Raw genomic sequence first — 72,089 nt, forward strand, 5'->3', positions numbered from 1 at the left:
CTCAGAACCCATTTTAGGGACAATCTTCACTTATTTTAAGCCACATTTATGATACAGTAAAATGATGGCATGATGTACCCCAGTAAATATAGAATATCAGACTCATTGCTTTTGCCCAAATGCTTTCTCTTCTTTTCTTTTGGTCTCTACAATCTTTTCCTCCAACTTTTATTCAGAATTGAGACCTCTGGGTATATTTTAAAATTGTTTTTCTGGGGCACCTGGGTGGCTCAGTCATTAAGCATCTGCCTTCGGCTCAAGTCATGATCCCAGAGTCCTGGGATCGAGCCCCACATCAGGCTCCCAGCTTGGCAGAAACCCTCCTTCTCCCTCTCCCACTACCCTTGCTTGTGTTCCCTCGCTGTGTCTCTGTCAAACAAATAAATAAACTCTTTTTAAAAAATTGTTTTTCCATGTAACTTCTAAAGTTCTCATTTTTCCACTCGAAAAACACAAACTTTGGGGTGCCTGGGTGGCTCAGAGGGTTAAACCTCTGCGTTTGGCTTGGGTCATGATCTCAGGGCCTTGAGGACAGAGACCTGCATTGGGATCTCTGCTCAGCAGGGAACCTGCTTCCCGCTCTCTCTCTGCCTGCCTCTCCAATGACTTGTTATGTCTCTGTCAAATAAATAAAATCTTTAAAAAAAAACTTCAATGTATAATTAATTTTTAATTTTTGATCATTTTCATTATATTCACTCTTTTCTATTCACAAATATATTTTTACCAAAGAAAGAGGTGAAAAGATGAAATTTTAAAGTGGAACAAAAATGTATATGAAACACAAAACATAAAGTAAATCATTCACATATCACAGGTTAAAAAACAGACAAGTCATTTTAGGCCTAAAGCAAAATGATGATCTCTCCATGACAGGGATTTTATATCTAATTCAAAAGAAATGGGAAGAAAAACCATTGACTAATAATAGCAAATATCATAAAAAGAGACATTTTGATGTCACTTTACCTTTCATTCATTGAAAAGGATAGATCATGGTTTGTTTGTGATGTCAAAGAATGACAAGAAGATAGAAAATGAAAAGAATAACTGAACAATATCTTATTCTCAAAAGATGTCAATTATGCCACTTATATGTTGTGTAAATGTTGTGATTATGTTTACTCTGAACTATTTTAAACTGTGTGTACTTCAAACACAAGAATACGGAGATAATGTAATTGTCGATGTGATTTCAGCAAACTCTCTCTCTCTAATTTCTAAGTATTTGAATCTAACTTGGACTTAAGTAAATCTCTCCTAAAATCTGGTATAAAAAATAATTTACCTCAGAGAGTTCATTAAGTTTTGACAAGAAGTGCACATTAAAACTAGAATGTAGAGGAGACAAGATGGCGGAGGAGTAGCAGACTGAAATGACATCAGGACCCAGGAGTTCAGCCAGATACTTATGAAAGCATTCCAAACACCTACAAACTCAACAAGAGATCGAAGAGAAGAAGAGCAGCAATTCTAGGAACAGAAAATAGACCACTTTCTGAAAGGTAGGACATGGGGAGAAGTGAATCCAAAGCAATGCGAAGATAGACCTCAGGGGGAGGGGCTGGCTCCAGGCAAGTGGTGGAGCAGTGGAGCACAAAATCAGAACTTTTAAAAGTCTGCTCACTAAAGGACATTGTTCCAGAGGCTAAGCAGGGGTGGAGGCCTAAGGAGGACAGAGGGGTCTCATGTCCAACAGAGTCAAAGAAAGATTGGGGGTGGCTGAGTGTGGCAGAGCTCCAAGGTATCAGAAGCAGGGAAACCTACTACAGAGACAGAGCTGAGGAGTGAGCTGTCAGATCTGGCTTACCTTAAGCAATGATCCGAGGCACAGTTGGACCACTGCTCTTTGAGCATGGAACCCACAAGCGGCAGATCCAGGAAGACTTACTTTCCTCCTCTGGGAGAAGCAGTGCAACAGGAATCTGCTGGGTTTGGAGACTCCAAACAGGGCTGTGCGCCAGAGATAGAAATGCTCAGTCACAGGCTGGGTGAGCACAGAGCCTGGCTGGAAACCAGGGAGATGGGAGTGATTGACTGTTTTTTTCTGAGGGTGCACTGAGAAGTGGGGACCCGAGCTCTCGGCTCCTCCTGACTAGAGACTGGGAGGCTGCCATCTTCATCATGACCTGAGCCAAAGGCAGAGGCTTTAACCCACTGAGCCACCCAGGCGCCCCGTACATGGCTTTGTTCTAAGCTCCAGCCTGAGCACATTCTCTCCTCTTTCTTTTTTCTTTTTCCAACCAACGTATTTTATCAATTCCTTTTTTAGAATTTTTTTAATTTTAATTTTCTCTTTACAATCATATTCCATCCGTTCATCATAAATACTCTTATTTTTGTGTATATATATGTTTCCTTCTTTAAAATTTTGGGAGGTAGTTTCTTCTAAGAGACCAAAATACACCAAAAATCAAGTGGGTGTCTCTGCACTGTTCAACAGTCTAATATATAGATACATATTTTTTAATTTATTTTTTATTTTTCATTTTTATTTCTTTTTCCCTTTTCATCTCTCCCCAGTTTGGGGTCTCTTCTGATTTAGTTCTGGGGTCTTTGGCACCTTTTTAGTATTTTATTTTCTCGTTCATATATTCTTATCTGGATAAAATGACAAGGTGGAAAACTCACCACAAAAAAAAAAAAAAAAAAAAAAAAAGAGTAAGAGGTAGTACCAAAGGATATAGAGCTAATTAATATGGACATTGGTAATGTGTCAGAACTAGATTTCAAAATGACAATTCTCCAGGTGCTAGCTGGGCTCGAAAAAGGTATGGAAGATATTAGACAAATGCTTTCTGAAGAAATAAAATCCCTTTCTGGAGAAATAAAAGAACTAAAATCTAAACAAGTTTAAATTTAGAAAAGCTATTAATGAAGTGCAATAAAAAATGGAGGCTCTTACTGCTAAGATAAATGAAGCAGAAGAGAGAATTAGTGACATAGAAGACAAAATGGTTGAGAATAAAGAAGCTGTGCAAAAAAGAGACAAACAACTACTGGACCACGAAGAGAGAATTCGAGAGATAAATGATAAGATAAGACAAAACAATATTAGAATAATCGGGATCCCAGAAGAAGGGGGGAGGCAGAAGGTATATTGGAGGGAATTATGGTACAGAATTTCCCTAATATGGCAAAGGGAACAAGCATCAAAATCCAGGAAACACAGAGAATCCTCCTCAAATCAATAAAAATAGGTCCACACCCCATCATCTAATAATAAAACTTACAAGTCTTAGTGACAAAGAGAAAATCCTGAAAGCAGCTTGGGACAAGAAGTCTGTAACACACAATGGTAGATATATTAGATGGGCAGCAAACTTACGCACAGAGACCTGGCAGGCCAGTAGGAACTGGCATGATATATTAAGAGCACTGAATGAGAAAAATATGTAGCCAAGAATACTATATCCAACTAGGTTGTCACTGCAAATAGAAAGAGAGATAAAAAGCTTCCAGGACAAACAAAAATTAAAAGAATTTGTAAACACCAAACCAGCTCTACAGGAATTATTGAAAGTGTTACTCTAAGCAAAGAGCGACCCTAAAAGTAGTAAATCAGAAAGGAACAGAGACAATATACAGTAACAGTCACCTTACAGGCAATACAGTGGCATTAAATTCATTATATTTCAATAGTTACCCTGAATGTAAATGGGCTAAATGCTCCAACCAAAAGACACAGGGTATCAGAATGGAAAACAAAAACAAAAACAAAAACAAAAAAAATCATCAATATGCTGTCTATAAGAAACTACTTTTAGACCCAACCACACCTCCAGATTTAAAGCGAGGGGGTTAAAAACCATTTACCATGCTAACGGACATCAAAAGAAACATGGGGTGTCAATCTTTATATCAGATAAATTAGATTTTAAGCCAAAGACTATAGTAAGAGATGAGGAAGGACACTATATCATAATTAAGGGTCTGCCCAACGAGAAGATTTAACAATGTTAAATATCTATGTCCCCAATATGGGAGCAGCCAACTATATAAACCAATTAATAACAAAATCAAAGAAACACATCAATAATAATACAGTAATAGTAGGGGACTTTAACACCCTCTTCACTGAAATGGGCAGATTATCCAAGCAAAAGATCAGCAAGGAAATAAAGGCCTTAAATGACACACTTGATCAGATGGATATCACAGGTATATTCAGAACATTCCATTCCAAAGCAACAGAATACACATTCTTCTCTAGTGCACATGGAACATTCTCCAGAATAGATCACATCCTGGGTCACAAATCAGGTATCAACCGGTACCAAAAGATTGGGATCATTCCCTGCGTATTTTCAGACCACAATGCTCTGAAGCTAGAACTCAATCACAAGAGGAAAGTTGGAAAGAACTGAAATACATGGAGGCTAAAGAACATCCTACTAAACAATGAATAGATCAACCAGGAAATTAAAGAAGAATTTTTAAAAACGTATGGAAACAAATGAAAATGTAAACACAACTGTTCAAAATCTGTGGGACACAGCAAAGGTGGTCGTGAGAGGAGTCCTGTTTCTCAAGAAACAAGAAAGATCTCAAGCATACAACCTAACCCTACACTTAAAGGATCTGGAGGAAGAACAACAAAGAAAGCCTAAACCTAGCAGGAGAAGAGAAATAATAAAGATCAGAACATAAATCAATGAAATAGAAACCAAAAGAACAGTAGAACAAATCAGAGAAACTAGGAGCTGGTTCTTTGAAAGAATTATTAAGATTGATAAACCCCTGGCCAGTGTTATCAAAAAGAAAAGAGAAAGGACCCAAATAAATAAAATCTTGAATGAAGAGGAGAGATCACAATTAACACCAAAGAAATACAAACAATTATAGGAACATATAAGCAACTATATACCAGCAAATTTGACAATCTGGAAGAAATTGATGCATTCCTAGAGACATAGAATCTACCAAAACTCAATCAGAAAGAAATAGAAAACCTGAATAGACCCATAACCAGTAAGGAGATTAAAGGGGTCCTCAAAAATCTCCCAACAAACAAAAGTCCAGGGTCAGATGGCTTCCCAGGGGAATTCTACCAAGCATTTAAAGAAGAATTAACATCTATTGTCCTGAAACTGTTCCAAAAAATAGAAATGGAAGGAAAACTTCCAAACTCATTTTATTAGGCCAGCATTACCTTGATCCCAAAATCAGACAAAGACACCACCAAAAAGGAGAATTACAGACCAATATCCTTGATGAACACAGGTGCAAAAATCCTCACCAAAATACTAGTCAACAGGATCCAACAGTACATTAAAAAGATTATTCACCACAACCAAGTGGGATTTATTCATGGGCTACAAGGTTGGTTCAGCATCTGCTAACCAATCAATGTGATACAATACATTAATAAAAGAAAGAACAAGAACCATATGATACTCTTAATGGATGCTGAAAAAGCATTTGACAAAGTACATCACCCTTTCTTGATCAAAACTCGTCAAAGTGTAGGGATAAAGGGTACATACCTCAATATCATCAAATCCATCTATGAAAAACCCAGAGTGAATATCATTCTCAATGGGGAAAAACTGACAGATTTTCCCCTAAGGTCAGAAACACGCCAGGGATGTCCACTATCACCACTGGTATTCAACACAGTACTAGAAGCCCTAGCCTCAGCAATCAGACAACAAAAAGAAATAAAAGTCACCCGAATCAGCAACGACGTTGTTAAACTCTCACTCTATGGAGATATGATACTTTATGTGGGAAACCCAAAAGACTCCACTCCAAAACTGCTTGAACTCATAGAAGAATTCAGTAATGTGGGATGCAGAGAAAGCGGAACTCTCCTACACTGTTAGAGGGAATGGGAGCTGGTGCAGCCACTCTGGAAAACAGCATGGAGGTTCCTCAAAATATTGAAAATAGAGATACCCCATGACCCAGAAATTGCACTGCTGGGTATTTACCCTAAAGCTACAAACGTAGTAATCCGAAGGGGCACGTGCACCTGATGTGCACCGTGTTGTGGCAATGCCCACAACAGCCAAACTATGGAAAGAACCTGGATGTCTATCAACAGATAAATGGATAAAGAAGATGTGGTATATACATACAACGGAATACAATGCAGCCATCAAAAGAAACGAAATCTTGCCATTTGCGATGATGACGTGGATGGAACTAGAGGGTATTATGCTTGGCGAAATAAGTCAATCGGAGAAAGATAACTGTCATATGATCTCCCTGATATGAGGAAGTGGAGATGCAACATGGAGGGGTTGGGGGGTAGGAAAAGAATAAATGAAACAAGATGGGATGGGGAGGGAGACAAACCATAAGAGACTCATAATGTCACAAAACAAAATGAGGGTTGCTGGAGGGAGGGGGGTTGGGAGAGGGGGGTGGGGTTATAGATTTCGGGAAGGGTATGTGCTATGGTGAGTGCTGTGAAGTGTGTAAACCTGGCGATTCACAGACCTGTACCCCTGGGGCTAATAATACATTATATGTTAATAAGAAATAAAAACAAAAACTGCTATTTGGTATCCCACTGAATAAATGTATCCATTCCCATTACTGGTGAATTAAATCTCTACTAAACTTATGTTAAAACTTAATGTTAAGTAAGAAGAGTTACATAGGTTGGGGAATTTGAGAGGCAGGGTGCAGGGTTTGGGGGTTTGGGAAGGAAAAAATAAAACAAGATGGGATTGGGAGAGAGACAAACCGTAAGAGACTCTTAATCTCACAAAGCAAACAAAGGATTGCTGGGGGGTGGGGAGAAGGTTGTGAAGAGGGTTGTTGGGTTATTGACTTTGGGAGCATATGTGATATGATGAGTGCTGTGAAGTGTGTAAGTCTGACAATTCACAGACCTGTACCCGTGGGGCAAATAATACATTATATGTTAATAAAAATAATTAATAAAAATTTTAAAAATTAAAAAAATCTAGAATGTAGTATCTAGTTATAATGTTTCATATATTAGTATAAATTTCTAAAACACATATACCATCTTTTGTTCTGAATTTAGAAGCAGGAAATAGCTGAAACCTAGATGGTCTTTTCAAAAAATATTTTACTACATAAGAGTGATTCTCAAAAAACACTGTTAGAGTACCAGTTCTCTGACATTAGAAACTATTATACTACTATATAGGAAGAATATAACAGTAAAAATATATGGGGAACAATTTAAACTGGTATTCTTTTTTTAAAAAAATTATTTTGTGTGTGTGTTCCAAGATTCATTGTTTATGTACCTCACTTTTCAGCATCCTTAATATAATACCTATTTTATACTATCAAAAGAGCAATTTAGTATAACACATTCCAAACATATTGACCACATCTGCTTCAAGAAGAATCTTGCAGAAATAATATTTTACAACAGAAATTTTGGCAGACACTGAGATGTTCTGTGAAATTTTTTGGAACTATAAGGTAATATTCACAAAACATTCTCTTAGTTTACTTGTTTTTTATGGGTGTTGCTATTATTGCTATGTCACAAGGCAGATACTTCAAACAGAAAAGAGCAGCACAACTTTTTTAGAAATAGAAAACAGCTTAGTTATATTTTAGTCATATTAGACATTAAAAAGAAAAAAAACACAATGTATCATAAATGTGCCACGTTATTTACTGATGACCAATTCACTGAGATATAAAAGGCAAAAGAAATGGATATTCTTTTCCCCCTCAACTATGTTTCTCGAGAACAGAACTTTGAAGGGTTGAGTTGTATTCCTGAAAACTCAAAATACAATTACTTTCTTATATATTCTTCCATAAACATTTATTTAACAGCTATCAGACATTAGGCACTTGCTTCACGCAGATAAGATACCTCTACCTTCAAGGTACTTCCATTATTAGGGTACTCTGAGATCTGATGAGCTAGTTGGATAGTGAGCGATGACATTCTCCATGACATTAACAGACATTTAGTAAGTGAGTCTATAAGTTTGTATACCCATTTCTATTTTAAGCTTTTAATAAACCATTTAGGTTTTAATTCTTACAGAAATATTAGTAATGTTTTAATATTGCTCTTTACAGCTCTTCCACATTATTGATCATTTTGGTTTTCATTAGTGATTTGTGTAAACATGCCTTAAGGATATTAATGTACCCTTTTCTCTAACTAAACAATAAAGGCAAACCCTGCTTTCACTAGGTAATTATGTCATATCACCTGCCCTTTACTAAGGCAGTACAGGCCTGATCTTTGTGTTTTGAATTAAAAAACTGGTATTTAAAAGGGAGCTATTAACTTCCAAGGAATAAAAATTCTATGGATAAAAAATTGCTGTAACCATTATAATCTCACTTTGTCAGTTGTACAAATTATATCCTCATTTCTTAATATTTTATATATTCATTGCTATTTACAGAAAGTTGGACATATAGGGACAGAAAGACAATATAATAGAAGCTATTTTAATATTGCTAGCATATATTTTGCACAATGCTTCAACACTGAGCTTGCATTATTTGTGGAGATTTTTTTCTCACTTTCACAGGTGTGCTCCAAAGCAAACTTTCATTAATTATGAATAACAATTTTGAATTAATTAAAGCTTTTAAAAACATACATATAAAAAAAGACATATATACATGTGTATATGTGTACACTTAAATACATCCACACACATATATACACACACACACATATATGTGTATATGTATGTATATTTGTAAACTCTTAGAATTCATCCATATAAGATGGTTTTCTTTATCCATTAACCACTCATCATAGTCTCCTTATTTACTCTAGGTAAGTAAATGTACAAGAAAAATGGTAGCAATGAGAAATACCACTTACTTGATTAGAGCCATTCAATTCTTTTTCAGGGATGCATTGCAAATAACTAAACCAACCAAACAAGATTTCTAATCTGTGTGTTTCAAAAAGGCTTTATGAGTTTCCTAGTTTATTATCCAATCACATATAGAGTTTCTATAGCAGCTGTGTAAGAAAACATAGCACTTGTGTTATAGCACTTGAAAAAGGAGGAATGATCCATACACACTAAACTCATTTTTAAAAATTAGATAATAACCTGTATCAGCAAGTAGCATACTCTGTTGCATGTACAACTAGAACTTCATATTGTCCTTCCTAGAGAATGATTATATATGTGTTTATAGCTACCCTTTTTATCTATATATATACAAGTCCATTTTCAAAGAAGTTAGCTAGATACAGAATTCGTAGTTTATGGTAAATTGTATTTGTTACTAAATAAATGACTGCTATTCTTTTTTTTTTTTTAAATGACTGCTATTCTTCATCAAAAATCTCTCCCACTATTTATTTTTATTTAGAAGGCAAAATTATTTTATTCACTTGTTTCTTAAAGAAATATTTTTAGAGGAGTTTTAGGTTTACAACAGAACTGAGAAGAAGATATTGGGTTCCCAGATACCCACTGACCCACCACCTGCATAGACTTTCCCATTACTGATACTGCTCAACAGGATGACACTTCCATTTTTTTAACCAAGGTTGAAACTTCACTAACACATCATAACCACCCAAAGCCCATAATTTATGTTATAATCTGTTCTTGGTGTTGTACATTCTACAAGTTTAGACAAATGTGTAATAATATACATCCATCATGATAGTACCAAACAGTATTTTCACTGCCCCAAAAAGTCTCTGTGCTCAGTCTAATTCATCCCATCCATCAAATCCTGGTGACCATTGATATTTTTACTGTTTCCTTAGTTTTGCTTTTCCAGAATATCACATAGTTTGAATCATACTTATAGCATTTTGATGTTGGCTTATTTCACTTAGTAACACCCATTTAAGTTTCCTCCATGTCTTTTTATGGACTTTTTGCTCTTATATTTTTAACTTTAAAAAATATTCCATTTTCTGAATTGTACCACAATTTAACCATTCACTTAGTGAAGGACATCTTGATTGCCTCCATGCTTTGGTTATTATGAATAAAACTGTTTTAAGAACCTATGTTCAGGCTTTTGTGTGGACATAAGTTTTCAGCTCCTTTGGGTACATATCAAGGAGTACAACTGCTGAATCCTATGGTAAGAGTATGTTTAATTTTGCAAAAAACTGCCAAAATGTTTTCCAGAATGGTTGTATCATTTTGCATTCCCACCAGCAATAAATGAGAGTTCCAGTTGCTCCACAGTCTTGTCAACATTTGGTATTGTCAGTGTTCTGTATTTTGGCCACTCTGGTAGGTAAACAGTGGTATTGCACTATTGTTTTAATTTGCATTTCCCAGAAAACCTATGATGTGGAGCATCTTTTCCTATGCTTATTTGCCATCTGTATATTTTCCTTGGTGAGCTGTATGTTAAAGTCTTTGTCTTACTTATTAATCTGTTTTTCATTGTTGCTGTTGTTTTTCATTATTGAGTTTTAAGAATCCTTTGTGTATCCTGGATAACAATCCTTTATCAGATGTGACCTTTAATATTTTCTTCCAGTCTGTCTTCCAGTTTGTCTTCTCCATCTTATCAATTATTTCTTTCACAGATTGTGCCTCTGGTGTTGTATCTAGAAAGTCATGACCAGACCCAAGGTCATCTAGGTTTTCTCCTATGTTATCTTCTAGGGTTTTGTAGTTTTGCCTTTTATATTCTGGTCTGTAGTCCATGTCCACTTAACTTTTGGTATAATTTCTTTTTATTTTACTTTACAAAAGTATTGGTATGCAACACACTGAAAATATATAAAATAAGTAAAAATTTATCCTTTCACACCAGATAGTTTGAATGCACTACCCCTTGGCACTCACCCATTTCCCCCCTTATTTCTATACAATATTGTTATATTCTTTCAGGCCTCTTGGAGATTTCATAAATTCCTTTATTCACTGCAATCACTGTCACTGTTGCATCATTGCTTATTTCATGTCTATTGATGCTTATACATGGTCAGTCCCACAACATCATCACTACACATGCTAACACCTGGCTGAGGAATGGAGATCTCTGTTTTGATGACTGAAAGGTAAAGTTGTATTTTACTCTCAGATGTTTATCACAGGTATATCCTCTGTCAACCACTCTTTTTTTTTTTTTTTTTTAGATTTTATATATTTATTTGACAGAAAGAGACATAGCGAGAGAAGGAACACAGCAGGGGAGCAGGAGAGTGAGAAGCAGGGAGCCTGATGTGGGACTCAATCCCAGGACCCTGGGATCATGAGCTGTGCTGAAGGCAGTCACTTAACCAACTGAGCCACCCAGGCACCCTTCTGTAACCATTCTTAACAGTTCTTTCTGTGCTCTCCTTCTTTTGTACTCAGACTGGTATGCATGAAGGAAGATAAGTTATTTACTGAATGAAGTGTTTTCCTCCTGCTGCACATGCTATTTTTGCTCCCAAACCCCTTTCTCTTTCCTGATTTATCTTCAATGTCTAGCACTGTCCCTGATTAACTCTCTTTTATAAAGATAGCAGTGAATGTTTTTGCTAAAAATGCAATTTCGACTATTCTAAATATCCTATGCTTAGTTGAAGATTAATGCCACTGTGTATTGAATATTGCTTTGAAAACTGAAAGCTATATTTCTCAGAAATCTATGCCTATGTTTTTATTGAAAACAATGAGGCCTCTTACATCTTCAATTTATACTAAAAGTGAATATAAGAGCAACTTTCATCTTTTTAAAATTTTTAAATAATTTGCAATTATCTAAACCAATTAAAATAACAACCACTACATAATATATCCTGAAGATTACACACATCTACTAACTTTTCCCATTTTGCAGATCAGACTCAATGCTCTAAGGAACTGTACATTTTTGAATACTCACTAATAAGGTAAAGGAGGAAAAGAAGTCTCCATTTATCAATATTTCAGTAGTGTGAGACACAGAGATTTATATGATTAGGCATTATGTCAGATTTTAATTACGAAATACCCTTCAAATATATTAATTTGCATCTTGCAATAACTATTTCATAAAAAGTTAAAACCTGAAAGCAAACTATAGATCCTAAAGTATTCCTATGTCAATAAAGTAACTTTCTAAGCAAAGGCATTTGGGTCACCTAGCACTCTAAAGAACTGGAAACCACCAGGCTCTTATGCTGTTAGAATTGTTATCATTGCCAGCCATCATTTCAATATATTCAGTGCTTTAATGATTACTTGACACTAGTGAAATTCTGAGCGACACTTACACACACAGATAATATGTTTTTTCATGATATCACCTTAAAAATAAACAATGATAGCATATAGTTGATAATATTAGGAGTTGCTTTGGAAGCCAACAAAAATTATTCAGAATTTCAGTGAGTATCCTGATGGGTCTCTGCTTTACTAAAGATCTGCTATTTAAGCTTTACTGAGTAGTACTATTAGATTTCTATATCTGGACATCTCTCTTTTCAATCAAACTATGCATCTTTAGGGACATGGAAGTGTTCAATGTGCCAATAGCAAAGAGCATTTCTAAAAATTTGATCCTGTGTTACTGTGAGAAAAATTTTTGCTTCCTGATTATGTCACATAGAACACCTTCATTCATTCTATAAACTAATAAAATGAACTGAAACTGAACTATCTAAATCAACTTTTGAATGAATATAAGTTATCAATTTTTGATCACGTGTGACTCACAGTGGGAGGAAGATCAAATCTCTTGATAGGCAATAGTCTGAAACCCCTGTAAGCACCTCATAAATTCTTATTCAACACTACTTTTGGATTGTACTCAGAACACTGAAAATATTTACACCTGGGTTGGCAAACTCCCTCTTATATTATTTTCATTCACTCAATAGGTCATTTTCAATTCTTTTTCAAACTTTAAGAAACATTTATTTTTCCTGAAAAACAGAAGAGAATCTTTTCCTTGGAACTATTCTTTTCCCATTCTTTATTCCTTGGTTTCAATATTCTCCCTAAGTAACTAGGCTGTTAAAATTACAGGGTTTTTCACAAAAAGTTCCTATTACAGAGAAGATCCAAGTAAAATTGATCAAGTTCTATCTCTTCTCCTGATCTTTGATTTTGTCCACTGAGATTTCTTTGTTGCAATTCACCTCTCAAATAACATGTCTGTATATCTGTATCTACATCTATATCTATCTATATAGTTTTCAGTAAATTTACTCATATTATAGGAATTACCACAAAGAAGCATAAATACATTTTATTATAACTGTGTGACAGCAGAATCTTGTCATTATTTCTTTGTGCATGTCTCTAGCATTATTTTTTATATCTCACTGCTAAGAACTTTTCAGTAATTCTCCTATTAGTTAATTAATGAAATCTTGATTTCTCAAATTAGTCCAAGAATCAAAATTCAAATGATTCTATAAATTTAATTTCAGCATTAGACAATAAGATGTGTGTGACAGATTAGCAGGTAAATCTTTAATCCAAAAGTAATAATACTTAAGTTCAGGACAGCAATATGGCAAACCTCCAGCACAAAAACCTCTAATAAGAAGAAATAAAGTTGAACTTTTAATTACTTTAATAAAGGTGAAGACACTTCTGTCAGAAGGGTTTGTAAAAGATTAAGTCTGACCTACTTGCCCTTCTATTGATCAAGACTTGTATAAACATTTTAAGATAACAAATAATAACATACACTGCACAAATGGGAATACAAGCCAATGAACATATTCATTTGAAATGAGTATTTTTGGTTCCACTTTGGAGTATAAGTAAATTTTCAATAATTTTTCAGTCAGATGCCTATTGACTAGAATCTTACATCTCAATCTCAGTAAGAATTTTTAAGTTAAAATATTTCTCTAGTTTACAGTTTTGAAGAAAACAAGTAAGTCCATCTGCAAAAATAAACTGGAAGGCCAAAGAGAGCTTTGCTACAAAGTGATGATGGTACAAAGAAACAGATGGATAACACCATCCATCCATCACCATGACACTGGGTAAGAGCAGAGGTCATGCAATCCTTCTGAAAAGTTTCATTTACATATGCCTGCTGAGGTTCATTTCCAACTTAGCAGAGCAGAATGGGTTTCAAGTAAAATAAACTGAAAACAGGTTTGCTTTTTAAAATTAAATTTTCTATATGCATAGTGGAACACATACCAATTCTAAAATTCTATTGGCAGTTCCATATTTCTTTTAATTATCTGTTTCTTTCTTTTTTAAAAAATTTAAATTCAATTAGCCAACTTATATCACATCATTAGTTTCCGATGTAATGTTCAATAATTAATCAGTTGTATATAATACCCAGTGCTCATCACATCACATGTCTTCCTTAATACCTATCACACAATTACCCCATCCTCCTGCTCCCCTCCCAGCAACCTTCAGTTTGTTTCCCATAGTTAAGTGTCTCTTGTGGCTTTTCTCCCTCTCTGCAGACTTCCTATTCAGTTTTCCCTCCATTCCCCAATGGTCCTCTCTGTTCTTTCTTATATTCCACATATGAGTGAAGTCATATGATAATGGTCTTTCTCTGACTTATTTCGCTCAGCATAATACCCTCCAGCTCCATCCATGTTGATGTAAATGGAAAGTATTTATCCTTTCCGATGTCTTGAGTAATATTCCAACAGATGAATGGGTAAAGAATATGTGGTGCATGTGTGTGTGGGGGGTGTGCATGTGGTGTATGCAATGGCATATCACACGCCACATTTATTTCTAAATTAATTTCTTTAAAAAGGTTTTCTTGGGGCAACTGGGTGGCTGAGTCAGATAAGCATCTGCCTTTGGCTCAGGTCATGATCCCAGCATACTGTCAAGCCCCACATAGGGCTCCCTATTCAGTGAGGAGCCTGCTTCTCCCTCTCCCTCTGCCACTCCCCCTGCTTATGCTCTCTTCTGTCTCTGTCAGATAAATAAATAAAATCTTTAAGTAAATAAATAAGTAACATTTTCTTCTGGGAAAAAAAAAGGGTTTACAAATTTCAATCTTTGAACTAAAATCATTTTTTAGATATATTGTATCTAACTTGTTTTTCCTTTATAAAAGTGTTTTCTAACAGTGTCTTACTATTTCAGGAGATTGGTATTTTCCTGTCAGTTGATCATTTTGGCGCTTGGCCACTCCCACTTTTGTCAGTTCTATTTGCCCTAGAAACCAATAAAAAATTGACATAATAACTCCCATTCAAACAATTAAAAACATTTTGTTAAAATCCCCACCACAGCAACTCTCTAGCCAAACCGGGATTCATTTATTTCCTCCAAATATGCAATATGCTCTCCATACAAGCTTAAAAAATTTCTACTGTCTAAAGTGCAGTATTTGAAATAGCAATTTCCACTCTGCTCTAACTAGCTAAATATTTAAATCAGATGTTTCACACTAGTAGCAATGATAGATTTAAAACTCTGGGAATGTTTGGGTTTCTTTTTGGTCCTGATTAGCTGTGTGTGTGTGTGTGTGTGTGTGTGTGTGTGTGTGTGCATTGTGTGTATTGTGTGTGTTTAAGTTATCACTTGGTAGTATTTAAAAATCTGGACACTTAATACAAAGTTGAGATTTTCCTATTCCCATAAAAATTGGGGTATCTGCCAACTCTAGGTCAACTCCTACAGAATCTACTCAAGCTGAATGGGTATTTCCCTGTTAGGACCTCACCTCCTCAAGGATATGGCTTCCATTTGAGTCATGGGTTGACTCCAAAGGACACTTGAGTTTATAAAATTGATTCGGAAACCTATCTTTCCTCCACTGAGTCCCAATATGGCACTCAGTTGTTCTTTGACAACTTCCTGAAAACATCTTGAGCTTGGTAATCATTTCTATTTCTGTCCTCCTATTTCTCTTTTTATTTAAAGGGCTAATTTGGAACTTAGCATAAACATGACATGGTTTCACTACATCATCAGTCTCCCAAGTGGTTTCATAAACCCATTAAGCATACAGACCATATTTTGCAACAATCTTATATACCGTGCTTTTTAGTACAATGCCCTGGACACATAATGGTTTTTATGAGAATGTTTTGTTCTACCAATGGCTTAGTATCTATGGAAGTACTTCTATTTTTTTTAATAGAAATCAATTTAAATGAATGTATATTACACACATCTGGCACTCCAGGCTTATGTTTTTCTCCCCAAAATGTATGTTATTGTCTCAGAAATCTCACAAGAAAACACTTGGTTTAATTCAGGCAATCGTGTTCAAGTAATTTTGGTTCCAATCACTTGACTTAAATATTTGCAAGTAATGTGCAAGATGGAAATCCTAGAAACAAATGTAGAAAATTACCACAGGTATCGTTTTGGTAACAAAAATTTACCTCCCCTCAGTCATGTTTTATATATTATGGAAATGCAACTTAAAATTCAGAGGGAACATAATACTCCACAAAAATTACAGTTTCATTATGTAGTAAATGAATATGTAAGATATATAGAATCAGGAATGGAAAAATCAAACCACATAGATCATAGAAGTTCAAAGCTCTTAATTAGAGCTTAAACTGTGACTTCAGATTCTTCAAATACAGTTTAAGTACTTTCTAAACCATAAAGAATAGATTATGTATATGCAAATTAGAGCTTATTTGACTGCCAGAATGAAACACACTTTAAGACAATATTTTAGTTATAGATATTCCCTGCATTTGGGAAGCTGACATTACGCCACTTCACTTTTACAAAATACCTGTATCTGTTTTCACTAACTGAAAGAAAACCTGAAGAGGATTTTCATTTTTAGGAAAAAATGCAAAAAGCAAAAAATAGTGATCTGTGTTTGTTTGTAGTGAGCCGGTATAGAGGCAGCACATAATCCAAGCAGTGAGGCTGCATTTCAAGCTTCTTCCCTAGGAACTACACTCAGCATATCAACAACAAGTTACCATTATTTTGAGATATGTCTTTGAGCATCTATGCTTTAGCTCAATTTATTTTGTGCATCTGTTATCAAGATGTGTCCCAAGGTATCAGAAAAACCTAAAAGTGGTTATTTTGGCGGCCTGGAAATGCTCAAAAATTTTTCCGTATGAAGTAATGGTAATTGTTTCTTCACTTTATGCCATTTTGGCTTAAAAAGCCTTCATAGGAATGCTCTACTTCTGGAATGGGGGAGAACCTGTACCTCAAATGTACTTCAGAATTCCTACAGAACTCTTAATTAACAATTTTATTTTTATAATCTCACACAAATGGATAACTTTATAAATATCATCCTTTCCATTATATACAGAGGAGTTAAAAAGTCCTCATAGAACCAACAGAAGTAACTTCAAAAACTACCATGATAGGACACCAGAGTTGAACTTATTGGGCTGTTTATCTACAGTTAGTCATACCAGTGTAATATTTCAACCCCAGTTTGTGTTGTATATTTCTTTCTTTTTTTTTTTAAGATTTTATGTATTTATTTGACAGAGAGAGAAATAATGAGAGAGGGAACACAAGCAGAGGGACCAGAAGAGGGAAAGCAGGCTTCCTGCTGAGCAAGGAGCCTGATGTGGGGCTCGATCTCAGGATGCTGGGATCATGACCTGAGTCAAAGGCAGACACTTAAGGACTGAGCCACCCAGGTGCCCCATGTTGTATTTCTGATACTAGTTTAGTTTTGGAAATAAAGTTTTAATAAAATTTTCTTGAATTAGATAGTAATTACATTGTTCACACATTGATTATGCACATTATTGATAAATATTTGAGTTGTCAGAATGTTTGGTAAAATAAAAAAATTCACAATTATTTTTATGATCACTTTGGCAACTTGACATTATATAGCAAATTATTTTAATTTTGATTTATTTTGCTGAAGTGAACTGTCCCTTTTAATACCTTAGAAAAACTGAACTTAAAGAAAAATACAATAAAATTTCAAACACCCAGTAAATAATTTTCAAATATAGGAAAAACCATCACAAGCCAGAAAGGAAGAAAGAAATCCAAGTGAAAGAAACATATCTGAACTAACTCTATAGCAACTCAATGGAGATAACACTCCCAAAATTTGACCTAGGAGGTAAGTGATTTCTGTTTTGGGGAAGAGGAATGTGGTCTTTACTGTAGAAAGCAGAACTGCTGAAACTCCAAGTGATCGTCCACAGATCTTTTTTTTTTTTTTTTTAAGATTTATTTATTTATTTATTTATTTAAGATAGGGGAGGAGGGGCAGAGGGAGAGAATCTTTCAAGCAGACTCCCTGCTGAGTGTGCATTTCCCACAACCCATGAGATAATGATGTGAGCAGAACCAAGAGTCAGAAGCTTAAGTTACTGAGCCATCCAGGTACTCCAATGCTTGACAGATTCTTTTTTTTTTTTTCCTTTTCTTTCTTTTTTTTTTTAAGAGATAGACAGCGAGGAAATACAAGCAGGAGGAGCAGGAGAAGACGACTCAGGCTTCCCGCTGAGCAGGGAGCCTGATGTGGGGCTCGATTCCAGGACCCTGAGACCATGACCTGAGCTGAAGGCAGAGGCTTAACCCACTGAGCCACCCAGGCGCCCCTGCTTGACAGATTCTTGACGAAACTTCAATCAAGCTCTCCTGAGCCCTTTTCTTGACTAAGATTCAACCTTTATTTATTAAAAACTAATGGAGAAAATCAGCACAAATGATTTTATCTACCTCACCAACTCCCCTTCTCACACACACACACACACACACACACCCTACTCATAGACATAAAATAAGAGAACTGAAAAACACTAGTACATTTTCTAACAGCTTAAGGCCACATCTTTAGGATGATTCCAGCTCCCTTTAAAATGACTGCCTGGGAAAGAGTGGGGCTGTCAAAAGAATTTATATTTATTCCAGCCAACACTGGAACACAGGAACTCTTGGTTTCTGTGGGAAGAGAGAAACCTAAGTTACATTAGCCAGTTACCAAACCCTAGTGGTCTAGTCACATGACCCAACCTCTCTTCCTAATTTTGTAAATTTTCACTTCCTTGAGTCTACTCAACCCCCCATAGTTCCCCCACCATGCTCCCTCACTCTCCTTTTAAAATACCCAGTTACCTCTATACAAATGGAAATTGAATTCAGTTCACAGGAGACCCCTCTTACCAACTACAATAACTTATTACTGAATAAAATGTGTCCTTGCTTTGGCTGTCTTTGAAATGATCCATACAAGAAATGGGGGATTAAAGACACACTGGTCACCACCCAGGAAAAAGTAAAGAGATGACTAAGAGAGAAAAAAATAAACTATTAGAAATTAGTAACCCAAATTTCTAACCTGGATTAACTATAAGAAATTACTACTCTCAATTTCATAAATCATTTGTCACATCTTTTTTATTACCTACAATTTACTGAACTAGAAGGTCATTAACCCTGTACAAATGAATACAAATTTAAAAATTGCAGAAGCCTGAGGGGAAAATAGTGAATAAGAATGAAAAGAATCAAGGACCTGCTGGATGAAAAATCTTAAAATAATTTGAAAGAGACTATAAAATAAATTAAAATTAAAGAGAAAATTAAAATGAAAGGTAAAAATATATGATTATATGTAAAAAGAAGACATAATTGGAAAAAGAATCAAATAATTTTCTAAAGTTGAAAACATAGTGACTATACCATAATAGTGTTCCTTTTCTTAAATATTTTTTTAAAAGATTTATTTATTTATTTGACAGACAGAAATCACAAGTAGGCAGAGAGGCAGGCAGAGAGAGAGAGAGAGAGGGGGAAGCAGGCTCACGCTGAGCAGAGAGCCCTAGACGGGGCTCAATCCCAGGACTCCAGGACCACAACCTGCGCTGAAGGCAGAGGCCTTAACCCACTGAGCCACCCAGGCACCACTAGTGTTCCTTTTCTTATAGCAGTATTTCCCCATTTTTCTTTCAAATGTAAATTCCATTGTATTTCTTTAAATATTCCCTATTCTTCTACCTAGTTAAATGCCTCAGAAGATGCTACTCAAGACCAGCTTCCAAAGAAAGATCTGATTAATACACAGAAGATCCCACTACATAGCAAATGATTTAGTTCTAGAATGGAACTAAATCAGAATTTAGCTCAAGGAGATATGATGGAAAAAAATACATTGTACTAGTAAGAAATAAAAGGTTTAGCTTTTTCAGCTGGACTATGTTTTATGTGAATAGTCTGTCTATATATCATGTATAATGAATTATATTTATATAATATAATGATATAACAACATAATATGAATGTTACATTATTTATTAATATAAATATATATACATTATATATTTTTATGGATTAGGCTATTCATGGAATTATAAAGATACATAGAAAATGGCAAATCTAAGAAATTCAAAAGAAATTTGATAGTTAAGACATCAACTAAACTGCATAATATATCTATTCTGCAGGCCATACTACCTCTAGACTTTTTGTTATAGAAGTATTTTTTCTGGTTTTCTGTTCCTCTTAAGACACACACTGCAGTGAAATAAAGAAGTCAGTGGATAGGTGAATAAAAGTAAGTTAGGTAAGCCTAAGAAAGCTTAAAGATGATGAGAGGAAAAAAATAAAAAGGGATTTTTAGCACAAGTTAAAATATAGGAACTGGGGATTTAAAAATCTAGCCAGAAGTTTTTAATAAGAGACAAAACAATGATCTATATTTGTATACTATATAAATAATTTTGCAATCCAAATAAGATACTTTACTATCCATATTATATTTACATAATATCTCTTCCTATATATACATTTTCATATACAGTATACATGAATACAGACAAATATATACATATGTAAATGTATATATTGCATACATATATATTGCACACATAATTATGCCATATATTAGTAATGTCAATCACATTCACAATAAAAATAAGAGGACTGAATGAGAAAGTCACAAAATATAGTAAATTTTCACTGCTGTGTATATTATAATTTATACTTCTTCACAAACTGTTCTCAAATTTTAAAGACAGTATAAAATAAATAAATTTTCTTTGAAAATGGGTTATATTCCAACTGACTAGAAATTTACTTCATTTATTTAAACTGCTGTTTGGAATGGGCAGAGGACATGAACAGACATTTCTGCAAAGAAGACATCCAGATGGCCAACAGACACATGAAAAAGTGCTCCACATCACTCAGCATCAGGGAAATACAAATAAAAACCACAATGAGATACCACCCCACACCAGTCAGAATGGCTAAAATTAACAAGTCAGGAAATGACAGATGCTGGCGAGGATGCAGAGAAAAGGGAACCTTCCTACACTTTTGGTGGGAATGCAAGCTGGTGCAACCACTCTGGAAAACAACAGGGAGGTTCCTCAAAAAGTTGAAAATAGAACTACCGTACAACCCAGCAATTGCACTACTGGGTATTTACCCTAAAGATACAAACGTAGTAATCCGAAGGGGCACGTGCACCTGATGTTTATAGCAGCAATGCCCACAATAGCCAAACTATGGAAAGAACTTGGATGTCTATCAACAGATAAATGGATAAAGAAGATGTGGTATATACATACAACGGAATACAATGCAGCCATCAAAAGAAACGAAATCTTGCCATTTGCGATGACGTGGATGAAACTAGAGGGTATTATGCTTGGCGAAATAAGTCAATCGGAGAAAGATAACTGTCATATGATCTCCCTGATATGAGGAGTGGAGATGCAACATGGAGGGGTTGGGGGGGGGTAAGAAATGAATAAATGAAACAAGATGGGATGGGGAGGGAGACAAACCATAAGAGACTCATAATGTCACAAAACAAACTGAGGGTTGCTGGAGGGAGGGGGGTTGGGAGAGGGGGGTGGGGTTATAGATTTCGGGAAGGGTATGTGCTATGGTGAGTGCTGTGAAGTGTGTAAACCTGGCGATTCACAGACCTGTACCCCTGGGGCTAATAATACATTATATGTTAATAAGAAATAAAAACAAAAACTGCTATTTGGTATCCCACTGAATAAATGTATCCATTCCCATTACTGGTGAATTAAATCTCTACTAAACTTATGTTAAAACTTAATGTTAAGTAAGAAGAGTTACACAGGTTCAGTATGCAATCATTTATATAAAATAAGCATATTCTATATAATATTTTTAGCTTCAGGTACTTATCTGATACTTTAAACATGGATGGTAATGTTACACACTAAAGGAGGTAATGAAGAGAACAGAGAACAGGAGGAAAGCACAAAGATATCTGTAATTCTTATTTTACATATAAGTATGTGAATAAAGCAAAGAATGAAATATATAACATTTAAAATTCTGAGTGATGGATATATTAATATTCACAACATCATTTTCTTTTCAACATAAAACTATCAAAACACAAATAAATATATAAACCTAACTTATAGTTCTGCTATATTATGTGTCCTCTTTGTATCTATGTGTCCTCTTTGTATCTATGTGTACTAAATAGCAGGGTTGCATGGTTGATAGTTTACAAATAACCAGATACGGGGAGAAAAGTTGAGTGGCTGGTCTTCCACAAGTAATTTGACATTTCTGAATCTCTTGACTCCTTATCAATAAGAGCAAAACAGTAATAGTGCTTGCTTTGCATAGCACTATTCTAGTTCTGAAAATTAAATGAGACAACATATATAAAGTTCGTGAATATATAAGGGAATCAGCAAATGTTAATTCCTCTCTCATCAACAAATACCCAGTTTCCTTTGTAACTCATTCTAGAGGATAGGAAGTTTCAGTTGCCTTCATCCTTAATCATCTTCATAATCAATTATTCTAAAGATATTCTATGACACTCTGATATTCAAAGCAAGCTCTATTACACTTTAGAATTTTCAAAAAGCCAGATTAAGCAGAATTCAAGAGAAACAATATTTAAAATATTTGCTATATTGTACATGACTAGCTTACAGGTTTTAGGTATATCAATTTTTTTTCAATTTATTGGTATTTGAGTATTACCTCTATTTGTTCAGATTCATTCTATAAATTTTACTTTTACTTAAATTATATTTAAATTTTATTATTTATGTTTATACTATAAATTGTACACTTCCTCTGAAAACTAATAAGTAAAAATAAGAAACAAAGGTTTTGAAATTGGCAGGTTTGTTTTGCCAGCTTCTTTTCCTCTGTGTCATATTGGACTTAGGGCATTACTGAATGCCAATAGTATTCAATAAGGCAAACTGGCTTTGAAAATACCTTTAACTTTGAGAATTTGTCCTTTTTCAGTCTGATATTCTTTGACTGATATTTAATAATATGTTAGGAGATAAGAGGTAAAAAGTATGTAAGAAGTGCAATCCAGTATTGCAAATTAAGGTATTTTCATTCTTACAGACCAATTTTTATTTACGGTTTGATATAAGTGTCATATCACATATCTTTCAAAAGGTAATATTTTGACCAGGCAGGAAATTGTATACCAAAATATATTCTATCCACATATACACACTTAAATGCATAAATACAAAATTCTCTCTTGGGAATTTGAAAATTTATCACCTATAGAAGAATACTTACTTTTCAAATATTTCTAATGCCACCTAATGAACAGAAATTTAAACAAAATTTAGACTGTATTTGGGAAATTTAGGAATATAAATCCAGTTCCTAATGTTTTAACATTTACTGAAGTCTGTATCCTATGGCTTTCTAATAATTGTAATCTGCTTTGCCCCCTGTGTTAGAGATATAATTATGTTAACAGCTTTCCTACACAGGCACCATACATTGCCATTATGAAGCTAACTTCATTTAATTAGCATCATGTAGTAAATTAGCAGTTATAAGGACTGCTGGTGCAAGGGGATCTCCATTTTCTCACCATTTACTTAATCCTCAGTCAATGTTAAGATTAGTGCTCAATGAATTTCCATAGCAAAATCACCCTCCTCAGATTCAGGTGATTCAGCATTTGTATGGATTTGCAACAGTCTTCTCTGGATGACCACAAGTCAGGATTACTGAAACCCCATTATGCTTCATGCTGGAAAGACACAGAAATGCAGAGAGACAATGCCCATGTGAATACATTCTTTTTCTTTCAAAACAATTATTTTTTTAAAACAACTTGATGAAAAGAATAGTTTTAGCTAGACTGTAAATGGAAAGGCAGAATGATTCCTTTTAAAAGGAAGTTCCCAGATTTTACATGTATTTTAGTGAGCAGACATTTTTATGCCTACTACTTAGTGGAAACACATAAAATTAAAATTAAATTACATTGTTATTTATTCCATTAGTGGATTTACAGTGTGCTGTTACAATGACTAGCTTCTGTGTTTGTGAGTATATCCTTAGTAACTAATTGTTCTCAACTTTGTTAAGAATTATTTTCAGAGTAGCACAAACTACCACTTTTAAAAAGAAATTATCAAAATCATAGACCATCAGGAAAATGTATTTATTTGCTTTATATAGAAGAGACATGATACATTAAAATGTCATCTTGTCTTGGGGCACCTGGATGGCTCAGTCAGTTAAGCAACCATTAATTAATGGTTAAGCAACCATTAATTTTGGTTCTGGTCAGGATCTCAGGGTTGTGAGATCAAGCCCCGAGACAGGCTTTACAAAAGGCATGGAGTCTGCTTAAGATTCTCTTTTTCTCCCCATTTCCCCTTCCTCACCTCATGCATGCATAAAGTCTCTCTCTAAAAACAGTCATCTTGGTATTTCAATATACAATATTGAACTAATATTCAATATTAGTTAATTCTCTGGCTTCATATATACACACTCTGCAAGTAACTTCCAATTTGTTGTTTTATGTTCAGAGTCTCTAATAAGTCAGACTCCAGACGTTTTGAAGAAAATCTTCCCAAAGCATTGTAGAAAGTAGTCTAAAGAGTTCTGTTGTTTAATTTCCTTCTGGATCTACATGTGCCCTGGTAAATAATCTATAAACAATAAATACCACATGTGCATAAAAAATTTAATATGTATTAAAAGTGAAAATGCACTCAATTTTTATTTGTTATCAAATGGAAAGTATGAGGATTTATTTTTATATTAGATAGTCCCTGACTTAAAATGGTTTGACTTGTAACTTTTTAACTTTATGATGGTACAAAAGCAATAGAAATTCAGTAGAAAACATACTTCAAATTTTGAATTTTTATCTTTTCCAGGTTACTAATATGCAGTAAGATATTCTCATGAGGCTGGACAGCAGCAGGAAGCCCCACCTTTCAGTCAGTGACGGCATCACAAGGGTGAACAACTGATATACTTAGAACCATTCTGCACCCATATGGTCATCCTGTTTTCCACTTTCAGTAGAGTGTTCAATAAATTACATAAGAAATTCAACACTTTATTATAAAACAGGCTTTGTGTTAGATAAACTTGTCCAACTATATATTGATGAATTTGCTCAACCACTAGATGAATTTGCCCAAATGTTCAGAACACATTTAAAGGAGGCTAGTTAAGCTATGATGTTCGGTGGCATAGGTGCATTAAATGCACTTTCAACTTGTGATATTTTCAGTTTATGAGGGGTTCACTGGATCATAATCTCATCCTGAGTTTAGGAAGATCTGTACTTGTTTAGGTGTTACCTTACCTAAAAAGAATTTAAAATATCTAGAATATGTGCCATGTGGATCCCTCAATCATGATTTTCTTCCAAATACTATGCTGATTCTTGAGAAAGATTACCCAGTACCAGAACCATTCCCTACGCCCAAAGGGGGTTTCTGTCAGCTACAAAGTCAGGCTCCTCGAGTGCTGTATCCACTCCTTAGAGGGGTCAGGCTTTTGTGACTCTCAGCCTACTTGGCTGGCCTGGCCCACACAGTAAATTCTCTCAGAGACATAAACCCAATAGTAATCTGTCTCGTGCCTTGTTCAGGGCAATTTGACCTCCTTTCCTGGTGAGTCTCTATTCCCATGAGCCCAGGAGAGCACAAATGACCTGCTGGAGCTCACACAAGTACAATAGCTTACTAGGCCTGGCATGGAGACTGCCAGTTCACATGTATTTGCTGGCTTAAGCTACACCCTGTGGATTATACCTGGGTGCTGTCATTGCTTTTTGAAACTTGGTGTCTCAGGTAACCACTCTGAGAGGACAGATAGTATAACCAACATATGTAGGGCAACTGATTCATGTGGCAATGCTGACCAATGGAACATGGAAGCCAGTGAGTACATTTTTCTCCCATCATTTTCCTGGAGAGATTCTTCTGAGACACATTTGCCTATAGGGTCTCTATGAATATATAATTTCCAAGCCTCAGCTTCCTTTTCCTCTCAATCTTGATTTCTTTTAGGATTTATATCCCAAAGCAATACTTATTTCTTTATCTTTTTATATATATTTACATCCCACAGAAATAAGTGTAAGTGTAAGCATATAAGGCTCTAGAATTAGTTTTCTAGGCAAATAAATCAGCTATCTACCCATCTGAAGAGAATGTATAAGTCACTGGCAAGCTGGCTAAAAATCAGAGTCAATACATTAAACTCATGTCTTTCATTCATGGGGAAACTACCCATCCCTTTAGTCAAATTGTAGCTACTCCTACCTACAACTTAGATATACTCCATTATTTTGTTTTTGCAGCACATGATATTGGGAAGTAGGAAACTTGAAAAGGTGATGAGAGATTTCTACATTGCTTTAGGAGAGAAAGGTGACAGTGAGGTAGCAAGGAAACAAACTAAAAAAGAAGAAATGTGACTAACATTGTGCCAAGAGCCCTAAACACTTTAATGTGTCTTGGAGCCATTACTGCTATAAAATACAACTCTAAAACTGGTTTTATAATAATTGTCTGGATTGTTAGAAAAAAACTCTAATTACATTTACTATATTCTATGTAAAGGAGGCAGGAAATTTCCTTGGAGAATTCTCAACTAAACAATTATAAAAATGTCTTAATGCTTAGACTGGATCTAGATATTCAGAGAAATCTAGCCATATAGAACACTCTATTCTCTAAGGTTCCAGATCAACATTTAATTTTATCTTTTTTAAGAAGTTAAATATTTCCATATGGCAATCTGAAAATATGTAGAAACACACTCACTGTAGTGAGGAAAGATCAGTGGCATACCCAACTATTTTTTACCTCTGCCTTCCTGAATGAAATTAATATTCCTAAATACAAACTAAAGGTGAGGAGAGAGAGAGAAAATGTGAATGGACCCAAAACTAGGAAGGAGAATAAATTAGTAATTAAAAAAAAAAAATCTGACAAAGAAAAGCCCTAGACCTGATTGTTTCACTGGTGAATTCTACCAAACATTCACAGAACTAACATTAATCCTTCTCAAGCTTTTCCAAAAACAGAAGTGCAGGGAAAACTCTCTAATACATTCTATAAGCAGCATTATCCTGACACTAAAATCAAATACATTACAAAAAAGAAAACTACAGAACAATTACCTCTATTTTTTTTTAAAGATTTAATTTATTTATTTGACAGAGAAAGACAGAGAGAGAACACAAGCAGGCAGAGTGGCAGGCAGAGGAAGAGGGAGAAGCAGGCTCCCCACTGAGCAGGAAGCATGACACGGGGCTCAAACCCAGGACCCTGGGATCATGACTGAGCTGAAGGCAGCAGCTTAACCCACTGAGCCACCCAGGTGCCCCAACAATTATCTTTATGAACAGGGATGTAAGAAATCCTCAACAAAATAATATCAAACCAAATTCAACAGCATATTAAAAAAATTATACACAATAATCACATGGGATTTTTTTCCTGGAATGTATGTTTCCTTCTACATAAGAAAATCATTCAGTATAAGATACCAGATTACCAGAATGAAGGATAATAACTATATAAAAACTATTATTTCAATTCATACAGAAAAAGTACTTGACATAATTCAACATTCCTTCATGATAAAAACACTCAAAAAACTAGGAATAGGGGCACGTGGATGGCTCAGTGGGTTAAAGCCTCTGCCTTCGGCTCGGGTCATGATCCCAGGGTCCTGGGATCGAGCCCTGCATCAGGCTCTCTGCTCGGCAGGGAGCCTGCTTCCTCCTCTCTCTCTGCCTGCCTGCCTCTGCCTACTTGTGATCTCTGTCACATAAATAAATAAAACAAAATCTTTAAAAAAAATAAAAAATAAAAAAAACTAGGAATAGAAGGAAACTACTTCAGCATAAGAAATGACATATATAAGAAACCCATAGCAAAAAACATACTCAGTAGTGAAAGACTGATAGCTTTTTCATTAATATCAGGAACAAAATGCCCACTTTCACTACTTCTATTCAACATGAAATTGGAAGACCTATCCAGAACAATTAGGCAAGAAAAATAAGAATGTCATCCAAATCAGAAAGGAAGAAGTAAAGTTATCTCTATTCAACAGATGACATAACCTTGTCTGTAGACAACTCTAAAGAGTCTACCAAAAAAAAAAAAACACACACAAAACAAAACAAAACAAAACAAAAAAACCTAGAATAAACAAATTTAGCAAAGTAGCAGGATATAAAGAAAACAGCAAGCAAACCTCAGTTGCAATCTTAGTTACTAACAATAAACTATCTAAAAGGAAATTAAAAAAAAAAATTCCACTTAATACTTAAGAATTAACTTATCCAGATAGATAAAAGACTTGTACAATAAAAACTACAAAAACAGTTCTGAAAGAAATTAAAGAATACATAAATGAAGAAATAGACATCTATGTTCATGGATTGCAAGAATTAATATTGTCGAAATCTCAATACTATCCAAAGTGGTATACAGAATTAATGCAATACCTGTGAAAATCCTAGTGTTTTGTTTTGTTTTTGAAAATCTTAATTTTTTGTAGAAATAGAAAAATCCCATCTAAAATTCAAATATAATCTAAAGGGACTCTGAATAACTAAAATAAAGAAAAAGAACAAAGATGGGGATTCATACTTCCTGACTTTAAAGCTCAATATAAAGCTACAATAACCAAAACAGTATATTAGCACAAAGACAGACATATGCACCAATAGAATAGAACAGAGGTCAGAATTAAACCCTTGAATATATGGTTAAATGTTTTCAATGAGATACCACCTAATATCCATTAAGATGATTATCAAAAAGGAAAGAAAAAAGGAAGGAAGGAAGAAAGGAGAAAAAAGAAATGATGGCAAGGATGTGGAGAAATTTTAACTCTTAAGCATTACTGTTAGGAACATTTAATGGTATAGCTGCCATGGAAAATATTACAGTGTTTCTCAAAAAAATTAAAATGAGAATTATGATATGACCCAGCAATTTTACTTCTGGGTTTATACTTTTAGAAAGTATACTTAAAGAAAAGTCTCTAAGAGATATTTATACAAATATTCATAGCAGCATCTTTACAATAAATAAAACACAGAAACAACTCAAGTGCCCATAAACAGATATGTAACATGTACTATACATGTACAATGGAACATTATTCAGTCTTATAAAGGAAGGAAATTCTGACATATACTACAACGTGGATGAATCTTGAGGACAAAATTCTAAATGAAATAGGCCAGTCACAAAAGAAAAATGCTGTACGATTCCACTTTTATGAAGCAGAGTAGTCCAAATCATAGAGATATAAAGTAAAATGGTAGATGGCTGAGGGTGAGGGGAGGGTGATATGGCAAGAAGTTATTGTTTAATGGGTACAGAGTTTCACTTTTGCAAAACGGAAAGAGACCTGGAGATGGATAGTGGTGTTGGTTGTACAAGAATATAAAATGTACTTTATACCTTTGAACTGTATAGTTAAAATTGATTATGATAATTTTATGAGTATTCTACCACAATTAAGAAATGAAAAACATATGGGAGATATATATAAGGCAGAAACTGTTTTAAGTACCTCACAAATGATTTCACTAAGAAAAAATTTAATGTAAGTTTTATTTATTTTTTCTTTAATTTTTTTTTTAGGTTCACTTATTTATTGGAGAGAGAGAGAGAGAGAACACTAGCAGGGGGAGGGGCAGAGGGAGAAGCAGACTCCTTGCTGAGTAGGGAGTCCAATGCAGGGCTTGATCCCAGGACTCTGAGATCATGACCTCAGTCAAAGGCAGGCACCCAACTGAATGAGCCACCCAGGTGCCCTTAAGGTAGGCTTTAGAATTATTAACCATAGGAGAAGTGGCAAAACATGCCCAAGTTCATACAGCTGGTAGCAGAGAAAGCTTGACCTGAACCCAGGCAGTGGCAACAATGTCTGTACTTCTGCACTCTCAACAATCAAATTGCCATCTATTCTTGACAATGCAGGTAAAGACGGACAAAAAGGCCCTTATGTGAAATTTTTAATTTTTATTTTTGATAAGGGGAAGTGGAACAGTAGTTCTTAGGTCTAATATCAAAATGTCTTCTTATGCCTCAGAAGATTTTGAGCCTTATTTTCAAAGCCGCTAAAAATGATCAGGAAAGTAAATATTTAAAGGGATGAAGAGAGGGCACCTGGGTGGCTCAGCTGGTTCAGCATCTGACTCGATTTCTGCTTAGGTCATGATCTCACGGGTCCTCTGACTGAGCCCCATGTCCGGGCTTCACACTCGGCAGGGTCAGCTGGAAGATTCTTTCCCTCTGCCCCTCCCCTCACATGATCTTCCTTTGCCGCTCTCAAATAATAAAAATCTTTTAAAAAATGAAAAATAAAAAGAATGGTAAGAAATGAATGAGCAGTGCTCAGTAGCAAGAACTGTGACTGTGACTGAACTGATTCTGTGCTTTTTGATGGGAGTGAGAGCACACTGTAAATACCGGATTCACAAATGAATTTCTCTCTGAGGCCAGGATCTATTTTGTGCCAGCCTGGGTGCTCAGCACTTTCATAAATGTGCCTTAACTTCATCTCTCACAGTGATTCTGCGTTAGGGAAACCATTATCTATTTATTTCCATAATGTTGTTTTATATTATGAAGAATATTCCAATTTGAAAACCATTTTTCTCAAAACAATTTTTAACATTGTATATATTGTTAGATAATGATAAAGTATTGTCAGTTTTCTTGGACTTGGACAAATTTGGTTGAGGTATTTTTCTTGAAGTTTTGTTTGATTTAAATCAATTCATTAGAGAGTTTAATTCCCCTTATCTCCAAATCACATTCTAATTTCTATCTCCCCACAGGAAATATACTTAATGAATTTATACTGTATTTTTAATTTAATTATGTTCTTATAAAATGTGCACTATTTTTTTCTGTGTATGCATTGTTCCTTCTGGAAACTACTTTCCCTTTACTTACGGGAAACAAATATTCTCTTTACACCGGTAAGAAAATGGGCATTGGTTTATGGCAAGTTAGTTACATCTTGGTGCCTATGTTCTTTCTAGAGCATTTAAAACGTGCCATTTTTGCACTGATGGGCCACCTGGACCTTATAACTTTGGTCAATCCAACGCTTTCACTTTAGCCTGCCATATTTATCCAAGACCTGTCAGTGTGTGCCTTCTATGTGTGAAGTTTATTTTTTTTTCTACAGGTGACAGTAATGTGCTTGCTCTTATTCAGCAAGTTAAAATAACTAAAACAGTAATTGTTGATACATTTAAATTTGAAATTTCCATCAATCTATGTGAATGCTTGCCTATCATTTGTCATGATCAGTGTCCATGGGAGCTGGAGGGGAAAACAGTTCAATCATCACAATTAATACTATTAATCCACTGTCATATTTGAGCCTGTAGTGTACTGGCTCTAAGAAAAATAATTATCTGTAAAATATATGCCAGAAAAAAGAAGAGCACATTATTAGAGGATGCATGCTGACCTTTTACCTTAGAGTAAAATGGGCTTATGATTTATTTCTATACCAATTAACTATAACTTATGAGAAATTGCTAGCCAATTAGGATAACATAGAAAGGTGACCTTAAAGGCTATTCTTGGGCTTTAAATATAATTCAAAATATTGTTGATAATCTATAAAACTCTATTTTATGATGTAGTTAATTTAGGTTTCAAGGTGAAGTATGGAACTGAAATAACCAGCTGGACTCTTCAAACATAATGTCTTGCTTTTAAACTACCTTTCCACATTGATTTTTCTGATTGAATAGTACTTTTTATAGTAAACATATATTTTATATTCATTAATTTTAAAGATTCAGTAATACTCCATAAGGTAAATTACTTGCAAATAACACAATTTTGTAAACCCATAGTGATAAAAGCACATTAACATTATTACCAATCAAGTACTGAATTCAGTATTAGATTTATACTTTTAAGTTCAAAGAATTACACAGCATGTTTCTTAAGTAAGTAAAAATACCACTACATAACTGAAAAAAGAATATGTTTCAGGGACGCCTTAGGTGTCTGACTCTTGATTTCTCCTCTGGAGCCAGCTTGAGATTCTCCCTCTCCCTGTGCCCTTTGCTTCCTTCTAACACCACCAACACCTTGCGTGCACAATCTCACTCTCAAAAAAAAAAAAAAAAAGTTTCCTATTGGAAACAAGTTCAGAAGTACTAAAAATTATGGTACTTTTTTTTCTCTCTAGATTTCTACCTCAATCTAACAAATGTGGTTGATAGTAGTTTGTGAGATTATCTGCATCAGTACAGGCTTATCTAAAACACCAATAAATTGTCAAAAGGTAGATTCTGACATCAGCTAGAAAAGTGCTAAAAATACCTAAAGGACAGAAGAAGTTTAGAATCTACGCTTACATAAGAAAACTTCAATTTAGTTTTTAACACATCCTTTCCATTTATACTAGGGGTCAGGGGAGACAAAATTTTTTACATTTTAAAGTGTTAATCTTAGAAATATAATTACTACATTCATTTAAGAACTGAACATTCTGAAAAGAATATGTAACAACCAGATTATTGATTTATGGCTTTAAGGCTTGGTTATCTATACCAATAATCTTTTTATAAAAATGATTTTATTGGGACGCCTGGGTGGCTCAGTTGGTTGGGCGGCTGCCTTCGGCTCGGGTCATGATCCCGGCATCCTGGGATCGAGTCCCGCATCGGGCTCCTTGCTCGGCGGGGAGCCTGCTTCTCCCTCTGCCTCTGCCTGCCTCTCTGTCTGCCTGTGCTCGCTCTCATTCTCTATCTCTGACAAATAAATTAAAAAAAAAAATAAAAAAAAAATAAAAAAAAAATGATTTTGTCAGAGAGATATCACAAGTAGACAGAGAGGCAGGCAGAAAGAGGGGGAAGCAGGCTCCCGGCTGGAGCAGAGAGCCTGATGTGGGGCTCAATTCAGGACCCTGAGATCATGACCTGAGCAGAAGGCAGAGGCTTAACTCATTGAGCCACCCAAATACCCCTATACCAATAATTTGATACCACTAGAATCTCATCAGTATCTTGTTAGTAGCAATAGGATATTTAATGCCCCAAATCTACTATTTGGTCACTTCCTATATTATTCTTCTTTTCTGTTCCCTTCCCTTCACTGTCATCCCCTCCCCTCTTTCTGCCTCCCTCCTCTGGCCTACCCTCCCTCCCCCTTCTCTTTCTCCCTCTTCAGTTCAGACTTTTTCTACCTGTTATTCTTCCTAGTTCAATTCTTAAGAACTTAATATTTGGTACACGTATTGAACTTCTCATGGCTTAAATGTTGCCTTTTCTGTAAACCTTTAAGTATATAAAATATTTTTCCCTCTCTTTCAATAGATTTTCCCTAATTCTGGCATAATAAGCACTGCATTTGCTCCACATTTTTTATGTGTTTCCTAGCCCTCTCCTTGACTACCTGAAAGGCAGGGCTAATGTTTTCCTTATCATTGTATCCTTAGCCTTAATACAATTTGTGAAACACAGATTCGTAATGACTGTTTATTTCGTAGATGAATACTTGCATTTTTAGGTTAATTTTCCCAATTGTTCAAATTAAGTTAATTTTGTTCTCTTTGGAGACTTTCAAAGGGGACAGAACAGGGTTAGTGCATTTTCCACTTTCAAGGTGCCAAGTCCATGTGGAAGGATAATACATCTAAGAGATGCTTTCCAGCAGTCTTCTACAATCTTCTACAACCAAGCCAAGAATCTGAAAATTCCAACATTGATCTTCCCAACCAGAGGACTTGGGAATCTCTTACATGCTACAGTTGAGTAAGGGAAGTACTGAAATTATGTTTATTTTTTCCACATATCTTTGGACTTGGGTGAAATGCAACTTAAGTATTTTGATCTAGGAGTCAGAATATAAAATGTTAAAACATGTAGTAATAACAGTAACTACAGTAACTATGATAGCAACAAAAACAGCAAAACAATATTTACTGATAGTCTTCCATGCCTAAAATTGTTGACAGACATTAGACATTTCTGGGGATTATAATTTATTTTTTAAGAGTATGAAAATCCTACTTTCAAGAAAATCTTTTTAGGCCGTCAGATAAATACTGATCTTTACATGGTTAATTTCCAAGAAACACTACAGAGTACTAAATGGTCTTACTTGAGAAACTTGGGCAATAGGCAATAAATATATTGCTAAAATTTATATTTCGAAGTTAAAACAATTTGGACCATCATTATCAATGAAGAATATTAGAAAGTGAAAGTAGGTTTTTAAATGGAACAGTAGTAAAAAACAGCAATGAGATTCTATTTATAAATTATTTGCTTCCTGACAGTGTACTAAGTACTAAACTTTTGACATTTCTAACTTTATACTCAAAGACAAAATGCTATTACTATGCTCATTTTATAAAATGGGAAATAGGTAAGAAAGGGTAAGTAACTTCTACATTGTAACTCAGCAAGTAAGTATCTGGATTAAATTCAAACCCAGTTTGTCTGCCTGATTTAAAAGGCTATGCTATTAATTACTAACTCCTTCAGTTTTCATAGTAAGATGACTTCTCACTACTATGCCAGATATATTTGCTCTGCACTTTCCCCCTTACTGAGAATTGGCTGTTCTTCTAGATTTATTAGTTAGTTGCTTAAAAAGGAAGGGAGAGAAAGGTTTGAAAGGTTACTGCAGTTTGGGGAGAGGACAGAAGAATATTTCTGTTGCAGAAAAAAGTAAGAATGTCCGATGCCCTCTTTTTTCCTTCCTTATTTATTATGATTGCATTCTTTAAACTTTATATGAAAGAAAAATCTAGAAATTAAAACACCTACCATACATGGAGCACTCAGTGTGTGCCAATCACTATGTAAATACTTTACATATATTACCTCTAATTGTTAAAATACTGCCTCAAAGTAAATGTTAGTTTCTTGTTTTATAAATGAGGGGAATGAGGCTCAGGGAGATTAAATGATCTGCTCAATGACTGCAGATCTAAGACTAGCAGTTGTCCTATAAATTCTTATAGAGAATAAAATGCCCGTGTACTCTCTACTCTAGCAAAGTAGAGGAAAAAAGACTGACAATATTGAGGAATGGATAATCTTACATACAGGTAAAAACAGAGCATCAGTAGAATGAGATGATGATGGGGAAAGACAGATGTTTTCTCTCTTGGATTATGAATTTGAAGTTTCTACAGATGAAGCAATGACCATTTTAAAGGATGATACTAATATATCAATTGATAGTGTGCCTATCACTTAGGGAACACTTAGCATTCTTTACAATATAATCTCAATTCTTTCAAGAACCTTGTAAGGGAGGTAATGTATGTATTTGTAATTCCAGATTATAGATGAAGTAACAGAGACTTCAAAAGTTTTAAGATCTTGTCCAAAGTTATACAATTAATCAGTGAATAGAGTAAGGATTCAAATGTATCACTGGTTAATACCTTGCCCTATGCTCTTACCTAAGGAAAATATCTTATTAATAAAATTGTGTTAATGATATCTTTTTAATAACAATCTATGAGTTAAGTGTAAATTACATCCAAAGTAACATGTCAGGCCAGAGGGCACCTGGGTGGCTCAGTGGGTTAAAGCCTCTACCTTCGGCTCAGGTCATGATCCCAGGGTCCTAGAATGGAGCCCCACATTTGGCTCTCTGCACAGCGGGGAGCCTGCTTCTTCCTCTCTCTCTGCCTGCCTCTCTGCCAACTTTGATCTCTGTCTGTCAAATAAATAAATAAAATCTTGAAGGAAAAAAAAAATGTCAGGCCAGAAAAATAGAGATTTTTTTAAAAGATTTTATTCATTTATTTGAGGGAAAGAGAACATGAGCAAGAAAGCACAAGCAGGGAGAATAGCAGAGGGAGAGGGAGAAGCTGACTCCCCACTGAGCAGGGAGCTAGATCAGGACCCCGTGACAGCCACTCAAACTGACAGCCACCCATGCCCCCCTAGAGATTTTTTTTTTTTTAAACTAGATAAAGGGTGGCTAGCCCTGGCTCACAGACTTACTCCCATTCAAGACTTATCATACATTAAGATGCTGTGCCCACAATCAAACACCGTATCAGTTGGAACTCAGCGGAAAGGTGAGGAATAGCTGAATGATTTTGTGACTACCGAGAATGCTACCTATCCCTTTAGCACATGCATCAGAGATGGCTATTTCTAGACCATCTCTTACCTTTGTTCTGAGAATGAGTCCTAGGATATTGTGGTATCAGAATCTCCTCTGCTCTGCAGCTGAACTCTTAAACCAAAGGCTATTATTATTAGTTGGAAGTGACTGGGGCTGGGATAAACAGAAACTTAACTCTGTATTAATGACCGGGTTATTGTATCTCAGGGGAACATAAAAATCAAGAATTCAGTATATATTTGACAGTCCATTAGGACTTTTTAGTATAATGGCAAAGTGTAGACTGAGTTTTAGAATAATTAAGGAAGATTTGTGTTTTGACATGCAAATATAACTCTAAAGTGTTGATTAATGGATCTGTGCCAACAACAGGGAGATCTCTAAAGGAAAACTACAAGAATTTGCAATATGTTTTATCAGTGACTTGGATCATGACACAGAAGCCACCCTTTCTGTATTTGTGGATGACAGATTTAGGAGGATTATCTAATATATTTCATGACACTGGCAGATTTCAAAAATCTAGATAGGCTTGAATGATGGACTAAAACCAATAAGAAGAAAGAAATAAATATAAGATTCCCCATTTAGATTAAAAGCAGGTTACATAAATGTAGATTCAGAGAGTCCTATCTCAAAAGCTGCTCAGTGAGAAAGACTAGATGTTTAAATTGGTGACAGAAGCCAACAATAAGACATAAATAATAAATTCTAGGCTGTTTTAATACTTACAAAAGTATGTAATGCCTGTATGGCAGTACTTTTCCAAAGTAGACTTTAAAGATCCATTATTGAATTTTGAATCAATTAGTGGGAGTAGTCCATTAATCAACACTTTGGAGTTATATTTGCATGTCAAAACACAAATCTTCCTTAATTATTCTAAAACTCAGTTTATTTTTTTATTATCAAAAAGAAGAGAATAGGACAGAATAAGATTGATGGAATAAAAAGTACAAGATCACATTGTTCATACAAAGGAATAATTGGGGGAGGTCCAGGTAGAGAGACAGATAGACTATATTATCAACTACATGGGGGCCAGAATTTTACTATTGCAATTACTTCTGAATACCCAGTACATAGACAATAAGAGTGCATGGCATATGAAATATACTCAATAAATGTTATGTCATGAATTACGATGAAAATATATATATTTTTACTATGGCGTATGTGAAAATGTTTAGGAGCCACGGCCTTCTGTCACTCTGCCTCATCAAGACACTGGAGCACTGGGACACCTGAAAATTTTGTAAGGTATATTAACATATTATGGAGGCTACAAATGAAGTTTATCAGGATGGAACTATCTGATTTAGAAACCATACTACTGTAGAAACTAAGGGAGTAGTGATATTTAACACCAAAATATTTTGGGACTGCACAGAGATATCCTTACATAAACAAAGAACATTCAAGTGAAAGAATGAATATTTCAACAGACCCTACACTAGGAGGCACACTTTATTTTTATGAGAGAGGGAGTGAGACGGGAGATAGAGAGCATGTGAGCAGGGTGGATAGGCAGAGGAAGAGACAGGGAATCTTGAGCAGGCTCTAGGCCAGCTCAGAACCCCAGGTGGGGCTCAATCTCCCCACCCAGAGATCATGATGTGAGCCGAAATCAAGAGTTGTACTCTTAACCAACTGAGCCACCTAGGCATGCCTGGGAAGTACACTTTAAAAAAAAAAAATTAGAAAAATTATTCCCAGTATGAAAATTGCTCCCAATGCTTTTATTATTGTAGTGTCTTGTTACTGGTATCTTTTAAAGTAGATAAACTGGTTAATTTACAAGGAGGATAGATACTGTAAATTCTTTCCTGAGTCTACTTAATTTTTAGTTCAATATGTTTTGGTGTAAAGATTATCTCCACATTTAAAAAAATAATTAAAATAATTAGTTGGTTCATTGTTGGCTGTGCTAAAGTTAATATCACTGGTACTGCAATACAGAAAACAACTGCATTATAGTAACAATGTATTAATTAATGCAGCCACTTTCAATGTCTTTGAGAGAGAGAAAAATAGACCAGTAAACAGTAATGACTGTTTTTTATAATAGAATATCACCTGTTTTCTTTTAAACAGAATCAGTTACTCCTCATGAGATAGCTTAGAATAAATTGAATTAGATGTTCTTTTTAAATCCAACCCAAATTCTAATTAGATGGCCACTGATAAAGTATAGCTAATTCATCATAGAATATAAGAAACCAACTAAATTGAATGGAATTATTGGGATTAATAATAGATCCAGAATTCAACAGTTTCAACTCCAATGGTAAAATATCTTACAAATAAATATGAAGAATCAACTTTTTTTCTTAGAATCAGATTGATATTTATTATCGTTTATTATATTTTTAAAAAACAAACAATACTTTTCAAAATTTTTAGAATTTAGGAGATTGTTTTCTGATTATAAACAAAATATGCAATTTTGTAGATAATTTAAAAATAGAAAAAAGACAAAAATAAATTATTTATCACTACTCAAAGCACACTGTTAACTTTGCAATGCATATTTTCAGTTATTTTTCAAACATATTTTTAAAATTTGGGACTTCATTAAAATTAATTTGTAAGATATGTTTTCTGTTCCAATGACCTTTTAGATGATTCTTATGCTGTATTTTTAAAATATTTTTCTAACTATAAAATATGTTCTATTATTTTTTGACAGGAAATGTCCTACCCTGTTACTATTTTTTCCTAAATAATCTATTTTTCTTTTTTTCCATCCATGAATATTGTATAACTCTCCCATATACATTTATACATATATAAATCTATTCCTGAAATATATATATATAATCAGATATACAATTAAATCTGCCTTTGAAAAAGACATATATGTCCAACAGAATCTCTTATTGCATTTCTTAAACAGTAAATGTATCCATAAAATGTGACAAGATCATGTCTTACTAAAATTTTCTTTTCCCCAAGAAAGGGAAAAGAAGGGAAGAAAGAACAATTAAAGTACTTCCCTAAGGGAAATAGTTAGAATCTGAATATTTTAAGGAATTGCACCAATCTGGGGTTAAATAAAACCCTTTGGAAACTTACCAGTCTGTAAAACGGAAATGATGAGAATATAAAATTCATCATAGTCTGAAAATCAACCTGAGATATAGAGAGCTTTTATTTGTAACTTTTACTGTTGTATGGCCATCTAAATTCTTTTTTATTATTACAGTGATTTGTATTCCTAGTTAAAGTCACTGTTTTGCGCAATAACATTCTTTTGGTTGAATGTGTTTGTGTATCAAACACAACTGAATATTGGAAATTCTATATTATTTAACAGAAAGTGACATCAGTGGTCTCATGGTTTTCAAATATTACAATTATTAAGTTAAAAATTCAGATAATCACATAGGAAAACACTGTTTAAAAAAACAAAACAACAACAACAACAAAAACTCATCACAGATCTGAAAAAACAATCATTCAACTATCCATAAATTAACTGTAGTACAGCCGAGGACTTTAAAAATGGCTTACTGAATTTGAAAAGAACTGAAAATCACATAGTGTTCATAAGTAGAGTTGCTTCCAAATAAAATTAGGATAAAGGACAAGATTATTGAAATGAAGATAAAGAATACAACTTGTTTAAAAAGTTATCCATGAATAACTACCTATCTGTACTAAAATACTATCTGTTGTGGGTTTAACAGAACAATGAAGTAGTTGTCAACATTGCAGAATAGTTTTAGATAGACTTAACAAGCAAAATGAAGGAATGAGCAAAAAAGGACATTCAATGTCTTATCTTAACAGTCTACACCTGCAATTTCAAGAAAGCAAAGAGTAACACATGCTTGGCATTATTCAGTAAGCCAACATCTCATAATGGAAGTGAGAAGGAGCTCAGAAAATGATCTTGACTTAACTAATGTGCTCAGAAACCACAACCTGAAATGAATGAACAGAAAAATACAGAAGTCAATAAGGCTAACTGGATGATATCTCAATGGTTAGGAGAATCAGATAAACTACCTGTACAGTAGTACACACAACACAAATGAAAAGGAATTATAGGAAATACATAAAATTCTCAGGGATGGGCTATGAGGAAATGTTTCCTTAGTGTATCTTCTGTGCCAAGCACTGTTTTAAGAACTGGTAGATATAGTAATGAATGAGATTAATCTTTAAGTCCCTATTCTCATGGAAATATTTTTGGGTAGGCATGGGGCTGTGGGGGTGTAGAGGGATTTGGGAGTGGAGAATATAGCTAATAAACTACTAAATTACTACTTCAAAAGAACAAACAAACAAAAAGGAAAAGATAATTTTAGATAGTGGTAAGTGGAGAAAGAAAGCAAAATGGAATGAGAGCAAGAAAAATCTATCCTGGAATTTGAACAATGTTTTAGGAAACAAGATTATTATAATTGATTTTGAAAGCATAGTCCAGATTAACTTTAAGTGCATGCAAATAATTGGGGACTAAGCTCTGAGAGTAATACAAGGTAGTGAAAACTAATAGCAAACTGAGTCACAAGATTATAAGCTGAGCCTTCTCAGGTATTAAAGACATTATATATTCTAGTTTCTACTCATTCTTTAGAATGTACTATCCAGAGGCATGCAGATAAAGAATGAGATTCAACAGAATTTTGTGGAATTTAGGAATAAATGTTAAAATATTAGACTTAAGATATTAGTGATCACTGGCTTTATTTGGCACATTCTAGTTTTAGTAATTCAATTTAATAAGTTTTCTTCCTTATTTCCATATTATCATCTAGGCACTGTAATAAGATTCCTCAAAAACACAATGTGAAAGCTCTTGGGGAATTTATTAATTGGTATAAATGAAAGATTGCTAATATTAGAACAAAACAAATAGCATAGGGGAAACACATAGCGTCAATATTTAAGGAGTTTTGATAAAGAGAAACTTTGAGTTGTTCCATATTCATAAAGATTGAAACATGACTTCTAAAACAGTTCTGAAGGGTTTTATACAGTCAAATAGGAAACATTCTAAAAGTATGAGCATTGAAAGATTCATAAACATCAGTTACAAATGCTTTATTCTGACATGGGAACATGCACATGGGATAAGGTATGTTTTGAATTTTTAGAATATGTGGTCAAATATAGGGTTTATCCTTTTTCTTATACAAAGAATTTATTACCTAAAAGGCTGATTTACTTATCAAGTGGATTTTAAATATTTTGTTCAAAATATTCAATTAATAACTTTGCCATTATAGTATATATAATTAAGAATTAGGAATAGTACTGTAAAATCTAACATTTCTCCAAGGACTATTACATAACATGTTTGTGAAAATACTGCAAGATCAAATACTACGTTAATAGGCTCTTGCTGAAGATCATTCTTATAAATTAAAAAAAATTGTTCACCTGTGAGAGAACTTGAAAAATAGTTGATGACTAACTGATTAATGTGCTCTTTTTTTCCATTTTTTTTCTTTTCATTTTTTGACCAACAAATTAGTGTCCATAACTTAAAAGCCCTATGTATTTATAAAAATGATTTCTCAAATTATACTTTTACTAAAAATAACACATAAAACAGATATTGTGGGTGTCAATAATATCTCCTAATTTTTATTTAATTAAATGTCCTATTTATGCAATTTGATGTACAATAATTAAACTAATTAGATAGTTAGAACATGTAACTAGATCTTGCTGCTATATAATAAAAGACCTTAACGTATTTTGGACAGAAAAAAGGAAATAATCATCCAAGCTTTGCTTTAGGTATTTAAAAAAAAGCATAATGGTATCTTAAAAAGAGATCAAACAACATGGTACAAATAATGGTAGTATTTTCCAAGGAATCTGTCTGGAACCAGTTTCTGTGGATCCCCTCTTAGAAAACACAAAAAGTAACTATACCTCTTTTTGCATACAAATTAGGAATTCAAACACTGTAATATTATCAGTAATATTATCTCAAAATGATTATCAGTCAGATTATCTTTGAAAGCATATTATAAATATTGTGATGGATAAGAAACTCAAAGTCAACAAAGCTGGAAGTAGTTACATGAGTTAAGACAGCCTTATATTTCTGTAGCCAGACCAAGAGTTGGTCAGTTACCAATGTACCTCCTTTTTCCTACTAGTTAAATCTCTGGAAAGCAGTGGTAAGTCAATTTTTATAGAACACTAACTATGTGTTAAATATGATGATGGAGGAAGCTCCTGAAAAGGTGGTCTCAGAGCATCTATACAACTATCATCAACTCAAGCTGAAATCATTAGGTACATGTTGATGAGGAACTTTATCACAGATAGATTAGGCTGACAACTCTTGAATCTTATAATCATTTTTAACATCACTACAATTGAGATAATCACACATCATGTATTACACAATGTGGTACAACATGAATTATACAAACTACAATAATATATTCTTGGAGGGAAAAAAAGAACCTCTGAAACTAACTACCAGTCTACAGATAATACAGATGTTAAAGGCTCAGGTTAAACTATTCTGTGAAGTTGTTAGCAACCAAATTCAGAGTTTGGAAAATTCTGGAGTACATAAGTAAGCAGCACCAACTATTAAATCATATGAGAAAAAATATAACAGCAGAATGGTTAGAGAGTAAGGGAGATTTAAGATACACGAAAACCAAACAAAACATGTGAAATAACTCATTTCGATCCATATTGCACTATCAATTATAGAAGACGTTTTTGAGATAATCACAAAATATAAGAAACAGACTAGGTTTTAGATGATATTATAGAATTCTTGTTTATTTTGTATGGTGTTAAACAAAATGTCCTTATCCATTGAGACACACATAAGAAATATTTACTGGTGGTGTTATGTAAAGTCAGAGATTTGCTTAAAAAGAAAACTGGACAAACCACATGAAGAAAAAAAGTTTGTGTATGTGTGTTATGGGGGAATGTGTGTTATGAGGGAATGTGTGTTATGGGGGAATGTTATTTAGGGATAAATAAAAATTTATCCCTTCATTTAGGGATAAATGAAATAATGCAAGACATTAACAACTGTAGTAGGTAAGAGGCAAGTAAAGAACACCCCCAAAGAGGTCTAGGTCTCAATCTTGAAAACATATGAATATGTTGCTATATGTAAAGGGATAATTAATGTTGCAGGTATGTTTGCTTATCAACTGACCATAAAATGGACAAATTTTCCTGAAGATCTAACAGTGAAAAGGAGAGTGAATCTATGCAACCATAAAAGTTCTTATAAGTGGAATAAGGCAGAACTGGGGTAGAGACAGGGATTTGGCAATATGAAAAGGATCTGGCCTGATGTCCTGGGCTTTGAAGACAGAGGAATGACACCACAAGGCTGAAGGTAAGCTCTAGAAGTTGGAGAAACAAGAAAACAGACTGCCCCTAGAGTCCAGAAAGGGAATCTGTCCTTATTTTGAGCCCACTAAGATTTCTGACTTCTAATCTCTAGAACTATAGAATAGTATTATCTGAGTTTTAAATCACTAAGTTTATGTACTTTTCTTTTAGCACCAACAGAAAAATAATGTACTAGGTTATGAGTCCGTGGGTTTCATTATTCTCTTTACTTTTGTTTTAACTTTAAACTTAACCATAGTAAAACTTCAAAAAATACATGAAGATTCTGAGAAGTATTTTCCATAAACAATTTTGCAATTAAAGTCCAACAGCGAAAAAGGCTTAATTTAAGGATATATGAAATCTAACTTATATAACATGACTAGTTATGAAGATGTTCTTCATATATAACCAAAGATATTAAAATTTGGTATAATTATTTGAGCAATATGGTACTGTTAAAAACAGGGGGGAAAAGTGGGCAGTGTCTTCACAACATTTGAGATGTCACATTTGTAAATGCAAACTATACTGAAAACTATATGATGATATCATCAATTAACAGATTAAGGAAGATGGTATATACCTTTTATGACTTTTTGTGTTATTGACTGTTAATTTTGGAATTTTGCAAGTGAGGCATAGTTACAACAATAAATCCCCCTATAAACACTAGATTTTAGACCAAAAAGTCAAAGAGTGATAATCTATTATTTTCTTAAAATGTAATTTAAAATTATATTTTATTCAGTAGAATTATATTCAAAGGATGGGGATTTTTTTTTTCTATCATCTGAAAAACAATTCCCTATATCCCCAAAGAAAATTAACTTTGCTTCAATGCAATTTAAAAAAAAAAAAAGATTATAGTACAAAGAAAATGAAGATTACTTAATGAAATTTTCCCTCTAAAAATCATTTTAAAGTAACAGTTGTAAGACGTTCGAAACTTTGGTATAGCTTATGACTCTTGATCTCTGGGTCTTGAGTTTAACCCCACTTTGGTCATAAGAGTTTAGTTTTCTTAAAACAAAGAAATAATAAGAAAAGGTGACATAGTAGCAAATGATTTCCAGTGTTTGGCCTGTATATGTGATTCTTGTGCAATGATGTAACACTATCTGAGAGAGCACATAGCTTATGGGGTTTTGGAATACAGGTGAGGTTCAGTAGGGTGGTGTCCCGAGCTGACAACCAAGAAAGAATTCTTGAGACATCTTCAGTGCAAAATGGTGGTTTTATTAAAGCATGGGGACACCACCCAAGGGTAGAAAAAGCTGCTGCACAGGGATTGTGAGGGGTGGCTGTTTACATACTTGGGAGTTGGGGGAGGTAAGAGAAAGGGAGGTTTCAAAAGGGTTTTCATATGTTAAAGAAGACCCTCGGGATACTGGGGTCCTAACTATTTCATCAAGCTAAGGCTGTTTTTCCCTCTGACAAGGCATTAACACTAAAATAGTTGGGACTTTCCCAGAAGAAAGTCACACAAGTCCCACCCAGGAGTGGAGGGTGGGAGAAGGTTGCAGGCTATCAGCTTTGCTTTGTTCTCAGCTAGCCTTCCGCCCCCTCACCAGAGCAAAGGACAAATGCTTCTCTCCTTATTCTATGAAATTGGCAAGAGGCATAATATTTCTTTTACATAAATAGTCCATTTCACTTTTACATTATCATGTAAAAGAGAGGGAAAGAAGGAATGTAAAATTCAGTAATGGAAAACTGGTATAATGGTAAAACTGGAGAGAACAGGTGCATTTTTCCTCAACAGTGTAGGTATTGGTGAGACCCTATATTTGGTTTTACAGCAAAAATTAGAAAATGGTCAATAATTACTTTGAGAGTAGGTACTAACCTCAACTGTGAGCCAAAGAATCAACTTGGTTATTTCATAGCTGTTCCATCTCAACTTGTCTACACTGCCTACAGCAACATGTGCAAGTGATGATTTTGCTAGTATTTCCAACATTCTCTGTAGTTAAGGTTTAAAGGGAGAGATAAATATGTGAGTATCTACCTCAGAAGTAATATTTAAAGCTTGTTTTTATGTCTGCACTAATCCTGTCCAGTACTTATCTTTTCCAGGGAATTACTGGGAAATTGAATTACTTTGCTGAAGGGCTACACAATTCTTGGGCAAAACTGGCTGGTATCTTATTAGCATAGAAAAAGATGCCCATCAAAGTAACTTCAATTTGCAAATAAAACACTGATGAATGAAACAATAAAACGGTGAGAAAGGCTACTTCTTATCCATGGGGAAACACTAAGGGCCAAGTCTGCTGAAGTTTTATGCTAATATAAAATTGGTTCCAACAAAGTACCCAGTTTTATAACCTAACAAATTTGTGCCAACTTATTTAAATGGTCCAACAGCAGGGGGGAAAAAAGAACAAAAAGAACGCCATTCAAGAAACATCTGTTTAGAAGAAAAGTCTGGAATTATTAAAAATGTATTCATTATAAGATAATTAGTAGGAATGAAATCAATACTGACTTGCCTCAAAAATATGATTTTAATACATGTGGCAATAAACAGTGACTGGTGTAAATAAGGCTTGTCCTTCTTATGCTAAATTAATATTTGTAATATTTATTATTGAATGACACAACTGACAGAAGTCTCTCATAGGCTAATTCAAGATTAAGAAAAATATTTCATCATGCTATATACAGAGTAACAGGAAAAATAAAAGAAAGAGATAAAGAAAAGAGAAACTTAGACCTGTTGAAAGATAAACTGAGGAACATTAAAACTTTCAGGAGTTTATTTGAGCAAAAATCTATTAGAATTGGGCAGCTCCAAACCAAGAGAGGCTAGGAGTGCTTCAGGAGCTCCAGAAGAGACTTTTATAGAGAAAACGTAGAAGCAAGATATGGAAAGTATTGATTAGCTATAGCTTGAAGACAAGTTGGCTGTCAGTGACTGATAGTCTTTAGCATTTTCATTTCACAACCTTCAAGCATTTAGAGGTTTAGATTTTGGTTTGCTTAATAGGCCATCATTTGAGCATCAGAACCACATGAGTCTAATGACCCAACTGTTTAATTAATTTAACCATCCCCTTATTTGGTCATCCTCTTATACATGAGAGATTAACCAAAAATTTGGTATTAGTGCCACTCTCAGTTACCATCACAATTAAATTACTCTTATTTCATTGTGAAACTCAAAAAATATATCAGATTTATGAGAACTGTTTATGCTGTTCATTCTCACTGTTCCTCTTGTTTCTGTTTCTCTAAATACAGTGAGATCATCTGATGTACTGCTGATAGCTCTGAATATGCATTTAAGACCTCTGACAGAACATAATGTACCAGGGAGACAACAATGTTAACTACTATTAGTATAATATCAAAAGACTGACATGCACTCCTTAGCTAGAGCTTCTGTGAACCAGGCCAGTTGGTATTGTAAAGTTTTTTCCGGCGAGATAAACACAACACCAGGCAAAGTGGGTGCAAGGCAAGATTTATTAAAAACACTCTCCAGCGAAGTTTCAGGGCTCAGGAGAAGGGGAGCCAGGAAAGTTGCGCTGGGAGGAGGTGGGCACCCTCCAGTGAGGTTCTGCAACTCTGGAAAGCAGAGTGGCGAAGTCACGCCCAGTGCAGGGAGGAGGGAACTTTTAAGGGGTCTCGAGGGGAGCTCAGGGGTCTTTTGGCAAGTTTCCCTTATTTGAATATTTCACCTGCTCGTCGGGGTCCCACTGGTCCACTGGAGCCGGGGCAGGGGTCTCAGATTCCTGCTTGTCAGGGTCCCATTGGTCCATGGGAGCCCGGGTCGGGAGGGTCTCAGATTCCTGCTTGGGCCTTTGTTCTCCTGTCCGAGCTCAGGTCTTGTGGTGGGAACTTTCGCCATCTTAAGTAGCCCTTTCTGCCAGCCCAATAGGTAAACCAAAGAATAAACCAGATAAACCAAAGAATGTAACTGAAGGGGCCTCAAGCTGTTTTAGCCAAATAGCTTGTTTCTTATATTTGCTATAGTACCAGAAATGATCTACGTACAGATGGAAGCATTTGCTATGGCAAAGACTCCTTGTTCAGCCAGTAAGTATTTTAAAGCAATTCTATTATCTAAAAACACCTTAGCAAGAAAGTCTAGGGACTTTTGTTCTGGTATGCCCTTAGCCCTAGATTCAAAACTAGTTGCCAGGACTAAGGAGCACTGTCTTCCCTTTATTAGCAAGAGAAAAAGCAAGGAGCAAAAGGCAAAAGGAATAAAGGTTTCATGCTGGAAATGAAAATCTTGTCCTTGATATTAAGAGACCTATTCACCTCAAGATGCTGTCTATTCCTGGGAGGAAACTCCTTAGTCTATTTTAATCTAGATCTCCAGCTGGTTCCAGTGTTGAGCAGAGCCCTTCTTAACTGGGGCATGTGGACCCAAGGTTCAGTTTGGTTATTATCTGGGTAGAGAGGAGAATCCGGTGTGGTTCCTTCCAAGGAAGTTCCGGGGCCATCTTTATTCTTAGCAAACTCCGTATCACAAGGGTGGAAGAAGACCAGAAACATTAGTTTGGAGAGATAGAGCCAGATCTCTGAGGAAGCTAGAAGAATCTGGGATCCAGCTTGGTTTACAGAGACAATGAAGAGACCTAGAATCTGATATCCACAAGATTGTTATAATTTTCTACTGAAACATATTTTTTCCTCTACAATCACCCTCATTTCTATCAAAGATAATCACAGTAAGACTAATCTGTTTGCAAAATAAGTCAAGTCTCATTAAACTTGGCCTGATTATTTATACAAGTACATCAAGAATAGTGACTGACGACATAGGCTCTTTTAAAGTCCACCTTGTTGGAAATTTTCATAAGGTATCTTAGATTGGACTTTTAAAAGCCTCTCTAGTCTAAGAAGTCAACCCCAGAACCCACCATCAGATTTCACCATAAGTACCTATAGATTTGGATGAATTCCTCTCCTTTTGTGGTCCCCAAGATATCCTAAGTTTACTGGGCCCACCAGGGAGTAAACTCCTTACACGTGGTAAGGTTCCCAGGAACCATGTATATAAGGAAACAAAACAGTTTTTCCAAGGGGCTTTTACTGGCTCCATTAAGTAAACCTTAGTTTCTCAAAACTATCTGGTCATATCTGCTTTTCTGCATGTTCTCAAATATGACATTCCAGGTCAAGCCCTGGTAATAATAGTAATAAAAACCAATGTTTCTAATTGTGTGTGTGATTTGGGGAAGTTAATAAAATGTCAAAAGGTTTCCCTATTTGGCTAAATAGGATCTCAGATCATTATGAAATAATACTTATCTATTTAAAGTGACAACCGAACATTTTAAAGGCAAAAACAGAAGGTTACACAGTTGTGAAAAAACTTAGTTCTTCTAATATTGAGAAAATTGGGTTTTCTTAAGTAACCAAAGACCTCAAAAAGACAATGTGAAATATAGTAAATTTTGCTAAGACACAAAATCTTTGCTTTCCTCATAGACTCTCCAAAAGGTAAGAAAACAGAAACAGAACACATATAAAAGAATCAAAAAAATTTCACAATCTCTTATCAAGAGCAAGCCAATGGTAACAGAAACGCTTCTCTTTTTATTTTCTCTCTCTTTTTTTTTTTTTTTAAAAGAGGGAGGGAGGGAGAGAAAGAGAGAGGGAGGTAGGGACTAGGCAAAGGAAGAGGGGAAGAGGGAGAGAATCTTAAGCAGACTCCATGCCCAGCACAGAGCCTAATTAATGCAGGGCTCCATCTCACAACCCTGAGATCATGACCTGAGCTGAAACGAAGAGTCAGATGCTTAACCAACTGAGCCACGGAGGCGCCCCCAAAAACCATCCTTTTAACAAAGAGATAACCAATTCTAATTTTTTTTACCAGGGCACTTTTAATATTAAAGTTCATTCTTTAAAAACATAAATAAATCTTTTCCAATTTTAATCACCTTGACCACACATAAAATCCCTTACCCAAGATTCCTTTTCCACAAACCTTCTAAACTTTATAAATAATCCATTTGAGTTTCCTTTTATCCTTATTATTTCTAAGTAGTTTATTTGCATATATTGATTAGAATTCTGAATGCTTAGAATCATGTATTCCTAGTGGAAACTTAGAAATAAGCAATTGCAGAATGTCTGCATCCTGTGGATTGGCAAATTTATAAGTACATTTCATAATGTCTAGAAATATATTTTTCTTCATCATAAATTTTTCAATGTGACACAAAACATGTTTACTAATACACCTAATATCTTTAGTTCCTCTGTAAAAAGAAGGCCAAAACTGAATAAACCTGTGTCCAGTAACTAATGTTTCAGTATTTTATCTTATTTGGAAATGATTCTGCTTTTCAGTAAAGCCTAGGTAGAATAAAAATATTGTTTTTAATATTGATATCTTTAAGAAAATGCCCATTTTTGTTAAACCAACAAGCTTGTACTAGCTTTTATTTACTGAGCATTATCCTAGATCACAGAAACTTAAAAAACATTTTGGCTATTTCTATATTTCTGAGAGTATATCTGATTTGTATAAATGCTTCCTTGTTTTTAAGCCAATTAAATAGAGCTCTTTACAAATTAATTTTGGCAATAACATCCAGAGTAAGAAAAATATCACACATCTATCTATAGTTTACCTAAATAGACATACACATTATTTATCTGCAAGCCTTATGAGAAGAATAGGGGGCATACTGCGATTAGTATAAAAGACAGGTGGGTTCTGGATAGTTTCTAGAGCAATATTTGTAAAGATTCAATTTGTAAGATAAATACAGTTGTTTTTAATTCCCCCCTAAAGAATTCGACTGCAACCTGAATGATAATTAAAAACAAAACAAAACAAAAAACCGATTCGGCCATCCAACATTATCCTCAATTTGCTTCTTTATACCAGCGAGATGGTCAACTAAGATGGAAATCAAAAGATTCCTATATAGATTCCTATATTACTTCTACATTTAGAAGTGCATTTGTTTGGAAAGTTTTAATAAATCCTTCCACAATGGCTTCAGAATGTTTTTTCTTTCCCTTTGTGCACATAGTTTCATTTTAGCATTAGGGAAGAAGGCCTAAAAGTTCCTACCAGGTTCTGAAAATCGGCTTTCAATCCGGCCAACACTTGACCAAAGACCTACTTTAAGAAAAAAAGAAAAAAAGGAAAAACAAATTAAAAAACCCTTTTTAATATATTGCCGGTTTCAGTCACGACAATAAATACTCCTGGCATGGACTCCCAAAGGTAACCAAAAGAAAGACTTGGACAATTTCCCTGCCAGGTGAAAAAGAGTGGTAATGAATAAGAAGCAGGCAGGGCTAGGTAGGGAGAGTAAGTAGGGGGCCATGGGATCAGGCTCACAAAATTCAAAATGTGGGAGATGAAAGGAAACCAGAAATAGGGGAACACACCAGACCATCCTGTCCTAGTGTCATAGGTGAGGTCTTGTTTTAACAGCTACTTGTGACCAATCCAGAATTACCCTGACCTAGAAAGCAAGTAAGCCATTGAAGGTGTTATCACTAGTCTTTCCTTAATAGAGATGTTAAAAAACTTTAAATTCCCTGGTTAGCTTTTTTTTTTTTTAAGATTTTATTTTTTTATTTGACAAGCAGATATCACAAGTAGCCCAAGAGGCAGGCTCCCCGCTGAGAAAGGAGCCCGATGGGGACTCCATTCCAGGGACTTGGGATCATGACCTGAGCAGAAGGCAGCTACTTTTTTAAATTCTTTTTTTTTTTTAATTCTTTTTTTTTTTTTTTAATTTATTTATTTGACAGAGAGAAATCACAAGCAGATGGAGAGGCAGGCAGAGAGAGAGAGAGGGAAGCAGGCTCCCTGCTGAGCAGAGAGCCCGATGCGGGACTCGATCCCAGGACCCCGAGATCATGACCTGAGCCGAAGGCAGCGGCTTAACCCACTGAGCCACCCAGGCGCCCCCGAAGGCAGCTACTTTTAAAAGAACATCCCTAAAAGCCCTCGGTGGCAACCACTCCTGAGAGCTTTCTCTCTGTAACCTTACTTAAACTTCTTTGGCTTTACTCACTCTCCCTTTTCTGCGAGATTTATTCTTGAACTCGGTGAGGCAAGAACTTACCCCTCCTGCATCAGTAAGACCCTTGCTGCAAAAGGAGTGCAACCCACATTTGTGTCTGGCCATATTTTGGAGAGCCTGCCCACCAGATGGTACACACACACACACACACACACTACGTGCAATAGCTGGCCCTGGGAAAGAAAGCACCAGTAATTAATGTTTTTGTTTTTGTTTTCCTGCTGACCTGAATTTGGAAAGGAAGAGACAACGTGAAATTGTAACCTCGTCTCTCGCTGAGGCCCCACAGAGATCCGGGAGCGCTGACCTTGTTAAGAATTCTTATCTTTTGCCAACTGCTGTCTGTTTTCCCAGGTGGCACCTACGAGCTTCACAACCAGAGAGCGGCCCCAACAGTTCCCGTCGCCTTCACCCGATGCTGTACAGGAGGTCCAGTTTAAGTCAGACCCAGTCTAACCCCGGAAGGAGTCTTGTTTTCTCTGTGCGACCCAGTCTGACCCCGGAACCAGTTCCTGGAGTCATGTCCCTGAACTGGTCTGATTTTAAGTCAGACCCGTACAATCCTATAACCAGCCGTATTTTCAAGGCAGACCTGGTCTGGCTGGTGTTTTCCGGACCTAGTCTGGAAAAAGCAGTGCTCAAAGTTTGCAAGCTCGTGATGCAAAAGCTGCAGAACTAGGGTCTGGAATCGGTCAGACTCCCACCGGCTCCTGACGCCGGGAGACAGCGGCGTGCTCAAGCGGCTGCGCAGGTACCTGAGCCTTGTTGCTGTTGCTCCTAGAAGCCCTCAGGTGCCCCCAGGTTCCCTCTTCTGATTCCAGGACTCCTAAAAGAGAAACTGGGCCATATTAAAACTTCTGAGAGTTTTTGTTTGTTTGTTTGTTTTTTTAGCAAAAATCTATTAGAATTGGGTACCGCCAAACAAGAAGTGGTTAAGAGTCCTCCACAGATGGAGGCGGAGGTTGAGGGGGTAGGTGTTAGGGGAGAGAGGTTTTTTGTTTTGTTTTGTTTTGTTTGTTTAAGATTTTATTTATTTATCAGAGAGCTAGAGTGCGAGTGCACGGGCAGGGGGAGCGGCAGGCAGAGGCAGAAGGAGAGGGAGAAGCAGGCTCCCTGCAGCACAAGGAGCCTTTCGGGGGCTCCATCATCCTGGGATCACCTGAGCTGAAGGCAGACACTTAACCTACTGAGCCACCCAGGTGTCCCATAGAGGAAAGACTTTTATAGAGAAAAGGCAGAAGCAGTGTAAGGAAATGATTGATTGACCGTAGCTTAAAGCCTAGTTAGCTGTTTGTGATTTGTTGCCCTTAGCATTTTGGTTTCGTAAATTTGAGGCATTTTACAGGCTTAGAATTTGGTTTGCTTACATAGACCTCTATGGTATTAGAGCCACATCAGTTTAATGACCACCTTGTTTAATTAATTTAACAGATAAAATTAAACATTAGTTCCCCTTCACTGGCATTAAAAGTAGAATTTAGATTTCTGTTTCAGTCAGTTCTAGTCTGAATAAATTTATAGCAAGAAGTAAAGTAAAAATATTTTTAGCTTCTGGATATAGGTGACTGTAGTAGCTGTATTTTATTTTTTGTTGTTTTCTGAATTTGGTCATCTTTCAAGAAAGAAGAAAGGTAACCCCACAGACACAGCAAAATGGTATATTTATTATAATTGCCTCTATTAATTTGTCATAATTTTGGCTTTTTGTGAGTGAACTTGAAACAAATTATTTTAAAACTGTATTTTAGTTTTTTATATATTTATAATATATATAGGTTATATATATTATATATAGTTTAGTTTATTATTTATTATTATATTTTGTTTAGTTTATTATTTATTCTGAATAGAAATGTCATCAGATTAATAGACGGCAAAGGATGAGAAAGTATTGAAATCTCATATATAGGTTCAATATGGTAACAGTCAAAATGATTCTAATGAAGCCAGCAATGATTCTTCTCAAAAACAATATAACTAACGCATATATACAAGTGGGTTGTCATCTTTAATTTTATAATTACATTTATATAATAAAGCAGTATTTAAATATCCACATTGAAGGCTGCCTTTTACTATTAAGGATAGGTTTGATTCATATTCCTATTCAAAAGTCTTTTGAAGTCAGGTCTACATTCATGTTACAGACAAATTGCAGTTTTAGTGTTGACTCCTTGATGGAGAGGAATGAGACTCTATTATTCATCTTTCAAACTAGAGAAAAAACTGGAAAAATAATTCACAAGTAAAAACTCATTAACTTCTCCTTGACTTTTTAAAAATTGAGTGGTCAGTTGAGGCACAACATTTTTTTCACCAAAATAGATAGCTTTTATAATAAAAGAAAATGACTAATTGTCCTGTGTTTGTTAAAAAAAGGATTGTTCTCATGTTCTTATGATGAATGTTCTATATTTGAACACTACTTTTTTGCTTATTAATACGTTATGTATATTATACATTCATTAATATTTTGGGATTTTTTAAGACTATTTTTTTACTATTTTTTAATCTCTATATACCAAAATTGCTCCATCAGTCCCTATTGATGAAGATTAGGATGTCTGTAACTTTTCATAGGCTAGAACTATAATTTTTCATGTATTTGTCCATGACATATATAAGATAATATATCTTAATGACTAATATATAAAATGGCATATATAAAGTATATGACAAATATATAAAATATATGACATGTTTAAAAATGTATGAAAAGTATGTATGAAAATTATGATTATTGTTTTAAGAAAAATTCTTAGACATGTATTATTCAGTCAAAAATTTTAAACATTTCCAGATTTTTTTAAATTTTTCATTTTTTTTTTTTAATGTGGAGCTTTTTTTTTTAAAGATTTTATTTATTTATTTGACAGCAGAGATCACAAGTAGGCAGAGAGGCAGATAGAGAGAGAGGAGGAAGCAGGCTCCCGGCTGAGCAGAGAGCCCCTGATGTGGGGCTCAATTCCAGGACCCTGGGATCATGACCTGAGCCTAAGGCAGAGGCTTTAACCCACTGAGCCACCTAGGTGCCCCCTTAAATGTGTAGTCAATATTCTTTTGAGATTTGTACCATTTTATTTTTTCCAGACTCTATAGTAGAGGAGGAATGGGTTTGGAAGAAAATAAAAATCTTTTTGAAATAACGATAAACATTCATCTAAGCCATCATAATAAGATGTGTCAAAAGAGAGGTTCCGATTAATGATACATAAGTGTTGGCACCCTTAGCATATTGTTCATAATCAAAACTATTAGGGTGGATAATGTCATCTAAGTAGTTAGCCTGAGGAGAAAGATGATTTGAGGAAAAGTTCTAATGAATTTCACTATATATAGTTAGGCATAAGAGGAGGATTCTTTAAGGAGAGAGAGAAGGAAAACCCATAAGTGTAGGAGAAAAATCAGGATGCCAAGAAAAAAACTCAAGAAAGAAGAAATGTTAAGCAGTATCAGCTAAATTTATCCAGCATTATAAAAGTTTCTGTGACTACCTGGAAAATTGTTCAAAACTGTAGATAATGAGGGTTGCAATCTAGTGGACAGAATAAATACTAAAATAAATTGTGTTTTGATAAGTTGATACATAAAAGTGTAGGTTGCCATTAAAATTGTTACAGGGTATAAATTTGTATAAAGATGTTTATGCTTAAGGTTTGAATATTCAAGGAAGATATGGATTGAAATTGTAAGCATTATTATAAGCATTCCTTGGGTTTAATGACATGATGTTGACTGATGATATTCATGAGAACAGCTTTAGTAAAATGATAGGATTTAAGTTTCATATGAAGGATGTTGCAGAATAGGAGAGACTAGTGGGAGATACATATGTAGATTTTATTTTAAAAATTTGACTGTGAAGGATGGAAAGAATAAAAAGAAATTGTGTCAGCAATGGTCAGAAGTTCCTAAGTTTGTAAAACATGTAGTAAGGATAATAGACTGGTTAAAAGATTGTGGTACTTAAAATGTCAGAATATTAGAGGGGTTGGGCTTCAGAGATACGGAGAAGATGGACTTGAGAATTGGTTATGTATTTTTGTGAAATAGGAAATTATAGAAGGATGATATAGGATCTTGGGTAGAAACTGCAGGCATGTGCCAAAGAATTATGCAAATGTGTGTCTGTGCATGTTGGGGGGTGGGGGGTGGTGGATTAGCCTGGGGATAGTGGTGATACAAGAGATTAAAATGGCAGCTTAGACACAAAAATACTTTAGGCAAGTATACTTTATTCCTTGTGATAGTCATAGTTTTTAAGTCATTTGATCTGAATGAGATTTAGCTTTCCTAAAGACAAGTGCATAATATTCCATTTTTTCCATAAATAAAAAGAACTGCACAGAGATAACACCCATTATAGAACATACAGTGGTTAATGATTATCTCTGATTCTTTGTATAAATAGCAGGTACTCTGTTAAATTGAGTATTGGATGAATCCAGAGTTAAAAGTTGAGTTGCAAATATGTTGCTTCTAAAGAAACATCCTCATTTAATTTTCACCTCTATTTGAAAAGTATTAGAATAAACAACATTAAAAAAAATCAACATGGTGTTACCTTTTATCTCAAAATCATCTCAAATATGGGTCAGATATTGAGCGGTACTCAGTTGCCATCATCATCACTTCAATCTGTTTGATAGCAGTGAGACAGCAGAAGGCAGATAAAAGGCTTGTAGTCCTCTTTTTAGACAACTGAAGGGCTTTATTGTAGCAAACTTTGTCATTTATGATTTTTTAAATATCTTCTTTCTTCCTAAATTTATAACCATTAATGAATTTTTAATAGAAAACATGTTCTACTATTTTACATTATCATTAATTTCTCAAACAAAATGCTGAAGACTACTTTATACGCTACCATGGCTTACAAACCAGCTTCAGATACAAAGCACAACATATTGAAGCTCCTTTAATACTCCCTATCCCATTCCCATTTCCTTTCCACATTATGCATCCTTACACAGATGAGGTTATTGATCATTAACCTTACATTTCCTCATGTCTTTTCAAATTTTTAATACGTATGGTTATATCCATAAACATTTTATATGTTTGTATTATAAAGATTTTACTTATTTATTTCATGTGTGTGTGTATATGCATATATGTATATATACACATATATATATATGTATATATGTATATATATATGGAAAAAAGAGAGAGTGAAAGGTGTGGTGGGGGTAAAGGAAGAGGAAAGAATCCAGCAGTCTCCATGATGAGTGTGGAGCCCATTGTGGGACTTGATCTCATCACCCTGAAATCACCATCTGAGCCAAAACCAAGAGTCAAGCATTTTACCTACTGAGCCACCCAGGTGCCCCTGTATTATAGATTTAAAATTAAAAACATTATAATAGTATTATAATTATATAAATGTTATATATTTATTATATTAAGAATATATTAATATTAATTATATATCATGATATATAAATATATAGTATTATATACAGGTTTATAACACATTATAATTTGTATAATTTTTAGTTGACTAGCTTATGAAATTTAATTTATGTGTTGATAGTGTAACTCAAGTTCAAAATTTTCATTAGTTAACTAGCATTTTTTAATACTTTTATACCACATTTCCATTATAAATTCTTCCAGCAGTGGATATTTGGTTTGTTTCCAATTTTTTCAGTTTTGTTAATGATACTGTCGTTATATTATTATATATATCTGCTTTATCACATATGCAGTTACATGTTTTAAGTATATACTTTATATTTTATATATTATAATTTAAATATAATTATAATATATTTTATTATTGTAAGTACTGGCATGTGAATATAAAACATTAAATTATAATAAGGTATATGTAAATATAAAAAGTAAAAATAATCTTATTACATAAAAATAATTATAATCATTATTATTCATCTGTGGTTTGTAAAGGAGATATTCTGAACACCAAAACTTTTCATGTATGTAGCAGATATTTCCTAGTTACTCCTTTTTTGTTACCTATACAAAGACAGATGTTTTTCATTTTAACATGGTTAAAATTATCAGTCTTTTCCTATGTGTCTTTGAGCCTAATTTGAAGAAACTTTTTCAGGGACACCTGAGTGACTCAGTCAGTTAAGCGTCTGCCTCTGGCTCAGGTCATGATCCTAGGTCCTGGAATCAAGTCTCACATCAGGCTCCTTGCTCAGCAGGGAGACTGCTTCTCCCTCTATGTGCCACTCGCCCTTCTTGTGCATTCTCTCTCTCTCTGTCTCTCTGACAGACCATTCATTAATTCATTCGTTAAAAAAATAAAAATCGTGGGGCACCTGGGTGGCTCAGTTGTTAAGTGTCTGCCTTCGGCTCAGGTCATGATCCCAGTGTCCTGGAATTAAGGCCCAAGTCAGGCTCCCTGCATGGCAGGAAGCCTGCTTCTCTCTCTCCCACTCCCCCTTCTTGTATTTCCTCTCTCACTGTGTCTCTCTCTCAAACAAATTAATAAAATCTTTAAAAAAAAAAGTTTTCAAACCAAAATTTTAAAAATTACACATAAGTTTTAAATTTCATGTTACATATTTCAGCCTTGAACTTACTTGCAACAAATTTTGAGTCGTCTTTGGAATTTTATTTTGTGTGTATATAGTAAACTAAGCATGCTTTATCAAATTCTTCAAACTTTGCTCCAACCCTGATTACATGAAACCATCTTTGCTACAGAGCAAACACTCATACATCTTTGGACCAAATTCCAGGCTTTCTATTCTAATCAGTTAACATCTTTGTTTATCCCAGTGTTATACAACACTTTGCAGTAACTCAAATTCAGTAATATTTTGACATTGAGTAAGGTAATGTTTTATAAACAAGGCTATGTAACCAAAAAGTCCAGGTTTAAATTCAGTCTCCACCACTATGTGAAAAATGGACAAATTCTCTGTCCTCTGCATAATTCTGTTTCCTCATCTATAGGATGAGGTTATATTATATAATTGTGGGAATTAATAATATTTTAAATGTAAATATTTTAAAAATAATGTTGGCAGCTAGAAAGTAATATGTAAATATAAGCATTCTTATTATTATTCCTGATATAGCAAATCTCTTCATTCCTCTTTCCAGAAATTTTGGTTCTTGTCCATTCCACATATATTTTAGCATGAGGTTTTCAAGTTTCATGAGTATAACCAGTTGGTTTTATAAATAGAATTATACTAATTTTATAGGTGAATTTGGAGGGAAATGGTATGTATATAGTAGTGTTACCATGCATTACCTGGTACACTCTCCTTCCCCGTCTTCTTCCTCCTCCTCTTCTTCTTGCTTTTCTGTAATGTCTTTCCATAAAATCATATATTCTCTACAAATATTTTATACAGCTTTGTTAAATGTAGTCAACAACCTAATATTTTCTAAAACTGTGATTTTTCTTCAAATATGTTGCCTCTGTTTTTGCTTCTGCTTCGTGGAAAAGTAATTCATTTTGTATTATGAAGTTATGATTTATTACATATTGACCTAGCAAATTCAAATAATTGTCTATAGAGTCTATTTAATTTTCTATGAGAATAAAAATCTGTAAGTAATGAGTTTTTCTTTCAATAACTTATATTTTTATTTATTTTTCTTATAATTTGCATTACTTAAGCCCTCAAATAAAATATTGAAAAGCAGTAATGAAAATATTCAAGCATGTCTTTTTATTTCTGGTTTTAAAATAAATATTTTAATTATTTGTTTGTCACTATTATTTGCTGATGGATTTTTAGAGAATACGGTTTATTTAGTTTGGAAATCTCAGGCCTCTTCTTTGTCTACTAACTGTTTCTTTTTCATAAAAATAAATTAAGTGCTGAATTTCCTAATTATATTATGATTTCTCTTTGAGGCATAAATTACTTAAAGTATTTTATTAATTTACTAGATTTTTAGTTTTTTTAACTTTTCGTAGTAATCTTGTTCTATATATTTAGCTTAATGATATTTTGATCACAAAATGTTGTCTGTATTTGAAAATTGCTGTGTCTTGCTTTAAGCCTTAAAATGTGACCAGTTTTTTATGTGAAAAGATTTGATGGCTTATATGTTGAGACTTTATTGAATTCTGTGCATGCTTTCCTCATACATTTTGAGACTATAATATTATGTTTGTCAAAAGATTGAGGGAGATGATGCTAAAATATGCAATACATACCTCAAATGTTATTTTATTACAACATGATGACTCTGCTTGAAAATTTATTTGGTCTAATAGAAAACCTGATTATACCATATGTTTTCATTGCTATTTGATTAGTATAATTATCTTTTGTCTTTTTAATTTCAATCACTCTTTGACATTGTAATTTATTTCTGTAAAAGGTACAAGGTTGGTTTCTGTTTCTTTTTATTTACTCCTGTGAATTCTGTATTTAACTGGAAAATTTATACCATTTACAGGTATCACAGTTATAAGTGCTTTTGACTTTTTGCTAAAATCTTATTTTGTAGTATCTTTATCTCTTTTGTTACCTTCTTTCAATTTAGTAGATTTTTCTTTTTTCCCCTAAGGGTTTTAAAACTATACACTCTTTTTATTTTTAAGTATGTGTGTATAGCACACATACATTAACATACACACTCATTCAGCAGTAGTTCTACCATCCTTAAGAAGTATATGAGGCCTTTAGTACTTAATACTTCTCAAAACTAAGAATTGTTTCCTATCATACATGTTATTACTATCTAATATTTTACTTATGTATTATATTCCATACCCAACATATATTGGATATTATTACCATTTTATATTGAATATGTTTAGATTGCATACACACTCACCAGTTCCTTTGCTCATTATTCCTTATGTTTCTATGATTCTTTTTTTATTAGTTTACTTTATATTTCTTGAAGAAATTTTTTTAAACATTTATTAGTGAGGGTTTATAAGTAGTAAACTCCATAAATCAATATTTGTACAATTCTTTTGTTTAACTTTACATTCTTAAAAATTAAATAGGTATAAAATTATGGATGATTATATTTCAGCATTTGTAAGAGCTTTTTCCCAGTGCTATTATTCTGTTCTTATTGTAATCTGTTAATGTAATTGATATTCTGCAGTCTAATTGTCAAAATTTCTGCTTAAAATGCCTTTCCTTTATGGCTGACTTAAAACCTTTTGAGGGGTACCTGGGTGGCTCAGTTGGTTAAGCATCTGCCTTTGGCTCAGATCATGATCCCAGAGTCATGGGATTGAGCCCAGCGGCCAGCTATTTGCTCAGGTGTGAGTCTGCTTTTCTCTCTCTCTCTACCCCATCACCTCTTGTGCTCATTTTCTCTCTCTCTCTCTCTGAAAGAAATAAAATATTTAAAAATAAATAAATAAAAACTTTTGAAAGAGGAAATATTAAAAATTTTTTATATTTTAAAAGGTAATGTCTATGCCCATTGTGGGGCTTAGACTCACCACCCTGAGATCAAGAGTCACATACTCTACTGACTAAGCCAGCCAGGCACCCCAAAAGAGGAACAATGGAGGTTCCTGAACTCCCTTTTTTTCATGAGCACACTAAATATACAGCTGTACATAGAGAAATTATCTCTGAAATAAATCCATGAGTTTGATTATCTCCCACACATTGTTTGAATGAGGAAATTGAAACAGGTAGGAAAGCCTCAGTTTTCCAGATCAGTAAAAGTGAAAGAGTTTATCACCATTAGACTAGCCTTACAAGAAAGGTTAGAGGAACTTCTTCAAGATGAAATGAAAGAGTACTAACTAATAAAAGGAAAACATACAAGAGGATAAATACATAGTTAAATTTAAAATAATATAATGGTGCCAAGTATTTCACTTATAAATCTAATATGAATATTGAAAGATGAAAGTATTAAAAATGACTATAAAATAATCTGTGAATGAACACAAGGGAAAAATATGCAAATCATGACACCAAAAAGATAAAATGAGTAGAGGTTAGGGGGGTAAAAATATAGAGCTTTAGTATGTGTTCAGCTTAGAGTAGACTGTGATAAGTAGTTTTATAGATACCTAATGATAACCAGAAAGCAGAAACTTGTAGTAGATACACAGAAGAGAAAGAGAAAAGAATCCCAGCATATCACTGTAGAAAATCATCAAACCACAAAGGAAAAAGTCATTAGAGAAGGAGAAAGTAACAGAAGTTTTACCAAACAGCCAGAAAACAATTTATAAAATAGCAGTATTCCGTACATATTGATAAACATCTTATGTAAATGGACAAAATTCTCCACCCAAAAGACAGAGAACCTATATCAAGAAACAAGAAAAGTCTCAAATAGACAAATTAGCTTTATACCTCAAGGAATTAGAAAAAGAAGAACAAAACCCAAGTTAGTAGAAAGAAGGAAATAATAGATTAGAGTGGAAATAAATAACATAGGGACTAAAAAGATGGAGCCTAAATCTTCTCATTCTTTCATTGTAGAATGTTCATATTTGTGCTGAAAATTTTTATATTGTGTATTAATATTTGTTAAGCTTTATATATATATATTTTTATACAGTCATGTTTGAGGGTCATTGTAAAATAAGTCGTGTTGGTCTTGCCTGGCAAGGATCTTCAAAACTACAAACTCATGATAGAGCAGATCATTAGTCTCAGTTTCATGGGTAGATCTTTTCCAACTGGAGCTCAGGATAAGCACATGATTTTTCTTGTTATATCCTGCAATAGCGATGGATACCTCTCTGCTGGCATTATTCTGCCATTTCAGTTCTGACTTCTCATTTTCATGGATCCCCAAGGCCTCAATTTCTGTATCCACACAGCCATGAAGATCCAAATTCTTGAATACCAAGCTTAAAGCAGATTTTCAGGTTACCTACATATTTACATCAAATTAACTACTCTGGTTTTGACTTCTTCTTCATTTTTGGTATCTGGGATTTTGTTTAATTTCTTGTGAACTCATTCATGTAATTGAGGAGGTATTCATAATATTTTTCACCTAAGTGTCTTTTCCTCAGTCCTAAAGACAGAATTCCTAAGTGCCTTTTAGAGGGAGGTTATTTGCTGTATTTATTCTGTCATATTGCTTAATAGTATTTCTCTGCTTATATACGTGTGTGTGTGTGTGTGTGTGTGTGTGTGTGTGTGTAAACATTTTTCCTAATCAATAGGACCAGTATTGATTTAAATGGTGGAAAAAAATCACCACAGCCCATACATGCTTATATGCATTATTGGCTGAGAGCACATACTGGAAATTGAGAGCAATACATAGAAAATGTATTACATGTGCTACATACAAGGTATACTTTTTTTTTTCAGTTTATGCTCTGCAAACAGCATGTGAATATAATGTCTTCTTCCTTTAAAAAATGTATAACTTCTAGTGGTGAAAGTAGGTGAAAAAAAGGCAAATGAGGTTAAAATGTCATTTTTAAAAAAGCAAATGAGGTTAAAATTTCATTTTAAATTTTAACTTAAAGATTGTGTTTTAATTTAGGAATAAACTCCTCATGGATTCTTAAGCCTTTGGGATGTAGGCACTGACTATATATGGAACAACATCTATAAAACTAAGGAAAGGAGAAGATTATCTCTACTTTTGGCTCTATAAAAAGGAATAAAAAGCCTTTTATGGCTAGTACATAAATGAGTATCTGAATTATTCTACAATGTCTAAATTCATTTTTTAAAAGGGGAGGATAATCTAAGTGAGAGGAAAAAATAATATGGCAAAGATTAATATCTTACAATGACACACAAGATTTCCCCAAGTGCTCTTTTATTTCTTTTCCATTTTCTTTTATTTTATTTCCATTTGCTCTTAAATCACTAATCACCTAATTTCCAAAAGCCACAGTCAATTCTGAAGTCATTTACTAGCCTGATAGTCTGAGTATCACATGCCACATTACATAACTATATATGCCAATATAATCAAAATCTTAATGAAACCCAATTAAGCTGTCTGTGCTGTGGCTCTTCAGGTATCTTGTCTCTTTATTATAGAAGTCAATTTCATTTGTTAAGCCCTTTATAAATTTGAACCATGCCAAGGAGTATTTAGCTAATAGATGTTTTATTGAGATCCTAGGAAAATAAACCATAAATTTTTCTATATTCACAGTTACGTTCCTACTTTCTTCTGCCCTTTTTATTGTTGTTCTATCCTACATTATATACAATTCAAGTTTGTTGACTTTTACTACTGTGAGATATACTATGTAAACACAATATAGAAAATATATGTGTCATTTATGTATTAGTGAATATCCATATAACCATCACCTTGTTCAAAAAAGGGAGCATTTCTAGCGCTTGAAGCTTCTGCATGCTCTATCTCAAAATACTCCTTCCTGCAAAAATGATCACTCTCCTGATCTTGCTTTTTATTTTATTATGTATTTATCAAATAACAACATTATTTTAATTTGCCTCATCTTGAACTTTATATAAATTAACCCACATTATATAAAATTGTGTGCTTTGCTTCCTATTCAAAATATTGCCAGCTTATTTTATATTGTTGTATACTGTCTATATTAAAGTTCTCCAGAGAACTAAAAACAAAAGGATCTCTTTCATCTCTTTCTCTTTTCTGTCTGTATACACACACACACACACACACACGTACGTACGTTTTTGTTTTCTGCAGAACTTTAATATAGACAGTATGCAACAATATGAAATGAAAGAGACACGAAATAAGAGAGAGAGGGGTATTTATTATAGAAATTGGAACACACTGTTATGAAGGCTGAAAGGTCCCACAATCTGCAGTCTGCAAACTGTAGAACCAGAAAAGCAGGTGGTGTAATTCAGTCCTAGTCCAAAGGCCTGAGACCAGGGCAGCCAATGGTGTTAAGTCCTTGTTTGAATCCAAAGGCCCTAGAACGAGAAATGCTGGCTTCTGAGGGCAAAAGGGAGAAATCCCAGCCCAAGCAGCCAGAAAGTTCACCCTTTCTCTGCTGTTTGTTCTATTCAAGCCCTCAAAGGATTACATGATGCCACTAGCATTGGTGATCTTTACCCAGTGTTATGCTAATTCAAATGCTAATGTATTCCAGAAAGATTTTCAGAGACACACCCAGAAATGTTTTATCAGAAATCTGGGCATCTTCAGCCATCAAACTGACACATGAGATTAACCATCACACTGCCCATTCACTTTTGAGAGGGTGCAAAACATCTAACCCCCAAAATATGCTACTATGGCATATTGAATTTTTTGAGCTAAAGGCACTAGAGACATAGTAGATACAGGAAAAGCTCTCTGACTTCTCCCTTTCTATCTAAAAGCCATTCATAAAATTACCCATGAGAAAGCTGTCCTTTTTGGGCCAGAAAAGAAAATTCTTATCACTGGAGACTAAGAAATGATGCAAAATCTACCTATGCAGAAAAACCTCTTACAATGACCCTTATTTCCCATTAATTTCACCCATATATTTCCTAGTCACTTTGCCAGGATTTACTGCCCCTGGTCCAAGTATCTGTCTTTTCACTTCTCCACAAATTTACCATTTCTTTCAAAAAACTTATCATTTCATTTCTCCACAAATTTAAAAATGTGCATAAGCTCTTGGTCCTAACAACTTGTTCAGGAAGACTCCTTGTGCACATAAAAATACTAAAATGTGTATGCTTTTTTTCTGTTAATCTGTTTTATGTAAGTTTAATTCTCAGGCCCAGCTACAAAACCTGAGTAGAAGGAAGTTTTTTTCTGTATGTTTTATAATGTACAGTTTTATATTGCTTGAATATAATAAAAACACACCTATTCTGTGTATGAATGGTATACATACATGTCTAGTTTCAGACTACTTTGAAAAAGTCCTACTAAAAACATGTTTGTACATGTCTTTTGGGACATGTAAACAAGTGCTTTTCTGGAATATATATGTACAGAAATTGAATTGCTGCATTGGAGAATATGTATGACTTAAAATTTCCTAAATAATGTTCCCAAATAGTGAACTAGTGTGTACTCATAGTATTCACATTTTCCTCCATTCTTAGCATTTTCAGATCTAAATAGTTGCTGTTTCTGATGGGTTTTAATGAAATCTAATTGTGGTTTTAATTTACATTTTTCTGTAAATAAGTTGAAATATTTTTCACATGTGTTTGAGGGATTTTAGTGTCTTATTTTCTGTAATTCCTAGATTTAAAGTTTTTATCTTTATAAAGCATATTTGATAAAGAACATTTGATCAAGTTGAACTTGTTTTTCAAAGGTAATCAACCTCTAGGCTTTGCTCTCTTTTCTATGCTTTTTATTAGACCCATCTATATCCGTGTGTTTAGTAGTTAAGACTTCTTTTGAATTCAGAACATTGAGGTAAAGTTTTAGGGAATATGGTGGAATACAAGAGATAGAAAATGTAACATTAAGGTGAGTAAACTTGTTGATCTCAGAGTTCATTAATAAATTTGAATTTTGATACTATACTTGCTGAATAAAAATATTGAGGATGTATGTAGAGTAAGAAACTTATCTAAAACTAAGAAGTTTTCATGGAAAAATGTGTATTTGAAGTTAGGTTTGAATCTTCCAGCTTAAAAAAAAAAAAAAAACACACAAAAAACTGAACACTAGCCAAGTACCTGGGATTGTTTTTTTGTTTGTTTGTTTGTTTGTTTTAAGATTTTATTTATTTATTTGACAGAGAGAGATCACAAATAGGCATAGAGGCAGGCAGAGAGAGAGGAGGAAGCAGGCTCCCTGCCGAGCAGAGAGCCCAACGCGGGACTCGATCCCAGAACCCCGAGATCAGGACCTGAGCCGAAGGCAGCGGCTCAACCCACTGAGCCACCCAGGTGCCCCTACCTGGGATTGTTTGAAGTAAATTACCTAACGGAAGGTAAACTATGAAAACAAAAGTCCTAGGGTTCTGGTCTTGCTATCCGATGTGCTTAGAAGATGAGATTATTGCAGATAAGTAAAGATAAAGTAATGATTACAAAATAGAAAATATACATTGACTTTCTAATATACCCTGTGAGTATTATAGGAGTTCAGAGAAATGACTTATCTCTGGACAATAAAGATGAGATGATAGGTGTCCTTGTCTTTAAAGATGGGTAAGGTGTGGACTGTCAAAAGAATCTCAACATGGGTAAATAGTATGTATAAATAAAGATGAGGCAGGAAGGATTTTGGTAGATGAGACATTCACTGAACATTCCTTCAAAGCAAACACTGTATTTAATACTCATTGCATATATATGAGTCCTAGTTTCTCAAGTATTTTAAATGCTCTTAATTTTACCTGGAGAAATATTGGTGTTAGCTTAATGCTGGTCTTTGTGTGGGGTGTGATAATACTATAATTGGAATATGACCTGTAATGTCTTAAAACTAAATGTCTACTTTTCATGCCTAAAACAATTTTTTAAAATTATTTCCTTCTCTGGCGCCTGGGTGGCTCAGTGGGTTAAAGCCTCTGCCTTCGGCTCAGATCATGATCTCAGGCTCCTGGGAGAGCCCCTCTTCTCAGGCTCTCTGCTTAGCAGGGAGCCTGCTTCCTCCTCTCTCCCTGCTTCCTCCTCTCTCTCTGCCTGCCAAATAAATAAATAAAATCTTAATAAATAAATAAATAAATTCCTTATGTGCACACAATCCATTGTGAAGGAAGATCTGGGAATTATTTAATTGGTTAAAAAATTATTTAATTATTCAGAGAAGGTAGTTAATTAAAATAAAATCTTTGGGGCTAAAATTATGTGTGTTTCCTCCTTTTAAAAAATGGCATTGTCACTGTTTAAGAAATTTATGATCTGGTATCCAGAGACTCTCAATTCTCAGTGACTTTGACTACATTTTTGCTTTGTGTTTTTTATTTTGTATTTTGTATTACCTGGTTGTTTTCTCATGCAAAAACACAGCCTAGTCAACAGAGGAATTGCATTCTTTGGAACTGCAGAGTGACAAATGAACCCAGGCCATGGGGCAAAAGCAATTTAGACCATTGTTGGTCACATTGCCAGAGGAAAAACAAAGGTTTGGAGATTTGTACAACCAGTTAAATATTAACCAAGAAGTGTTACAAATCATTTACGTACACTATTTGTAGGCCAGAACTTCTCAATTAGACCCAAGCAATGATGAGGGTCACGGAAGTGTACTATGCCTGAAGGGTCAGGAGTCAGAAACATTTCATGAACAACACTAAATTTGCCCATTCTAATTGCTACCTCTTTACTTCATATTACTTAGATAAAATCTTTACAATAGATGAACTTTTTGATTATTCACTTTATTTATTGAAAAAGAATAAGCAGGTGCCTGGGTGGCTAGTTGGTTAAGAATCTGCATTCAGCACAGGTTCCTGGGATCTAGTCCCACATCTGGCTTTCTGCTCATTGGAGAGCCTGCTTCTCCCTCTACCTCTCTCTCTCTGTGTCTCTCATGAATAAATAAATAAAATCTTGAAAAAAAAAAAAAGAAATTGAATAAGCAATTGAACTTTTTCTGGTTAATTTTTGTCACTTGATCAGTAACTTTAGTTTTATTTATTTTTTTAAAGATCTTATTTATTGAGAGAGAGTGGGAGAACAGGAGCAGGGGGAGGGGTGTAAGAAGAGGGAGAAACAAGAGTCCTCGCTTAGCAGAGAGTTGGACACCAGGCTTCATCCCAGTACCCTGGGATCACAACCTGAGCTGTAGGCAGATGCTTAGCCAACTAAGCTTTTTTAAATCAAGGATTTGAAGGATTTTAACTTTGGATTTTTAATTCAGTGTCAATACAAGTAATAACAAACCTCATTTACCCAAATACTGGTACCTTTTTTAATGGCACAATAGCAGCACCCGGATTAGATGTAATTGCTTCAAAGGTTAATTTTTAAAGTGATCAAACATTAATTTGATAATCATCTGTGATTTGCTAATTTCCATATTTAGATGACTTTTTCTTTAAATATAGTTCACTGATTTTATTCCAATTAAATATATCAATACCTAGCTCTTTCCTACCTAAATAAAATATTTAACCTTTTAGTCATGAGAAGTATAAATGCTAATAAAGGCATTCAACATCCTGAACAATAGTGGAGTCACATGTGTACCTGGTAGAACTCATTTGAACCATCAGTAAATAAAAATAATTTAGAGATGATGATTCAGCATCTGAGAAGAAACACAATAAAATCTTAAGTTATCAACCCATATTTTAATGTCTTTGAAAGGAGAATGGAGATTCTCTGAAGAGTTTCCAGATCATTGAGAAAGAAATGAATAACACTGTTTGAGCAAGTGGTTAGGAGTTAGAAAATTAAATCGAAGGATCATATTTATTACAAAAGGGACCATGGAGAAATGTTGACTGTGAAGGATTTACAAGAACTGATAGAATTCTCTGTAATGAATGTTGTATACATAAGACAATATGTTCCATATTTTGTGGTTGTTTAACAGACTGTCAACAGTAATTTTGACAAAGTGTTCCCCTTACCATTTGATTACAGCTTAACTCAGAAGGTGTAAATCCACAGTACAAAATATTTCCAAGTATAAAGTGCATGTGGAAGTCCTGTTAATAATATACTATTTGTCGGGTATACATGTGAGGCCGTTTTGCCTGTTCTCAGTATTACATTGTTATTGATTTGCTGTCTTAAGGAAAAAAGGTAAAATAAACTTAAAACATTTTTAGAATAGTATTAGGTTTACAGAAAATTTGCAGAGATAGTGTACAAAATTCTTTAATACCCCTCACACAGTTAACATCTTACATCACCCCAGTGCATTTGTCAAAACTAATCACCAACATTAGTAATATTGCCATTAACTAAAACCGATCCTTTACTTGTATTTTCCTGCTTTCTTGTTAATGCCCTTTATCTATTCCAGGATTCCATCCAGGGTACCACATTACATTTAGTCATTATGTTTGTTTAGCTTTCTCTGTTCTGTGACAGTTTGTCAGACATCCTTGGTTATAATGATGTTGATATATTTGAGTACTTGTCCAGTTTTTGGTAGACTAGCTCTCAGTTTGAGTTTTTCTGATTTTTTTTTGTTTTGTTTTTGTATGTTTACACCAGGGCTACAAGGCTTTAGGAAGAAGACTACAAAGATGAAGTGCCATTCTTCTCACATATATCAAAGCTATGTAAAATCAAAATAATTTTTCATTGAAGGTATTAGCCTTGATCACAGATCTGAGGGAGTGTTTGCCATGTTTCTCCAGTGTAGTTATACTTCCTCCCTTTTTCCATACTCTCTCCACTTTGGAAAAATCTTGGGGATTTAAAACACATTCCTTCAGAGGTATAGAAAAAAAGCATGATGCAAGCCCTTAGAACACAGAATAAAGCAATGAAGTTACAAATATTAAGGTCAATTCCTACCAAAGGCAGACTGTTGGATCCTCAGCCTGGAAAAAAAATAAAGTCAGTTGATCTTCAAATGGAAGGTTGTCTTTGTTTCATTAAATGCTGATCATTGGTGTTAAGATTTAGATTATTATGCTTTAACAGAACTTAATTGTTATACTTAAAAATTTTGTTGTTAAGTGTTCTGGAAACAGTCATTGGAAATTGTTGAAGAAGAGATCAAAAGAAATTATAGAAGAGCCAAAGTAATAAAAAGCAAATGAAAGTATTCTAAAAGCACACAAGTCACTTAAAGATTAAGGAACGACAGAAGTTACTATATTAATGTATGAGTAGAGATGAATTATATTACTAGAATAAAGTGTGCTTGAACAAATAAATATAAGCCAATTAAGAATCACAATTATTTGGTGCTCCTGGAAAGCATTTTATAATTTCTTCATCTCAAGTAATCAGAATATTTTTAACAGGGTATGCCAGAATAAAGACAGACAAATCAGTTAAGTAACTCCAGAAACTGATAATATTTCTTTCATAGGGTGATAACATTTTTCAATTCATTTATTCCTATTCTGGTTAATTAGGAGAATGTTTTGAGTGGATTCTGGCAGATTTATTACTAATTAGTTTGGCTCAATAAAACTTGCTGCCTGGTACAGGAGATAGTGACAGCCCTTATGTGGAATAGTATTTATTATAGAGTAAAATCACTGGATAGGTTGCTGCCTAAATATATAATTTTCAGTAAATTTTTCTCCATCTTGTCTTGTGTCTTTCTTAAATAGGAATAGAAATGTGAATTAAAAATGGTAACTCTCTACTTGGTGGGTTAATCTTTCTGTAAAACATTCAAAACATTTGTCCATTCTCATAGAAATTGAAGAAGTATGCATTTGTATCTGTCAGTTGTATTAAAATGATTGTATATTTGACAATGACATATTTCAAGTAAAAGTAACATTGAACCTAGTTTTGTGAGGTTTTTTTGTTTTGTTTTGTTTTCAGAATTACAGTAGAAGCAGAAAGCTGTTTTAACATTTATAGTGAAATTGGGAGAAATAATTCCTTTATTGAAAAAAATGCCTAAAATATCTCAAAAAAGTGATTTTTGAGAGAAAATGGCCAAGATCTTATTTCAGACCTGTGAGTGTTTGTGTCACTTAAAATAGCTTCATCTTCCTGCATTCTGTATCACCCTATGCCAATCCATTTCCCAGTCCCATCAGGTTTATTGTTTTATTTATTTATTTATTTATTTATTAATTTTTTAAAATTTTTTACTTTTTATAAACATGTATTTTTATCCCCAGGGGTACAGGTCTGTGAATCAGCACTCACCAAAGCACATACCCTCCCCAATGTCCATAACCCCACCCTGCTAGGTTTATTGTTTTAAATCCCTCATCTGATCATACCTTATTTAGTAAAAATAAATAAATAAATAAAAATTGTGTTCGAGAAACTGAAGACTAGTTTTAGTTTCTTAGTATACTTCACAGGGCTGACTGGGACTCAGGTCTCCCTAGTTCAAAGTTAAACTTCAGGTATGCAAGTATGTTTTCAATGTCCTTATTTTTTCATGCTCTTTGTGTTTGCATTGGTGTCATTCCACTCACAGTATCTTACTTTTCTTTTTTTAAGACTCTTGGGGTTGGGGGGTGCCTGGTTGGCTCAGTCAGTTAAACCTCTGACTCTTGATTTCAGCTCAGGTCATGATCTCAAGATTGTGAAATGGAGCCCAGTGTTGGGCTTTGTGCTGGGCGTGGAGCCTGCTTAAGATTCTCTCTTTTTTTTTCCCCTCTGCCACTCACCCCACTCCTCTTAAAGGTTAAAACAAGAAAAGGCTCTATTAGGTACTTCCTCTCTGAATTCTCCCCATATTCTCCCGAAGCACTTTCTTGCCTCTTCATTTAGTGCTCAGCTTATTCCTGACTCCTGTACCCTACTGTTTGGATACTGCTTGTTTAGTCATTCTTATTTTACTTCAGATTGCGTAAAGAAATTTGAATTTCTCATTGCAAGTGAGTAGCACAGTTGCTGTCAAAGAGTAAACCAGTCAAAAAATATTGATAGAGGAAAGAAAAGGAAATATATAGTGAAAAGGAAATGTGTAGATTTTAATTTCAGTGGGAAAAAAAAAAAGATAAATGCCATCAAGAAATACCTAAATAATTTCATCTTGTTTATGGTACAGGAATGATTTTCTTTCTCAGTTGTTTAATATGATAGATACTGATATACAACATTATCCTCTTAGAATTTCTTCTTGAGAAG

The sequence above is a fragment of the Mustela nivalis genome, assembly GCF_964662115.1.
Source record: "Mustela nivalis genome assembly, chromosome: 3".
NCBI lineage: Eukaryota > Metazoa > Chordata > Mammalia > Carnivora > Mustelidae > Mustela > Mustela nivalis.